Source organism: Magnolia sinica, chromosome 4 (assembly GCF_029962835.1).
Source record: "Magnolia sinica isolate HGM2019 chromosome 4, MsV1, whole genome shotgun sequence".
Taxonomy (NCBI): Eukaryota; Viridiplantae; Streptophyta; class Magnoliopsida; order Magnoliales; family Magnoliaceae; genus Magnolia; species Magnolia sinica.
The window spans coordinates 107,227,953-107,300,041 of record NC_080576.1 but is presented as its reverse complement, the minus strand read 5'-3'; the positions used below and the strand labels follow the sequence as shown (position 1 = coordinate 107,300,041).

General features: G+C 38.8%; 3 protein-coding genes and 1 long non-coding RNA gene across 4 annotated transcripts; all 4 read left to right on the top strand.

Moving 5' to 3' along the window:
* Positions 1–27,730: 27,730 nt before the first annotated feature.
* Positions 27,731–28,176, top strand: LOC131244632 (uncharacterized). Its single transcript, XR_009170432.1, has 2 exons — positions 27,731–27,901; positions 27,997–28,176. It is a non-coding gene; the product is annotated as an uncharacterized LOC131244632 (long non-coding RNA).
* Positions 28,177–34,431: 6,255 nt separating this feature from the next.
* On the top strand, positions 34,432–36,521 carry LOC131244264 (uncharacterized). The gene is made up of 4 exons (XM_058243898.1): positions 34,432–34,629; positions 35,044–35,575; positions 35,687–35,985; positions 36,090–36,521. The coding sequence occupies exons 1-4, from the start codon at positions 34,432–34,434 to the stop codon at positions 36,519–36,521; spliced, it is 1,461 nt and encodes a 486-aa protein (XP_058099881.1).
* A 5,595-nt stretch (positions 36,522–42,116) lies between these two features.
* LOC131243694 (G-type lectin S-receptor-like serine/threonine-protein kinase LECRK2) lies at positions 42,117–44,585 on the top strand. The gene has a single exon (XM_058243207.1). It carries the CDS (start codon positions 42,164–42,166, stop codon positions 44,531–44,533), a length of 2,370 nt encoding a protein of 789 aa, XP_058099190.1. The 5' UTR covers positions 42,117–42,163; the 3' UTR covers positions 44,534–44,585.
* A 14,965-nt stretch (positions 44,586–59,550) lies between these two features.
* Positions 59,551–61,994, top strand: LOC131243693 (G-type lectin S-receptor-like serine/threonine-protein kinase LECRK1). Its single transcript, XM_058243206.1, has one exon. It carries the CDS (start codon positions 59,552–59,554, stop codon positions 61,898–61,900), a length of 2,349 nt encoding a protein of 782 aa, XP_058099189.1. The 5' UTR covers position 59,551; the 3' UTR covers positions 61,901–61,994.
* The last annotated feature ends 10,095 nt before the right edge of the window (positions 61,995–72,089 follow it).

Sequence of the window (72,089 nt, the reverse complement as noted above, 5' to 3'; positions counted from 1 at the left end):
GGTATGTATAATAAGCTCATATATATATGTATATATATATTTATCTTCTTTACTTTATGCGATTTCAATATAACAATGTTATCGAATATCACGCAGGAAGCACAAAGATTACTTGCAGCGATGCTATAAGAGGATCAATAGGGTGCCTAACGAGGATGAATTCATATCTTGGTTGAAGAGGCAACCAGAGTTCATTGAATCTGACGATAATGAATTTAAAGATGTTGTGAGAGGACCTCTAGCTTTTTCTATGCAATACAATAAATATTGTATTAATGGTTTCCTCTTTGTCACTAAGGACTATGAGGAGAATAAAATGAACCAAAACAGTGGGGTTAGGACAGAGGGTATGACAACCTTTCGATCAAGTGCTAAGGATATCAATACAGTGGATGAAAATCAACCTTACTACGGAGTCCTTCGTAGAATTATCCAATTGGAGTACCGAACAGGGTACAAGCCCGTCCTATTTAAGTGTGATTGGGTGAAAGTGACACATCATGGTGTTTCTTTTGATGCAGAAGCGAATTTGAGATTAGTAAATTTGGCTAGTCTTTACAGTTCAGACAAAGTCGGTGACGAGCCCTTCATTCTTGCAGAGCATGCCACGCAAGTTTTCTACTCCAGAGATCCAAAAAATCCTGACTGGCATGTGGTCTTGGAGGTTCCCCAAAAAATTTTTGTCGAAGAAGAGACGTGCGTTCTATCGGAACGATTAAGGGCTGTAAGTAATGCCGATGCAGGACCTGATCTCACCTCATTGGCAATGGTTGATGAATTGATATTCAATGAATCTGAAGATGTCAGTGTTGTGGTCGAGAAAACAAAGAAAAGAAAACGATCGAAGAGAATCTACTGATTTGTTTGTATTTTCTAAGAATGTAACAGAATGATATTTATTGGAGGAAGTTTAAACAAGGTTTGGATAATATAGTGAATTTTTTGTACTTTATCTGTGATCTAAATTATTTCTTAACTATTAGCTTTTTTTTAACAATTGTGTTCTTTTCTTATCTTTTCATATTAGGGAAGAAATAGGCACATGGATTCACAAGCAAAGGTATTGGGTGCGCAGGTGCTTGGGAGTACAGATTCAAGCAATACCAAAGGTAATAAAATACTTCTCCTTAATTATATATGTAAATTTCTTTTTCCTTATATATTGGCAGTAATCAATAATGTGTATATATAACTGTTATTCTTTTTATGTAATTGTGTCAGCTTCTTCTTCATCTAAAAAAAGAGGCATTACTAGGGGGGTTTCTTTACTTGTGCCACCTGATAGGAAAAAAGTCCTTAAGACGAATGAATTCGGGCAACCGAATGAGGACTGTTCTGATCACAGGGACTTTGCATCGCATGTCGGTGTCCTCACCCGTTCTCATATCCCGATCATATACCCGGACTTTCGCCAAGTGCCTCATGAACAAATTCATATGGTCACAGAAAGATTGTCACAGTTTTATGAGTTTGAGGGTCAAAGTTGGGCTGCAAGTCTTGATTACGTTACAAAACGCATCAATGAAGCGTGGAGGAATTACAAGAGAAGATTGACTGCAAAATATATTACAAACAAGGATCCTATTGTGGTGAGAGATGGTCCTGCCCCCCAGGTATCCCTATGGAGGATTGGAAGGCCTTCGTGGATCAACGTACCACCGAGGAATTCAAGAGGGTAAGCGCAAGGAATAAAGTCAATCGGGCCAAGCTAAAAGGACCTGCGTGTCTTGGGAGGCACAGCCTGGCTGTTACTCGCCATAAGATGGTATGTATTTAAAAATAGATATTATAGTTTAAAATTGAATTATCATTCATCTAAATCTATTAATGATGTGTATTTCAATGATATATAATGTGCCAAAGGCGATGGAGAAGAATCTTACCTCTGATGTCGAGATAGGTAGATGTGAAGTCTTCTTAAGAGCCCATACAAGAAAGGACAAAGTTGTCCAATATCCTGAACTTGCTGTAAGTGTATCCCTCGTACCACTAACTAGTACCCTTGTGAAAAGCCTAAGTATAACTTTGAATTATATTGCATTCATTTGTATTTTTTCACAGGAAAAACTAGATGAGCTCTATAGTAGCAATCCTGCTTCTAGGATGACCGGCATGGATGATGCCCTTACAGAGGTAGTAATAAAATTTAAAAATTAGTAGAGTTTTATGGTAATTATGAATATCCTAATAACTTAATTTACAATGTTTTACAGTTGGTTGGGTCTGACAATAGAGGGCGAATGCGGGGTCTAGGTTGCTCAATAAGCAAGGTCGGACTGAAGAAGTCAGCCCCTGCTCGTTCAAAGGTAGAGAATGTGACAAAAGAAAAGGAGAACGTAACTCAAGAGTTATCTCAGGTGAAGAAAAAATTGGATGGTATGACCCAAGATATAGTTGAGATGAAGAAAACATTAGTTGACATGCAGAAAGATAGACAGTATACTCAAAATCTCTCATCACCAACAGTCGCTAAATTTACTCAGGCGTCGTCGGTATGCAAGTATAAATTTTTTACTATAATGAGCTTACAATTATATTATAAATGTTAACAATACCAATGCCATTTTATGTGTAAATGTAGCCGGATATTATATATATCGGTAAGAGATGCGACTTGCTTGGTTTTGGAAAACGTGGTGTAGTTTCTCGTGGTGAAGTACACGAAGTTAATCCAAATGCAACTGTCCATTGCGAGCCGTTGGAGGATGGAGCTTTTGTTGTTGTCCTGACTGAGGTTATACAACCTCACGCTCCTTTGTGGAAAGAAGATGGGTTCGCATCTACACTTGGAGAGGCCGGTCCAGGATCATTTGTGCAATGGGGGAAAGAGGCTTTGAGAATTCAATAATTTGAACAAATTTGGTACTGTATAATTGAACATGTGTTGTGTGCATTTTGAACTCAATTTAAACTTGTTGTGTGCATTTTGAACTAATTTTGAACTTGTTGTGTGCATTTTGAACTAATTTGGTACTTGTTTTTTTATTTCTTTTAATATTGAATGAATTTTGTACTCTATATTTGAACGTATTTATAGTCTTAGGCTCCATTTGGTCATCACATTAGTATTTATAAAAACATTTTTTTTTGAAAACCAAATGGAGCCTAAGCTCTTTTTTAACTCCGCCAATGCAACTCCTTGCATTGCCGGTCCCAAGCCCGAGTAAAGGAGGAGGGAGAAGGGCTTTAGAATGAATCGTCAACTATGGAGGAGATCTTGAAAATGCAGTGAGTATCTCTGGTTTTATAGTTTTACTTGTACATTCCTATAACGATTACTCAAGCATGACGGTTATGCGCATTCTTTCAGGTGGATGTCGCATGTGGGAGGGTTGGAGCTGCATATTTCAGATTCAAGCATCTGGTACGTCTCTTGTCAAGAATGCACATGTGTAGTTCATTAAACAGTACATTATGTGATATCATGTGCATGATATCTATGTTGTAATTTCCCTCATGTATTTTGCTTAAAATCCATGTTTATGTATGATTCTCATGCATTGACATGGATTTGAGCTAAAAAAGATCGAAATAGAAAATTTGAGAAAACAGGGGAGATTTTCTTTTATAAAGTAAGTATTTGGGACCAAGTGGTTACGTATTTGCTCCATTAAATTTGCTCGAAATTAATAGAGCAGACCCGGATGTGCGTCGGAGCTATCCGGATGAGCGGGGGTCCCTGTAAGGTGGGAACCGCTGTTATGACCATGATGAAGCTGTCCATTTCCTATGGACAGCGTTGGAGGGGCCTGTCCATTTGGATAGGCCGTGTTTATGTATTTGATCGAAATTAATGGAGCAGTCCCGGATGTGCGTCGGAGCTATTCGGAAGAGCGGGGTTCCCTGGAAAGAGGGAACCGCTATTATGACCATGATGAAGCTGTCCATTTTTTATGGACAGCATTGGAAGGGGCCTGGCATTTGCGTCGGATGGCCTTGTTTATATCTGTATTTGCTTTGCAGGGACCATACCCTTAACCTTTCTCAATTCCCTAAACTTAAACCTACACCTAATCCTAATCGTAACTCCCTAACCTAAACCTATCTTTAAACTTGAAAACCCAAACATAAACCCGACCTCGAACCCAAACACGATATCCTAAACCTAAACCTTAACCTATTCTCAATTCCCTAAACCTATGTCTTATAACCTAAACCTAAACCTAAACCTAAACCTAAACCTTAACTTATACCTATAACCTATATCCTAAACCAAAACCCATGACCTAAAATCTTAACCTATAACCTAAACCAAAACCTATAACCTAAATGTATTCTCAATTCCCTAAACTTAAACCTACACCTAATCCTAATCGTAACTCCCTAACCTAAACCTATCTTTAAACTTGAAAACCCAAACATAAACCCGACCCTGAACCCAAACCCGATATCCTAAACCTAAACCTTAACCTATTCTCAATTCCCTAAACCTATGTCTTATAACCTAAACCTAAACCTAAACCTAAACCTAAACCTTAACTTATACCTATAACCTATATCCTAAACCAAAACCCATGACCTAAAATCTTAACCTATAACCTAAACCAAAACCTATAACCTAAATGTATTCTCAATTCCCTAAACTTAAACCTTCACCTAATCCTAATCGTAACTCCCTAACCTAAACCTATCTTTAAACTTGAAAACCCAAACATAAACCCGACCCCGAACCCAAACCGGATATCCTAAACCTAAACCTTAACCTATTCTCAATTCCCTAAACCTATGTCTTATAACCTAAACCTAAACCTAAACCTAAACCTAAACCTTAACTTATACCTATAACCTATATCCTAAACCAAAACCCATGACCTAAAATCTTAACCTATAACATAAACCAAAACCTATAACCTAAATGTATTCTCAATTCCCTAAACTTAAACCTACACCTAATCCTAATCGTAACTCCCTAACCTAAACCTATCTTTAAACTTGAAAACCCAAACATAAACCCGACCCCGAACCCAAACCCGATATCCTAAACCTAAACCTTAACCTATTCTCAATTCCCTAAACCTATGTCTTATAACCTAAACCTAAACCTAAACCTAAACCTAAACCTTAACTTAGACCTATAACCTATATCCTAAACCTCAACCTAGACCTAAGCTTAAACCTATAGCCTAAACTCAAATCCCTAAACCTTAACCTAGACCTATACTTAAACCTAAACCTATAGCCTAAACTCAATTCCCTAAACCTCAACCTAAACCTAAACCTAAACCTAAACCTAAACTCAATTCCCTAAACCTTAACCTATAACCAAACCTAAACCTATAACCAAAACCCAAACCGACACCTAAACCTAAACCTAAACCTAAACCTATAACCTAACCTCAACCTAGACCTAAACTTAAACCTATAGCCTAAACTCAAATCCCTAAACCTTAACCTAGACCTAGACCTAAACCTAAACCTATAGCCTAAACTCAATTCCCTAAACCTCAACCTAAACCTAAACTTAAACCTATAGCCTAAACTCAATTCCCTAAACCTCAACGTAAACCTAAACCTAAACATATAGCCTAAACTCAAATCCCTAAACCTTAACCCAGACCTAGATTTAAACCTAAACATATAGCCTAAACTCAATTCCCTAAACCTCAACCTAAACCTAAACCTAAACCTATAACCTAGACTCAATTCCCGAAACCTCAACCTAGACCTAATCCTAATCCTAAACCTAAACCTTAACCTATTCTCAATTCCCTAAACCTATGTCTTATAACCTAAACCTAAACCTAAACCTAAACCTAAACCTTAACTTAGACCTATAACCTATATCCTAAACCAAAACCCATGACCTAAAATCTTAACCTATAACCTAAACCTCAACCTTAACTTAAACCTATAACCTAAACCTGAACATATAACCTTAACCTAAAACCTAAAACCTAAACTTAAACCTATAACCCAAATGTATTCTCAATTCCCTAAACTTAAACCTACACCTAATCCTAATCGTAACTCCCTAACCTAAACCTTTCTTTAAACTTGAAAACCCAAGCATAAACCCGACCCCTAACCCAAACCCGATTTCCTAAACCTAAACCTTAACCTATTCTCAATTCCCTAAACCTATGTCTTATAACCTAAACCTAAACCTAAACCTAAACCTTAACTTATACCTATAACCTATATTCTAAACCAAAATCCATGACCTAAAATCTTAACCTATAACCTAAACCTCAACCTTAACTTAAACCTATAACCTCAACCTTAACCTAAACCTATAACCTAACCTCAACCTAGACCTAAGCTTAAACCTATAGCCTAAACTCAAATCCCTAAACCTTAACCTAGACCTAGACCTAAACCTAAACCTAAACCTATAGCCCAAACTCAATTCCCTAAACCTTAACCTAGACCTAGACCTAAACCTAAACCTATAGCCTAAACTCAATTCCCTAAACCTCAACCTAAACCTAAACCTAAACCTATAGCCTAAACTCAATTCCCTAAACCTTAACCTAGACCTAATCCTAAACCTAAACCTATAGCCCAAACTCAATTCCCTAAACCTTAACCTAGACCTAGACTTAAACCTAAACCTATAGCCTAAACTCAATTCCCTAAACCTCAACCTAAACCTAAACCTAAACCTATAGCCTAAACTCAAATCCCTAAACCTTAACCTAGACCTAGACCTAAACCTAAACATAAACCTATAGCCCAAACTCAATTCCCTAAACCTTAACCTAGACCTAGACCTAAACCTAAACCTATAGCCTAAACTCAATTCCCTAAACCTCAACCTAAACCTAAACCTAAACCTATAACCTAAACTCAATTCCCTAAACCTCAACCTAGACCTAATCCTAAACCTATAACCAAAACCCAAACCGACACCTAAACCTAAACCTAAACCTAAACCTATAACCTAACCTCAACCTAGACCTAAGCTTAAACCTATAGCCCAAACTCAATTCCCTAAACCTTAACCTAGACCTAGACCTAAACCTAGACCTATAGCCTAAACTCAATTCCCTAAACCTCAACCTAAACCTAAACTTAAACCTATAGCCTAAACTCAAATCCCTAAACCTTAACCTAGACCTAGACCTAAACCTAAACCTAAACCTATAGCCCAAACTCAATTCCCTAAACCTTAACCTATACCTAGACCTAAACCTAAACCTATAGCCTAAACTCAATTCCCTAAACCTCAACCTAAACCTAAACCTAAACCTATAGCCTAAACTCAATTCCCTAAACCTCAACCTAGACCTAATCCTAAACCTAAACCTAAACTCAAATCGCTAAACCTTAACCTATAACCTAACCTAAACCTATAACCAAAACCCAAACCGACACCTAAACCTAAACCTAAACCTCAACCTATAACCTAACCTCAACTTAGACCTAAACTTAAACCTATAGCCTAAACTCAAATCCCTAAACCTTAACCTAGACCTAGACCTAAACCTAAACCTAAACCTATAGCCCAAACTCAATTCCCTAAACCTTAACCTAGACCTAGACCTAAACCTAAACCTATAGCCTAAACTCAATTCCCTAAACCTCAACCTAGACCTAATCCTAAACCTAAACCTAAACTCAAATCCCTAAACCTTAACCTATAACCTAACCTAAACCTATAACCAAAACCCAAACCGACACCTAAACCTAAACCTAAACCTCAACCTATAACCTAACCTCAACCTAGACCTAAACTTAAACCTATAGCCTAAACTCAAATCCCTAAACCTTAACCTAGACCTAGACCTAAACCTAAACCTAAACCTATAGCCCAAACTCAATTCCCTAAACCTTAACCTAGACCTAGACCTAAACCTAAACCTATAGCCTAAACTTAATTCCCTAAACCTCAACCTAAACCTAAACCTAAACCTATACCTAAACCTATAACCTAAACTCAATTCCCTAAACCTCAACCTAGACCTAATCCTAAACCTATAACCAAAACCCAAACCGACACCTAAACCTAAACCTAAACCTAAACCTATAACCTAACCTCAACCTAGACCTAAGCTTAAACCTATAGCCCAAACTCAATTCCCTAAACCTTAACCTAGACCTAGACCTAAACCTAAACCTATAGCCTAAACTCAATTCCCTAAACCTCAACCTAAACCTAAACTTAAACCTATAGCCTAAACTCAAATCCCTAAACCTTAACCTAGACCTAGACCTAAACCTAAACCTAAACCTATAGCCCAAACTCAATTCCCTAAACCTTAACCTACACCTAGACCTAAACCTAAACCTATAGCCTAAACTCAATTCCCTAAACCACAACCTAAACCTAAACCTAAACCTATAGCCTAAACTCAATTCCCTAAACCTCAACCTAGACCTAATCCTAAACCTAAACCTAAACTCAAATCCCTAAATCTTAACCTATAACCTAACCTAAACCTATAACCAAAACCCAAACCGACACCTAAACCTAAACCTAAACCTCAACCTATAACCTAACCTCAACCTAGACCTAAACTTAAACCTATAGCCTAAACTCAAATCCCTAAACCTTAACCTAGACCTAGACCTAAACCTAAACCTAAACCTATAGCCCAAACTCAATTCCCTAAACCTTAACCTAGACCTAGACCTAAACCTAAACCTATAGCCTAAACTCAATTCCCTAAACCTCAACCTAAACCTAAACCTAAACCTATAACCTAAACTCAATTCCCAAAACCTCAACCTAGACCTAATCCTAAACCTATAACCAAAACTCAAACCGACACCTAAACCTAAACCTATAACCTAACCTCAACCTAGACCTAAGCTTAAACCTATAGCCTAAACTCAAATCCCTAAACCTTAACCTAGACCTATACTTAAACCTAAACCTATAGCCTAAACTCAATTCCCTAAACCTCAACCTAAACCTAAACCTAAACCTATAGCCTAAACTCAATTTCCTAAACCTTAACTTAGACCTAGACTTAAACCTAAACCTATAGCCTAAACTCAAATCCCTAAACCTTAACCTAGACCTAGACCTAAACCTAAACCTATAGCCTAAACTCAAATCCCTAAGCCTTAACCTAGACCTAGACCTAAACCTAAACCTATAGCCTAAACTCAATTCCCTAAACCTCAACCTAAACCTAAACCTAAACCTAAAACCTAAACTCAATTCCCTAAACCTCAACCTAGACCTAATCCTAAACCTATAACCAAAACCCAAACCAACACCTGAACCCAAATCTAAACCTAAACCTATAACCTAACCTCAACCTAGAACTAAACTTAAACCTATAGCCTAAACTCAAATCCCTAAACCTTAACCTAGACCTAGACCTAAGCCTAAACCTATAGCCTAAACTCAATTCTCTAAACCTCAACCTAAACCTAAACTTAAACCTATAGCCTAAACTCAATTCCCTAAACCTCAACGTATACGTAAACCTAAACATATAGCCTAAACTCAAATCCCTAAACCTTAACCTAGACCTAGACTTAAACCTAAACATATAGCCTAAACTCAATTCCCTAAACCTCAACCTAAACCTAAACCTAAACCTATAAGCTAAACTCAATTCCCTAATCCTCAACCTAGACCTAATCCTAAACCTATACCTAAACTCAAATCCCTAAACCTTAACCTAGACCTAGACCTAAACCTAAACCTATAGCCTAAACTCAATTCCCTAAACCTCAACCTAAACCTAAACCTAAACCTATAACCTAAACTCAATTCCCTAAACCTCAACCTAGACCTAATCCTAAACCTAAACCTAAACCTAAACTCAAATCCCTAAACCTTAACATTTAACCTAACCTAAATCTATAACCAAAACCCAAACCGACACGTAAACCTAAACCTAAACCTAAACCTATAACCTACACCTAAACTTAAACCTATAGCGTAAACTCAAATCCCTAAACCTTAACCGCTGACCTAGACCTAAACCTAAACCTATAGCCTAAACTCAATTCCCTAAACCTCAACCTAGACCTAATCCTAAACCTATAACCAAAACCCAAACCGACACCTAAACCTAAACCTAAACCTAAACCTAAACCTAAACCTATAGCCTAACCTCAACCTAGACCTAAACTTAAACCTATAGCCTAAACTCAATTCGCTAAACCTTAACCTAGACCTAGACCTAAACCTAAACCTATAGCCTAAACTCAATTCCCTAAACCTCAACCTAAACCTAAACCTAAACCTATAACCTAAACTCAATTCCCTAAACCTCAACCTAGACCTAATCCTAAACCTAAACCTATAACCTAAACTCAATTTCCTAAACCTCAACCTAGACCTAATCCTAAACCTAAACCTAAACTCAATTCCCTACACCTTAACCTAGACCTAGACCTAAACCTAAACCTATAGCCTAAACTCAATTCCCTAAACCTCAACCTAAACCTAAACCTAAACCTATAGCATAAACTCAATTCCCTAAACCTATAGCCTAAACTCAATTCCCTAAACCTCAACCTAAACCTAATCCTAAACCTAAACCTAAACTCAAATCCCTAAACCTTAACCTATAACCTAACCTAAACCTATACTTATAACCTAAAACTATTCCCAAATCCCAAAACCTATTACCTAAACCTAACCTTTCCCTAAACCATAACCCATTCTCAATTCCCTAAGGCTATAACCTATAACTTAAACCTAAACCTAAACATAAACCTAACCTAAACTTATAACCTTTCCTAAAACCTTTAACTTAAACCTAAACTTAAAACCTAAATGTATTCTCAAATTCTTAAACCCAAACCTACACCTAATCCTAATCTCAACTCCCTAACCTAAACCTAAACTTGAAAGCCCAAACCTAAACCCGATCCCGAACCCGAACCCGATTTCCTAAACCTAAACCTTAACCTTTAATCAAGCTCCCAAAAGTTATAACCTATAACCTAAACCTAAACCTAAACCTAAACCAAAATCTATAACCTAAACCTTAACCTATAACCTAAACTTAATTATAACCTATAGCCTAACCTTAACTTAAACCTATAACCTAAACCTAAACCAAACCTAAACCTATAATCATATGGTGAGACCATTTCTTTTGTGTCAGTTTCATTCCTCTTTGAATTTTTTTTTTTAATTCATTAAGAAAAAAAAAAGTGGTTATACGTGATGCACTTCTTTTACTGTCTTTCTTTTCTCTAATGGGCATTCTAATTTATGAATGACATGACTGTTTGTAGGATGATGGAATATATGAAGCTGCTGAAATTCGGTGAAGTCGAGCACATTTCTCTAATGAAGCCAAAGATTTGTATTTTCAGCATTATTGTATTTGTAACTGTATTTGATTGTAATTGTAATTAATTGAATGAAGGATTGTAATTGTAATTGAATGAATGAAGGATTGTAATTGTAATTGAATGAATAAATGATTGTACAGGTGGTATTTGAATGAACAGGTGGTAATTGAATGAACAGGTGATGAATGAATGAATGATTGTACAGGTGGTATTTGAATGAACAGGTGGTAATTGAATGAACAGGTGATTTAATTTTTCAATGTACAAAATAGCTACGGATATTGACCGTAGCCACTAGTCAAACAGGTGTAGACTTTTTAATTTTGGCACATTGCTACGGACTTTCAGCTACAAATAATATCCGTAGCTGTTAGAAGTTTTTGCTACAGATATAATTGCTATGGATTATATCTGTAGCTATTTACAATATAGCTACGGATTAAATCCGTAGCCAATAATCAGATAGGTATAGCCTTTTAAATTTTGCCCTATTGCTACGGACTTTCAGCTACAAATATATCTATAGCTGTTTATTTTTTTTTTGCTACAGGGGAAAAGGCTACGGACTTAATCCGTAGCCTTAGGTCTATGGCTACGGATTAAATCCGTAGCAATAGGTTCCAGACCTATCGTTATGGTACCTACGACGACGGTCGTGTTACGGACTAGCTACGGACTTAATCCGTAGCCATAGACCTAAGGCTACGGATTAAGTCCGTAGCCTTTACCCATTTTTTTGGTAGTGCATATACACTGAAAAATATAATTGAAGTGCTAGACTAGCATGTGCATTTACACCATTTTTTAAATGTTGGTGACTCATCCACCACACGTGTCATAAAACATGTTAATCCACTGCATTACATTCATTAGGAATCAAGCAGTGGTATGGAGCTACTGAGATGCATCTGACTTTATTGCACACTGCTGCAATGGTTGGTCATAGTGTTTATAAACATCAACTAACTTTCATTCAGCATCTATATATATATAATCTTGAAGGGAATTCTAGAAATTTAGTTGAATGGTTGCACACTGCTGCAATGGTTGGTTTGTCAGTTTGCGAGATCAATTTGAATGTCTTTTAATTTAGTGTAATGTCTGTTATGTCACTCGAACAAGCATTAATATACACTCAGAAATGTGATTGAAGGGCTAGACTAAGTCACTAAGATGTACATTTCCACCATTTCTTAAATGGTGGTGGCTCATTCACCACACATGTGCCATAACACATGTTAATTCACCTCACTGCATTTGTCAGGTATCAAGTAGTGGCATGAAGCTACTAAGATGTGCATTTCCACCATTTCTTAAAAAGTTTGCAAACTCCTTAATACATTGTATTTGGTATATAATATTTGTTTGGGTCTAATCATCTGATAGCACTTCATTTCCAACTTTGAGGATGGTGCATTAGGCTAATTTCTAACTTTAATTTTTGGTAAGGTGCAGGTTGAAAATGGACCCCTTGGTTAATCGAGATTTGACTGTAATGAATAGGGAGTGGATGACACTAAGTTTTTCAGACCCACGTTTTATTTCTGGAATAAGAAGTTTTTTAAAGTTTGCACAAGAAAACCTTCCTGGTAGAGAATCTGTTCCTTGTCCATGCACCACTTGCAGATTTGCACATTTTCCGATTTCTTATGATGATATGGAAATACATCTAATGAAAAATGGATTTGACCCAAGCTATACGGTTTGGAACATGCATGGGGAGCATGTATCACCTAAGTGTACTGTACGTGAATCAAGTTCGCAACAATACCATAGTGTCCTGAACTTAAATGAGGTTCACAATGTGATCGTTCAAGAACTTGGTGGTAATAACTTAGATGAAGTTGTACAGGATGAGCCGAATGTGACCCCTGTAGTTGAAGGTGTCTTTGGAGAAAATGAAACCAATGATTTTGAAGAAAATCTATGAGACCCAAGGACTGACCTATACCCTAGGGCCCAAGATTTCACCGTGCTGACTTTCATTGTGTAGCTTTTCAAATTAAAGGTGAATCATGGATGGAGTAAAAAAAGCTTTATAGAGCTCCTTCAACTACTAAAGAAGGTGTTACCTTTCGGTAACAAGGCCCCAACTAATACCTACCAAGCGAAGAAGATCACTACAAAGTTGGGTCTTGATTATGTGAAAATTCATGCTTGTCCAAATGATTGCATCTTATATTAGAGAGAGAACGAGATGAAAACCATCTGTCCAAATTGTAAAACTTCTAGGTACAAAACTGAAATGGATTCTGAGAGAAAATAATCTCAAATACCTAAGAAGGTGTTAAGGTATTTTCTATTAACACCAAGGCTACAAAGAATGTTTAGTGTGCCATGGTTGGCGAAAGAAATGTCTTGGCACTCAACCAGAAAATTTCAACATGAAAAGTTGGAGCATTCGGCTAATTCTATTACATGGAAGAATCTTGATGACAAGTATACAGATTTTTCAGCTGAGCCTCGCAATATTCGATTGGGTTTGGCTACAGATGAGTTTAACCCATTCGACGCTTTCAGTATGTCGCATAGTTCATGGCCCATTATGTGTGTGACGTACAACCTTCCACCAAAGCTTTGCATGAAACCTCAGTTTACTATGTTGACTTTGCTCATTAAGGGACCACGACAACCAGGAAAGGATATTGACGTTTATTTACAGCCATTGATTGATGAACTACAAAAGTTATGGCGAGAAGGGGTCACGACATTCGATGCATACCATGAAAATAAATTCAACATGCATGTCATTCTGCTTTGGACAATCCATGACTTTCCAGCATATGGTAACGTTTCTAGTTATCAGACAAAGTATAAGTATGGTTGTCCTATATGTGGTCCCAACACAGATTCTTTGCGACTCAAATATGGAAAGAAACATATTTATATGGGCCACAGACGATGGTTGTCAATGTCAGAACAGGCTAGGAAGGACACGAGTGTTGGCACATTCAACAAGAAGGTGGAGATATGACATCAACCGATCCGTCTGGATGGGATTGAGGTCAAAAGATAAACCGCAAACTTGAATATGCAGTGGGAGAAGACTGGGAAGAGTAATATAAGGGGTATTGATGGAGGCCGAGAAGATCTAGTGGATGATGTTGAATCATTATGGTTCTTCAAACGGTATATATTATTTGATCTGGATATTGGAAAGATATTCCCGTGCGTCACAACCTTGATGTCATGCATATTAAGAAAAATATATGTGAAATCCTTATTACCTTGATGCTGAACACACCTGGCAAAACCAAGGATGATGCTAATACACGAAGGGACCTGAAACAATTGTGAATTAAGAAGTGTCAATAGCTAAAAAAGAATAATGGCAAAGTGATTCAGAAATAAGGTCCTTTTTGTCTAAGAAAAGAAGAGAAAAAACTTTTCATCCAGACTTTGCATGAGCTGCGTGTTCCGATCAGTTTTAGTGTGAATTGGAGGACCATCGTAAAGGAAGATTGCGTGGATTTAAAGGGAATGAAGTCTCATTCTTACCATGTGTTGATGCAACATTTGCTCCCAGTTCTCATCCAGCATACATTCAAGGATAGGAAGGTCATTCGTCCTATAATTAAAAGCTTTTGCACCTTCTTTAATGCCTTGTGCTCGACAACCGTAGACCTTCAAACACTCCTTACTCTCGAGAGGGGCATGGCTAGGACATTATTTTAGCTTGAAACTATATGCCCGCCATCGATATTTATCATTATGATGCATTTGTCGATCCATTTGGCTTACGAGGCTCGCATATGTGGTCCTGTATACTATTGATGGATGTATCCATTCGAAAGGTACGTTGTGAGCTTAATAAGAATTGGCTTAACATCTAAATTTGCATATATATATAATGTATTATTAACTTTATCAGGTTCATGAAGACATTCAAGGCCTATGTCCGTAACAAGACACACGACCTGAGGGTTGTATTGCAGAGCAGTACATCCAAGAGGAGACAGTTATATTCTGCAACCAATATAAAGGAAAACAGAAAATAAGCCCACTGGAAAAGCTGGAAAATGGTTTAACGGAGTCATTCCAAGACTTCATAAGTTGGAAGATATCGTTGATTATGACCCTAATGATGACGATGTTGATCCAGTAGGTTCGGGTCAAAGTGTTATCCTAGTTGGTATCGAATACGAACAAGCTCATACATGGGTACTGAAGAGTCATCCCAGCTACGACGAGTGGGAAGGGTATGTACAATAAGCTCATATATATATGTATATGTGTGTGTGTGTGTGTGTGTATATATATATATATATATATATATGTATGTATGTATGTATATATATATATATATATATCTTCCTTACTTTATGTCATTTCAATATAACAATGTTATCGAATATCGCGCAGGAAGTACAAAGATTTCTTGCAGCGATGCTATAAGAGGACCAACAGGGTGCCTAGCGAGGACGAATTCATATCTTGGTTGAAGAGGCAATCAGAGTTCATTGAATCTGACGATAATGAGTTTAAAGATGTAGTGAGAGGACCTCTAGCTTTTTCTATGCAATACAATAAGTATTGTATTAATGGTTTCCTCTTTGTCACTAAGGACTATGAGGAGAATAAAACGAACCAAAACAGTGGGGTTAGGACAGAGGGTATGACAACCTTCCGATCAAATGCTAAGGATATTAATACAGTGGATGAAAATCAACCTTACAATGGAGTCTTTTGTAGAATTATCCAATTGGAGTACCGAACAGGGTACAAGCCCGTCCTATTTAAGTGTGATTGGGTGAAAGTGACACATTATGGTGTTTCTTTTGATGTCGAAGCGAATTTGAGATTAGTAAATTTGTCTAGTCTTTACAGTTCAGACAAAGTCGGTGACGAGCCATTCATTCTTGCAGAGCATGCCACGCAAGTTTTCTACTCCAGAGATCCAAAATTTTTTGACTAGCATGTGGTCTTGGAGGTTCCTAAAAAAATCTTTGTCAAAGAAGAGACATGCGTTCTATCGGAATGATTAAAGGCTGTAAGTAATGCCGATGTAGGACCTAATCTCACCTAATTAGCAATGGTTGATGAGTTGATATTCAATGAATCTGAAGACGTCAGTGTTGTGGTCGAGAAAACAAAGAAAAGAAAACGATCAAAGAGAATCTACTGATTTGTTTGTATTTTCTAAGCATGTAACAAAATGATATTTATTAGAGAAAATCTAATCAAGGTTTGGACAATATAGTAAATTTTTTGTACTTTATCTGTGATCTAAATTATTTCTTAACCATTAACTTTTTTTTCTTTTCTTTTCATATTAGGGAAGAAATAGGCACATGGATTCACAACCAGAGGTATTAGGTGCGCAGGTGCCTGGGATTACAGATTCAAGCAACACTAAAGGTAATAAGATACTTCTCCTTAATTATATATATAAATTTCTTTTTTCTTATATATTGGCTCGGTCCACCTTAAAAAAAAAAAACTTTGAATTATATTGCATTCATTTGTATTTTTTCACAGGAAAAACTAGATGAGCACTATAGTAGCAATCCTGCTTCTAGGATGATCGGCATGGATGATGCCCTTAGAGCGGTACTAATAAAATTTAAAAATTACTTAAGTTTTATGGTAATTATGAATATATTAATAACTTGATTTACAATGTTTTACAGTTGGTTGGTTCTGACAATAGCGGGTAAATGTGGGATCTAGGTTGCTCAATAAGTAAGCTAGGACTGAAGAAGTCAGCCCCTGCTCGTTCAACGGTAGAGAATGTGATAAAAGAAAAAGAGAGCGTAACTCAAGAGTTATTTCAGGTGAAGAAAAAATTAAATAATATGACTGAATATATAGTTGAGATGAAGAAAACATTAGTGGATATGCAGAAAGAGAGACAATATACTCAAAATCTCTCATCATCAACAATCGCTAAATCTACTCAGGCATCGTCGGTATGCAAGTATAAATTTTTTACTGTATTGAGCTTACAATTATATTATAAACGCTAACAATACCAATGTCATTTTATGTGTAAATGTAGTCGGATATTATATATATCAGTAAGAGATGCGACTTGCTTGGTTTTAGAAAACGTGTAGTTGCTCGTGGTGAAGTACATGAAGTTAATCCAAATGCAACTGTCTATTGTGAACCATTGGAGGATGGAGCTTTTGTTGTTGTCCTGACTGAGGTTATACAACCTCATGCTTGTTTGTGGAAAGAAGATAGGTTCGCATCTATACTTGGAGAGGCCGGTCTGGGATCATTTGTGCAATGGGGGAAAGAGGCTTTGAGAATTCAATAATTTGAACAAATTTGGTACTCTATAAGTGAACATGTGTAGTGTGCATTTTGAACTAATTTTGAACGTGTAGTGTGCATTTTGAACTAATTTTGAACTAATTTGGCACTTGTTTTTTTTAATATTGAATGAATTTTGTACTCTATATTTGAACATATTTATAATCTTAGGCTCCATTTGGTCATCATATTAGTATTTATGAAAATATTTTTTTAAAAAAACCAAATGGAGCCTAAGTCCTTTTTTAACTCCACCAATGCAACTCCTTACATTGCCGGTCCCAAGCATGAGTAAAGGAGGAGGGAGAAGGGCTTTAGAATAAGATCGTTAACTATGGAGTAGATCCTGAAAATGCAGTATCTCTGGTTTTATGGTTTTACTTGTACATTCCTGTATTGATTCCTCAAGCATGACAGTTATACGCATTCTTTCAGGTGAATGTTGCATGTGGGAGGATTGGAGCTACATATTTCAGATTCAAGCATCTGGTACGTACGTCTCTTGTCAAGAATGCACATGTATAGTTCATCAAATAATATATTATGTGATATCATGTGCATGATATCTATGTTGTAATTACAATTATCTATAATAATAATAATAATTTGTTCATTATAGTGCATTCATAATAGTTATCATTATGGTTACAGTTATTCATTATATGACAGGTTTTCAGGTGAGATGATCGAGTTTTAAAACAAAACAGTCTGCGGTTTTGAGAAGCGATTCCCAGGATGTATGTGTGTTTCAAGGGCCATCTGCACCTTGGAAGCATATAATGGAAGGTAAGGAAAACCCTCAAGTTTCCTTCTTTGAATCATAAAAAGGTATTTGTGCTGAATCCCATGCATTGGCAATATTAGGCATGCTCATGAGCAAGACATGCATAATTCCGTAAAAATTAATGGAGCAGACCTGGATATGCGTTGGAGCTTCCGGATATTGAGCGGGGGTCCCTGGAAGGTGGGAACCGCTGTTATGACCATGGTGAGGTTGTCCATTTCCTATGGATAGCATTGGAGTGGCATGGCCATTTGGACAGGCCGTGTTTATGTATTTGGTCATCATTAATGGAGCAGACCCGGATGTGCGTCGGATCTATCCGGATGAGCGGGGGTCCCTGAAAGATGGGAACCGCTGTTATGACCATGATGAAGCTGTCCATTTCCTATTGACAGCATTGGAAGGGCCTGGCCAATTAGAGCAGGCCGTGTTTATATCTATATTTGCAGGGACCATACCCTTATCCTATAACCTAAACCTATTCTCAAATCCCAAAACCGATAACTACAACCTAAACCTTAACCTAAACCTATAACCTATAACCTATAACATGAAACTATAACCTAAACTCAATTCCCTAAACTTTAGCCTACAACCTAACATAAACCTATTCTCAAATCCCAAAACCTATAACTACAACCTAAACATTAACCTAAACCTATAACCTATAACTTAAACATATAACCTAAACTCAATTCCCTAAACTTTAACCTACAACCTAATCTAAACCTATACTTATAACCTAAACCTATTCTCAAATACCAAAACCTATAACCTAAACCTTAACCTAAAACTATAACCAATAACCTATAACATGAACCTATAACCTAAACTCAATTCCCTAAACCTTAACCTATAACCTAACCTAAACCTATACTTAAAACCTAAACCTATACTTATAAGCTAAACGTATAACCTACAACATTAACCTTAACCTATAACCTAAACCTATACTTATAACTTAAACCTAAACTTCTAACCTTAACCTAAACTTATTCTCAAATTCCAAAACCTATACTTATAACCTAAACCTAAACCTTAACTTATAATCTTAACCTAAACTTATAACCTTAACCTAAACTTAAAACCTTAACCTATAACTTATAACCTAAACCTATACTTATAACCTTAACCTAAACTTCTAACCTTAACCTAAATCTATTGTCAAATCCCAAAACTTATACTTATAACATAAACTTAAACCTTAACTTATAATTTTAACCTAAACTTATAACCTTAACCTAAACTTATAACCTTAACCTATAACCTTAACCTATAACCTATAACCTAAACCTATACTTATAACCTTAACTTAAACTTCTAACCTTAACCTAAACCTATTCTCAAATCCCAAAATCTATAACCTAAACCTAAAACTTAACCTATAACCTATAACCTATACCTATAATTTATAACCTAAACTCAATTCCCTAAACCATAATCTATAACCTAAACGCAATTCCCTAAACCTTAACCCATAACCTAACCTAAACTTAAACCTAAACCTAAACCTATAACCTAAACCTAAACCTAAACCCAAAACCTAAATGTATTCTCAAATCCCTAAACCTAAACCTACACCTAATCATAATCTCAACTCCCTAACCTAAACCTAAACCTAAACTTGAAAACCCAAACCCAAACCCAAACCTGATCCCGAACCCGAACCCGATTTCCTAAACCTAAACCTTAACCTATTCTCAATTCCTATAACCCTAAAGCTTATAACCTAAACCTAAACCTTAACCTATGACCAAAAACCTTAACCTATAACCAATAACCTAAACTTATAACCTATAACCTAACCTTAGCCTAAACTTAAAACCTAAACCTTAACCTATAACCTAAAACCTAAATGTATTCTCAAATCCCTAAACCTAAACTTTTACCTATTCCTAATCTCAACTCCCTAACCTAAACCTAAACCTAAACTTTAAAACCCAAACCTAAACCCGATCCCGAACCCGAAACCAATTTTCTAAACCTAAACCTTAACATATTCTCAATTCCTATAACCTTAAAGCTTATAACCTAAACCTAAACCTTAACCTTAACCTAAACCTAAACCTAAACCTATGACCTAAAACCTTAACCTATAACCTATATCCTAAACTTATAACCTATAACCTATAACCTATAACCTAAACCTAAACCTAAACCCAAAACCTAATTGTATTCTCAAATCCCTAAACCTAAACCTACATCTAATCCTAATCTCAACTCCCTAACCTAAACCTAAACCTAAACTTAAAAACCCAAACCTAAACCCGATCCCGAACCCGAACCCGATTTCCTAAACCTAAACCTTAACCTATTCTCAATTCCCTTAACCTATAGCTTATAACCTAAACCTAAACCTATACCCTATAACCTAAACCTAAAACCTAATGTATTCTCAAATCCCTAAACCTAAATCTACACCTAATCCTAATCTCAACTCCCTAACATAAACCTGAACCTAAACTTGAAAACCCAAACCTAAACCTGATCCCGAACCCAAACCCGATTTCCTAAACCTAAACCTTAACCTATTCTCAATTCCCTAAACCTATAGCTTATAATCTAAACCTAAACCTTAACCTAAACCTAAACCTAAACCTTAACCTAAACCTATGACCTAAAACCTTAACCTATAACCTATAACATAAACTTATAACCTATAACCTAACCTTAACCTAAACTTAAAACCTAAACCTTAACCTATAACCTAAAACCTAAACCTAAACCCAAAACCTAAATGTATTCTCAAATCCCTAAACATAAACCTACACCTAATCCTAATCTCAACTCCCTAACCTAAACCTAAACCTAAACTTGAAAACCCAAACCTAAACTCTATCCCGAACCCGAACCCAATTTCCTAAACCTAAACCTTAACCTATTCTCAATTCCCTAAACCTAAACCTAAACCTAAAACTAAACCTATAACCTAAACCTAATGTCACGCCCCAAACTCGAAAACCGGGCTCATAAAATTTTTGATCGCCGAATCCGGCACCGTTAGCATCCGTAGTGCCCCATCCTCGGATTTCGGCACTCATATGCCAGATTCCGATGCTAGGATTCTACGAAAGAAGGAGATGTGGTGTCATGCCCCAAACTCAAAATTCGGGCTCATAAAATTCTCGATCGCCGAATCCGCCGCCAACAGCCTTCGTAGTGCCCCATCCTCGGATTCCGACACTCATATGCCAAATTCTGATCCTAGAATCCACAAGGAGGATTTTTCAACATACATTTGTCTCATAAGAAGCATAACCATAAGTATACCCAAATCATAAATGCAACATCATCACCACATATCCACTAATATAAACATTTGAATACAATACTGAGAGGGAAATAAATATATCAAAATCAAAGCTCCAGAGGATAGCTGCATGCGCCAAGCTCAATGCTGCTGCAACCTATCGCCACCTGCACGCATCTATCGTGCATAAGCTTATAAAAGCTTAGAGGGTGGTGAAAGTGTGTGCATAAGATAAGTGTCAAGTATATCATGAAGCCCATAAATCATACATCATCGGAATAAGCGAAAATACTGACAAGATCATGAATCATACGATATCAGAGTAAGCGAAAATATACTGACAAGATCATGAATCATACGATATCAGAGTAAGCGAAAATATACTGACAAGATCATGAATGTTATCAGCCGTACAAAGGCTATGCGATGCAAAACATAATAAGACAATAACAAATGTTGATGATGCAATGCAATATGCAAATCCTGATGCGCCACGAATACCATCAACCTCATCTAGGTCATATAAGTGTAAAAATATAGTAACCCAAAATGCTAAGTACTGCAGATGCAATGTAATATGCGGTGCGAATGAAATGACCATGCTAGAATGTAGAGTCGGGATGATAATACGTAGTATCGCAGGCTATGGGGTCCACCACAAGGGACTTCTATCTAAACCAGTCCCATACCTAAATTTGGATAGTCTGACTTAGTGTGGTAAACTCCTGATCTCAGGTTAGTCGCGTGCCCAACCGAAATTCTGGCCATGTGAAGGTACACTTAACAAATAATTACACACCACCAGCCCAAGTAGATAGTGAATAAATGAATGAATGAATGGATATGCAATTTCTACTTAATAAGTCCATATATCAGTACATTGCTCTCTGGAAAAAATCATTGGGGTCTATTACACTCCACACTGACTGCCTCCTCCCTAGCTGCACAGCCAAGTAATTAGTGGAAGAGACCTCACTATCTGCCTGCCAATATTGGGCCTGGCTCGTCTATAGCGGACCCATTTCCCAGCCGGTCATATTCAGCCTAGCTTATAGCCCCCTCACTCGGGTGGATAAGGCCACACCTCCTTCCAACCGACCACGATACAGTGGGAGACACGACTTCATGTATAGGCACTGGCGCTCATATTCCACTCGGTCTAGATGTTGGAGCATCTCCTGGTACCAAGGAGGTTCTGAGATTTTCACCCAAGGACATCCTACGTGCCCACAGTGCTAGAACCAAGCATTTCTGGTGTCTCATCTGGCCATCCACGATGTGTTTGTGGAGGCCACGACCCTGATGTCACTAGGGCATATAATGATCAAGTCACATATATGCGAGATACATGAGTTACACTATCCAGTCATGTAGCAATCCTACGCATACGGCCCGATAATGTGAGCACTCCGTCTCATAAGGAGTCCCATAAATAGTCTGCCTAATAGCGTATGCTATAATCAAACATTTCTCATATCAAGCATATATATGATGCGTATGGGCATGAATCATGGAGCTATACTAAGCATGTTATATGGTGATGAACTATCCTCACAACGAAGATGGGCCTTGATGGCCTACACATAACAAGTATGGGCCTATCAATGGGCCCTAGGGAGAGTCATAATGCAGACATTTAACCAACATTATTCTTACAATGTGGACGTCAAACCAACATTGCTCCTAAGGCACGACCCGCCATAAATGTCATTACATAACCCATGGTGGAATCACACAATGCAATAGACCTTGTATACATCCCATTGGGCCTCGACCCATGGGCCTCAAATACATCAAATGGGCCTTATCATATGGTCCTCATATATGTCAAGGTGGGCTTCAATAATGGGCCTCATACACATCACGGTGGGCCTCAATAACGGGCCTCATACACATCAAGGTGGGCCTCAATAATGGACCTTGAATACATCACAATGGGCCTCAACCCATGGGCCCCAAATACATCACGATGGGCCTTACCAAATGGGTCAAAAATACATTACAATGGGCATCGTCATATGGGCCGGGAATACATCACAATGGGCCTCGCTAAATGGGCCATAAATACGCAACAGCTGGGCCCTGCACATGGGCCATAAATACATCAATGGGCCATAAATATGCAACAGCTAGGCCCTGCGCATGGGCCATAAATACATCACATCGGGCCCCAACACATGGCCCGAGTACACATCATATTGGGCCTCAAACATGGATAGCATATACATCAAGTGGCACGCATTGAATGGGTCTTACATATCGCAATGGGCCACGTCAATGGGCCTTATACATCACGTCGGGCCGCTTGGATCAAGCACGTACGTCATGTGGGGGCCACGTGAGTGGACGGTGTGAATATACAACACATCTCAAGGTGGGCCCTACCTGTCCTACGATAAAACAAATGGATAGCTGGGTATAGAACGCATGCATCAAGGGGCCCACCGTCCCACAAAACAGATGGACAGCGTTGTTGCAAAGCACATACATCATGGTCGGCCTATACAGCACCGTCCAAATGGACGGCGTGTATATAAAATACATATATCAAGGTGGGCCGTAACGACAGGCCTCGCACATTGGACTTACATACCTCAGGTGGGCCTTAATAATGAGCCATAAATATGGCAAGTGGGCCTAATCACTTGGGCCTTATATATACACCAAGGTGGGCCTCAATGGACGGCTACAAATAAATCAAAATAGGCCTCATACATATACCAAGGTGGGCCTCAATGGGCGGTCACAAATAAATCAAGATGGGCCCCATACATATACCAAGGTGGGCCTCAATGGGTAGTCACAAATAAATCAAGATGGGCCCCATATATATACCAAGGTGGGGTCCACTTGAACTATAGATCTGTCTTATTTTTAGCCTCAAGCCTGTAATACAAGCTTGCCAAATGGTGGATGGTTTGGATGCAACCCATGCATCATGGTGGGGGTCCATATGAACTATGGACCTGACTCATTCTTTAGCTCATATCATAAAATGAGCTTTTAAAATGGGTGGACGATTTGGATGCAGCACATGCATCATGGTGGGGGCCACTAGCCATCCAGCAGCCAGCCATATGGTTGGACGGCATTGATAAAACACATATAGTCTGGTGGGTTCCACCGTCCATAGCAGTGGACAGTGCGAATAAAATGCATACATCCTTGTGGGTCCCACCTGGGGCCCACCATAATGCTTATTTGCGGTCCAACCTGTTGATAAGGTCACACATGACCTGGATGGAAAGGAAAAACAAATTTCATCTTAATCCAAAACTTACATGAACCCAAAAATGGGTTTCAATGGCAGCCGTGCAATGACCGTTGTTCCCTATGATGTGGGCCACCTGAGCTTCGGATGGGGATGATATTTGGAGGGCGGCCCACTGCCCTAAGGGTCTACAAGATGGACGGTGTGGATATACAAAACACACATCATGGTGGGGCCCACGGCTGGGTCGTGTGGCTGCTGTCCGTCCGCCCAAATGCTGTAGGCGCTGCCTGTGCGCCTCTGGCAGCAGCAGCGTCTACTACATGTTATATAAATATATTTTTAAAAACACGTATTTTTGTAATTTTTCGTGCATGGGGCCTTCATCAGGTGAATCCGACCCACCTAATGGATTCCATAGTTCATAACCAATCCATCAAGCCCAATATTGGGCATCTTTCGACATGTAGAAAAGTTAAGGTGAATTTGAACGGTGAAAATTACCGTTTGCTAAGGTATGACCCACCAGAAAGTTGGATCAGCTTCATTTTTCGGTTCAACGCCTAAAATGAGTTAGTAATTAGGATGGACGGCATGGATTGAATCCATACATCTATGTGGGGCCTATACAAGTGGCTCACCCAAATAGCCTTAAACCAAGGCTAATATTTGTGTTTTCCATTTAACGTCCAGCGTCTGTGCATTTCAAGTGAGTTGCCCACGTGGGCCACCACATGAGGGCTGGGGTGGAATAGAACATATAAAGTGGGCCCCACCTATAGACGGCTTGGATAAAATATATGCCTTATCGTGGGGTCCATTCGGGTGAGCCACATGGCCACATCGTCACATGAAAAGAAATGAAAAAGAGAGGGAGAGAGAGAGAGAGATAGAGGGACACGCGTGATGGAGGGACCCCGGCATTATGGGCCCTCCGTTTCAAGCATCCAATCATACATCAAGTGGGTCCCATTGCATGTGGGCCCTTCAAATCAAAGAATAATGGTAGAGATCCCTTCTCCACCAAGATATAAGGTCTAGATGACCCCTTTTTAGACTAGAAAGTAAACATCATGATGGGGTCCAAGGAGAATGGCCCCATCATGGAATGATAATAAAATCAAGGTGGGCCACCGGCCACATATAGGGTCCCAAGTAAGATCCATACCATCAATCGGTAGGCCTCACTTAGCCTATCATTAAAATATGGAAAGATCTAGCCTAATAAGCACCCACCGTTCGATCTTCTCGGTCCGTTGGAACGTTGGTCTCCTTGTGCTTCACTTTGATGGAGAGGATGAGAAATGAAGGGCTAAGATGATGGATTTTTAGGATAGAAAGTGGGCCACACAACTCACTTTTCTCTCATGGAAGAGCTTGGACGTGAGCTCATTTTGGTTGCTTGGAATTTGTGAAGGGAAAGACAGAGAGAGAGAGGGTAGTTGAAAGAGAAGTGATGGGAGATGGGTGATGGATGTGAGTGATGGGTGAGGTGATGGATTGGTTAACTTTTGGATTTGCTTGACTTATGGAGAAAGAAAGTATGGGTTGCTTTGTACTTGACATGAGGTGATTGATGGGATTGATTTAGCATGTCGTAGAGATTCTCTTGGGATTGCAAAGGCACAGCGTTTCTTCAAACTGAACGCGAGTCCACATCTCCCTGCCAGGGTATCGGATCGGTATGCAAGATGCGGTGTTGGAACCGCGGCGACGGTGCGGTCTCAAAGATACTACTCGCGAGGCGAGCCGATTCTAATATATGGGACACGACTTAGCATCACACGCAAAGGCTGATAATAGATCGCGGGTCGCCAAAATTTGACAGGGAGGACCGCGAAGGCATACGAAATGGTACGAGCTATGATACGAGTCTTACACCTAAATTTAAATCCAAAACCTAAATATATTCTCAAATCCCTAAACCTAAACCTACACCTAATCCTAATCTCAACTCCCTAACCTAAACCTAAACCTAAACTTGAAAACCTAAACCTAAACCCCATCTGGAACCCGAACCTGATTTCCTAAACCTAAACCTTAACCTATTCTCAATTCCCTAAACCTATAGCTTATAACCTAAACCTAAGCCTTAACCTAAACCTAAACCTATGAGCTAAAACCTTAACCTATAACCTATAACCTAAACTTATAACCTATAACCTAACCTTAGCCTAAACCTAAAAACTAAACCTTAACCTAAAACCTAAAACCTAAACCTAAACCTAAAACCTAAATGTATTCTCAAATCCCTAAACCTAAACCTACACCTAATCCTAATCTCAACTCCATAACCTAAAGCTAAACCTAAACTTGAAAACCCAAACCTAAACCCGATCCCTAATCCGATTTCTTAAACCTAAACCTTAACCTATTCTCAATTCCCTAAACCTATAGCTTATAATCTAAACCTAAACCTAAACCTAAACCTTTACCTAAACCTATAACCTTAACCTAAACCAAAACCTATGACCTAAAACCTTAACCTATAACCTATAACCTAAACTTATAACCTATATATAACCTAACCTTAACCTAAACCTTAACTTATAACCTAAAACCTAAACCTTAACCTAAAACCTATATGTATTCTCAAATCCCTAAACCTAAACCTACACCTAAACCTAATCTCAACTCCCTAACCTAAACCTAAACCTAAACTTGAAAACCCAAACCTAAACCCGATCTTGAACCCGAACCCGATTTCCTAAATCTAAACCTTAACCTATTCTTAATTCCCCAAACCTAAAACCTAAACTTAAACTTAAAACCTAAATGTATTCTCAAATCCCTAAACATAAACCTACACCTAATCCTAATCTCAACTCCCGAACCTAAACCTACAAACCATATGGTGATACCATTCCTTTTGTATCAATTTCATTCTTCTTTGAGTTTTTATTAATTCATTAAGAAGGAAAAAATGGTTATACATGATGCACTTCTTTCACTTTGTTTTTCTTTCCCCCAATGGTCATTCTGATTTATGAAAGCTATGACTATTTGTTGGATGATGGAATATACGAAGCTATTGCAGGAAGTGATTTTGTCATTACTAGCTAGAGTTGCATTTCGAGACAACTCTTAAAAGTACTACATAAATGACCATGGAAGTAATTTTACAGAGGTCACTAAGAAATTGAAAGGAAAAGGAGTGGACTTGGACAACAATCGGTTTTTGATTCTTCAGGTGGGTGATGGCTGAACAAAGCGTATTTACTTGTGAAAAAAATCATACCGTCAAAATATATCTTCTCTTTCAATTCTGTATCATTGAAATTTCAGGGTGAAGTCGAGCAAATTTCTCTAATGAAGCTAAAGATTTGTATTTTCAGCATTATTGTAATTATAATTGTAATTGATTGAATGAAGGATTGTAATTGATTGTAATTGTAATTGATTGAATGAATGATTGTAATTGATTTTAATTGTAATTGATTGAATGAAGGATTGTAATTGAAAGAATGAATGATTGTAATTGATTGCAATGGAATGAATGAATGATTATGCAAGTGGTAATTGAATGAACAAATGATTATATATATTTTTTTTATTTTTTTTTTAATGTACGAAATAGCTATGGATATTGACCGTAGCCGATTATCTGACAGTTGTAGCCATTATTAAATTTGGCCTATTGCTATAGATTTTTAGCTACAAATAATATCCTAGCTGTTTGTGGTTTTCGCAATAGATATAATTGCTACGAATTTATCTGTAGCTATTGGGATCAATAGCTATGGATTAAATCCGTAGCCATAGGTTCAAGACCTATTGTTACGGAACCTACGACTATGGTCGTGCTACGGACTAAAACCGTAGCCATAGGTCTATGACTACGGTTTTAATCCGTAGCCTTTGCCCATTTTTTTGATAGTGTTAATATATTAATTTTAGACATGTTATGGCTAGCGATAAGTATATCATCAATATATAATACTAGGACAATGAATTTTCCATCACTTAATGCCTTGAAGTAGACAGAATGATCATATTCACTTCTGGTAAACTGCTAACTCACCATGAAAGAATCAAATCTTTTATACCACTGCCTAAGTGACTGTTTCAGGTCGAACAATGACCTCCTAAAACTGCAAACCTTATTCTCTGACCCATGTATCTCGAACCCTTATACTTGCTTCATGTAAATCTACTCTTTTAATTCACCATGAAGGAAAGTAGTTTTTACATCTGTTGTTCAAATTTCAGATTATTGGGCAACAATCGCCAACATAAATCCAATAGATACCTGCTTAAGCACGGGTGTAAAAATCTCACTAAAGTTGACATCGTAATAAGCCATTAAAACTATGAAGTTTGACCTTACCTCAAAAGTCTCTTTCAGCACAATCTAGGCGATCACCTCCATGGATTGGTCGTTAAGTAAAGCTGTCATCGAGGTCCTCATCGCTAGAGCTCGAATCGTCTGGGATAGCCTTACAATTCACCATTGGTAGTGCTTTACAGAAATCAGGATTGTGTGATACAACAACCACAGGCGGTTGAGCATCGCCTTGGGCTCGGGGTGGAATTAGCGTATCAACAAGACGGTCGAGGGTTGCCTGCAACCCTTTTATGGTTAACTGACTCTCCCAGTGGAAAGCCTCCATTCTTTCCAAAAGATAATGATTCCCTGGCTAACTGTCCATGAGATTTTGATCCGTACTGTCGTTATTTGCTATCAATTCAAGTGGAGTCCTTGCTCTAATACCAATTGACGTAGGGATGGGCGCGATAAGGTCGATCATCGTCTTCCTCAAAGGGATAACTACTCTAAATCCACGGAGCTTCTCTAGACTCCTCGCAGAGATTCCTCGAATCCACAAGGAGAGATAAAAATACAAATAAATTATAAATAAATCGGAAATAAATTGATTGGTAATTAAAAACGAGTTTACAACCTTTTAAATAGTGATACCAAACCTTGGAAGAAGTTTCAGAATCAAACTACAACTCAAACTCCTTAAAATCATGACTTACTATAAAAAGTAAACTTACTATTTATAAACGGTCATGATTTCTACTTGACCTTATTGTTTTCGGCCAAAAATAGTAAGTGTCCTGATTGGGTTAATCATCTTATCCTCCAAAAATAGTAAGTTATGATCGAACTAAAACTTACTATAAATAGTAAAAACAGAATTAAAAAGGACTTTTGACCATCGATCTGATAGAATCTCACAAATTTGGCATGGGCAACTTGGCGTAGTATGATTGGGTGGCTAAAGTAACTTCTCCTACCCCAAAATCATATATGGCACATTGAATAACTCATTCTGGTTTGCAAGATATGCCGATTTTAAGGATCTGACAGTCTCGATCACTTCCGCCTCCGAACGGACCTTCTCTAGTACATCTTGGACATGGAAGTGTCCGCGACCTGCTTTACATCAACTATTACTTCTAATGCTCTACGAAAGCTAGAGCATTTCTCATTATATACTTAGATATTGTATTCCTTTTTGTATAAGTAATTGAAAATAATCTTATTAACCAATAATCATGCTCTAATACATCATTATCATTAATTAAAATGAGACATAGTTTTAGATGTCTATTAAACGGACCCTAATATTTATGCTACTCTATTTGAATCCTACTTTTCTTAAATGAATTTCATGTGAAGGGTTTGACCATGTATTTCAATGGTAGGTGAGTGCAATTCAACATTGAGTTCTCGGGTTCAAGCTCATACCTACCATTAAAAAAAATTTAAGCAACTAAAGCATGAAATGACACAAAAAAGAGAAAAGTTCTAGAAATGATTTCTATGTAAACGAAATCAGTAAAAATATTTTTAAGAGAGTATTGTGCAAGATGCCTTGGATTTTGTCAATCTACTATGCTGAGAAGCCCTTTCTTAGATCAACCGATGTTTAATTCAATCCTACTGAAAATTGAATGGATTCTCAGTTTACACACTGTGAAGATTTGCATATTTTTTTGTTCAACCAAAAAGTGTAGTCGGTTTGGTTCAGTCCGACTAAAGGTCCCAATCAATCCGACCGAACAGGTTACGCAAGTTAGCACAAATCAGAGTATTTAAGTCCGATCACAATTAGGGCTTATTAATACGATTGTTTTCTCTCTTAAGGGCAAGGAATTTGCGAGCTGAGAGGGTTCTAAATGCTTATAAAGGCTTGGGAATGGATTTTTGTCAAGGGACTAGGGTTTTTCTCTTTATGGATCACAATGAGAGATTCGGGTTTCGTCTTTAATCGAAGGGGGTGAGTAGTGTAATCTCTAAGGCTTTGATTATACTAGATTTCTATTGCTTTGTGTCATGATTTTTTTTTTACAAGAGTTTTTCACGTTAAATATCTTGTGTTCGTGCTTTAGTTGGTTATCGTTTATTTGATTCTTCTATCTTTGTTGACATGTTTTCACAAAATGCACAGATTAACGGTAGTATTAGATCCAAATTTCTAATACCTAGAGTTGATCTAGGTTTATTAAGGGCTCAAAATTTCAATAGAGAAATATGTAGAGAAAGGAAGATGCATGACTTGTTTCAATCCCACTTCTTTCTCTTACTTCTTTCTTTTTTATTCTTTAAAATGACAAATTGCCCCTGCAAGACTCGGTTAACACATTTTGGCTTAGACGAGTTAACCAAGTCCCAAGTTTTACTTGGAAATCGGATAAGTAATGGGGGAATGCGAGCGAGAGTGCGTCTGCCCCTGGGTGTCTGTAAACCCTAAACGAGCATGCCCTCAAAAGCCTCCCTTTACCGTATTTGCTGCAAACCTCACATATGATACCTCTGAAAATGATCTTCTCAGGATTTTTGGCAGATATGGGAAGATAGCCGATGTATACATTCCCAGAGACCCAATTCGGAGGACATCTCGAGGATTCGCTTTCATTCGATTTTGCTATGAACGGGAAATGATCAAAGCCGCCAAGTGCCTCCATGGTAGAAGAATCGATGGCCGTGCTGTGACGTTAGCCTGGGCAAGAAATCAGAGGGGGAATGTCGCTCCGATTAGGGATTCACCCCCTCAATTGATTCCGTCTGCAACGCCTCAACCAACTTTCTCGGAAGCAGTCCGAAGCCACCCTGTTCCAGACAAACCCTCGGTGCAAGTAAAAGAGGCCCCTATTCTCGAACGGCGCCCAGACCCTTTCGTCATAGAGGCTGACATCAGGGAGGTCGAGAAATTGCAGGTTCCCTTTTCCATGGCTCTCATTGCCTCCTGTGCTAAGGAGGTTTTCGTCCTGCACCTGATCGACTCCCTCTACAACTCTCCTTTCGCTGGTTCCCAAATCGATGTCACTAGGATTGCTTCGAGAAAATTCCTCCTCAAATTCAAATCTAGGATGGAGTTGGATGCTTTTGCGTCAGATCTGGAACTACACCATTTGATGGGTTTATCGGAGGTTTGTTCCTGGTACACCCAAGCGACCTCTCTAATCAAAGGCAATAGGATCCAGCTAGTGGGTATACCTACGCATGCATGGTTCCGGGCACCATCGAAGGGTTTGCTAAATCATATGGGGAAGTTCTGGAAATCGACACAGTGACAGCTCTGGGCATATTTCAGGCGTTTGCCAGAGTCAAAATCAGACCGGCTCCGGATTTGGATATTCACAGCTTGAGATATTTGAAGGTAAATGGTTTGTCCTTCCCTGTGATTGGTTATTTGGAGAAACCGAAATTCTAGATAACCCATTTTTCCTCTCCAGATGTGCAGCCCACTGGTTGCAATTCCACCAGAGAATGGGTGGAGAAGTCCTTCTATAAACACAATCCTACTCTTTCTATATGCCTACCAGATGCTTGTGGAAATGCCAAGGTGACTACCAGTCCATCAGAGCAGGTTCATTCACCCACGATGGCAACCATCATTCCCTCCTCCCATCACCCTGACCTTTTCCTTCTGACTGGCTCAACATCCTTCGACCCATCCTCCCCACAACTGGGGCCGAGTGCTGTGGATCCCCTGATTCTGGATCTGAACTACCACCCTACCTAGTCTCCTCACCTCACCCTCCCCCTTAGAGTCTCAGATCCGCATCAAACCAATCCTTCTCCCACCATCCTCACTCCTATCCAAGTCTGTCATCAATTGAAGTCTGGAGGAAGTGACCCCTCTAGTTCCAGATGCTGGAAGGGCCGGGTATTGCTGCCCTGTCCCAGACAGATGTGTGGATCATGCAACTCTGCAGTCACAAGATCTTCAGCTTAGATCTAAGGAAGGTACTAACTCCCCTCTGCATAGGAAAGAAGGTAACAGCTTCCCTATGAATGAAGCCATCTACACGAACCCCGCTGACTATGTGGAGCTGGCCAATAACAGCTCCCCTGCGATTGAAGTAACCTGCAGGCCCCCTGTTAACTGTGTGGACCAAGCTAATACTAGGTTCCCAAACAGTCAGGCGAATCATGCCATCTGCAAGAGGGATGCTCTACCTGTCCAGACACCCCCCCCCCCCCCCCCCCTGCGGGGGTAGAGAGGCCTTTTAATTTCAATAGGTGTTGCGAACAAGCGGCCACATGGAAGGCAAAGTTTGCTGGGTGCTCTCCCACCCGCCGGCACTCTCACCCTCAAACATTGAGTACTACTCATGTCCCTCTACAACGGCGTGTTGAGCTGCTGAGAAGGGAGTGGCTCACTCCTAATCAGGAAGGCGTTAGAAGGGAAGCAGAACCCACAGGTCACCTGGAGATTGACCTATCCCCTTTCTTTGGGCAAGAAAACGGAGCAGGTAGTAAATCTGCAGGCAATGCCTAAGTCCAACTAGCCCAACATGCTCAGGTGCCTATTTCCTCTTTTGATCTAGAAGATACAAGAAGCCACAAGCCTCATTAGAGCCCCTACATACAGGGTAATGACTCATCGACAAGCACAAATGAGGCCACGGGAAGGATCATATCAGGCAGTAGGTCTATTAAAGGTAAGCGGAGAAAGGTATCCAACAGGAAGGTGGCTAGACTGATTGAAGAAGGGGAGTGGTTCTGCAAACTGCATCGCTTGAAGAGGAGGGCCATGAACTCAGGGTGTGTCACTGATGGGTAGTGCCCTTATTTGGAATGCTCGTGGGATAGGCAACCAGCCTACCATCAGAACTCTAAAGAAGCTGATCAGGAATTTTAACCCATTGCTACTAGCTATCCTCGAACCGATGACCAGAGAGGAGCGGAGGGTGGCCATTGGTCTGAAGTTGGGTTTTCACTCCTCGTTATCGAACGGCAAAGATGGGGGTAAAATCTGGGTTTACTATCAAAACCAAATCAATGCGACGGTGCACTTTAAATCATCTTAAATTCTTTCTTTGCATATTTCTTTTCAGAATTGTAGTTTTCTTGTTTTGCTGTCCATTGTATATGCTAAATGTTCATATATATCCAGAACGTCCCTCTGGTTGGACCTGGAAAATCATAGCAGGAACATCACAGGTCCATGGGCTGTTGGAGGCGATTTCAATGTAGTCACCGTAGCAAGCGAGCGTCAAAGTAACAGAGTGGCGGGAAGGCTGAGCATGTCAGAATTTGCTTCAGCTATTCTGCATGCTGGGCTACTTGATGCAAGTTTCGTTGGAAGAAATAGCTTTACATGGAGCAATAACAGATCCAGGAATGACAAAATATGGGCCAGGTTGGACGGAGTTCTCATGAACGATAGATGAGCGGAAGCCTTCCTCTCCTTCCGGGTTGAACACCTTCCCCGGGTCAACTCCGATCATGCTCCATTGTTACTTACATTTCCCCCTCAGCAAATGCCCTCCATCCGTCCGTTTCATTTCCTCCGTATGTGGACTCTCCACGAATCTTTCCAGCTGGTTGTTAAGAAGGTGTGGGAGGGAATGTGCTCCACCAACCCCATGGTAAATGTGCAGTTGAAGCTGAAAAAGACCAAACAATTACTTAAAGTATGGAATAAAGAGGTTTTTGGGAACATCTTCCACCATATCAAGGTAGCTGAGGCTGATGTTGATTGTTTGGAGGGTCATCTACAAAATTCTAGATCTAAGGATTCTTTCCAAGATAGTCTAGCTGCCAGGAGAAAGCTGGCCCACCTTGAGCTGATGGAGGAAATCTTCTAGAAACAAAAAGCAAGGAACTCTTGGTTGGAGGAAGGGGATAAAAATACAAAGCACTTCCATACTTCAGCTCGTGAGCGTGTTAGGAGAAATACAATTAGCTTGATTAAGGACGATAGTGGAACTTCCTTCTCTGGCTAGGCCCAAATCAAGGTTGCTGCAGTTTAGCATTTTGAAAGGCTGTTTCACGTAGAGCCTACTATGGATCCTAGCATATTTCTTGCTGTCATTCCTTGGATTCTCTTTTTGGAAGATAATAATGCATTACTTGTCAATCCTTCCTTTTAGGAGACACAGTCTGCAGCCTTTGACATCCCTAAAGATGGCGCCCCAGGCCCTGATGGGTTTTCTTCTTCCTTCTTCATTGAGTGTTGGCCAACGGTGGGAGAAGACATTCACAAAGCTGCATGCTCCATGTTCTCGAGAGAAGCGATCCCTAGAGCCTTTACTGCATCTCTAATATGTCTTATTCCAAAGTCCTCCGAAGCCTCAAAATTTGCTAATTACCACCCAATTAGCTTGTGTAATGTGATCTATAAAATTTTCTCCAAGATCCTCGCTTCACGATTGAGCAAGGTCCTCCCTAAACTGATCTCATTGGAACAGGGGGCTTTCGTTAAAGGAAGAGCGATCACTGAAAACATTGTGATGGCCCTGGAGGCAATGCAAAATCTCGACAGGAAAACTAGGGGCGTGAATATCATTCTGAAACTTGACTTGGAAAAAGCTTATGACAGGATTGATTGGAACTTCCTCAAGCAGGTCTTGCTCAAATTTGGGTTTAGGGATAGATGGGTTGCTCTTATGGAAACCTGCTGGGGTAGTAGTTGGTTCTCGGTCCTGATTAACGGGGAGGCAGCGGGTTTCTTCAAATCCTTTAGAGGTTTACGCTAGGGGGACCCTATCTCCCCTGGGCTGTTCATCCTTGCAGCGGAAGCCTTCTCCAGATCCTTCAGACAGCTGGTAGTTAGAGGTTGGTGCAAGCCGTTCAGCCCTCCGAGGGGTTGTCCCCTCATCTCTCACTTATTGTTCGCAGATGATACATTGTTGTTTGTCAATGGCAGCCGGGAATCGCTCAATACTGTTAAGGAATTCTTAAGCTCCTTCCAAAATGTCTCTAGTCATAGGATTAACAACACCAAGTGCTACTTTGTTCCTTCCAAGGACTTATCAGCTACTAGAATCAGGAGCACAGAGCGCATTCTGGGATTCTCTAAAGCCAGATCTAGGGTAGTGTACCTTGGAGTTCCCCTCTACAAAGGAAGAATTACTTCGGCTATGTTTTAGGCGCTTATTGATAAAATTACTAGCAGGATTAGCGGGTGGAATACTAGGTGTTTGTCCCAAGCTGGGAGATTAACCCTCATCAAGCATGTCTTGGGAAGTATTCCCCTCCATACCATGGCAGTCATGAGGACGCCAGCCCAGGTGATAACAATATGGAGTATAATTTTGCTCAATTCTTTTGGGGATGGGCCGAGGGAAAAAGGAAATGCCATTGGATTGCATGGAGTAAGATTGCTAGGCCAATTGAGGAGGGTGGCCTTGGGGTTAGAAATCTGAAAGATGTGTTGTCTACTCTTCATATGAAGATGGCTTGGAATGTTAAGTATGGGGACAAAGAGGGCCCTTGGGTGGCCCACATGCGCACCATATATCGGGGTGATTTGGAGGATGCACTTGCAATCAGAACATCCAATCACGCTCCCCCTTATTGGAAAGAGATCAGAAACGTCCTTCCGATTATCGCCAGGAACGCCCAGTAGCAGGTGGGATCGGGTACACTGAACTTATGGTCTAAAAACTGGACGGGTCTTGGACCTCTCCAGCAGATAGCTATCAACCCCATTCCGAGTTCACTTCAGTCCCTCCAGGTCAAGGATTTCATTGGGCCTTCTGGTCCCATGGCCCCCTCCTTTGTTCCTTTATACTTACCCCAGGACTCTCTCAACTTCATATTCCAGGGAGGCTTTGCTATAACTGATGACAGGCCCGACGTGTTCTGGCCGCATGATCCCACTGGCTCTTTTTCGACAAAATCAGCATGGGAGCTCTTAAGAGAACCGGCTCCGGGTAGATGGTGGTTCAATTGGATCTGGTACAGCAAAATGCCTCCAAAGATGTCCCTATTTCTTTGGAGGGTGTTGCAAGGGGCCATTCCCGTCGATGACAGAGTGCAGAAAAAAGGTATTTATTTAGCGTCTATTTGCTCCTGTTGTGCTGATGCAAACATTTCTAAGCCAAGTCAGGAATCCATCAAGCACCTATTCTTCCTTGGACAAATTGCATCTCAGATCTGGTCCCATTTCAGTCCGCTTTGTGGGGTTTCCCTCCTCCATCATCTTTCGGTGGAAGATAGGCTGGCGCAATGGAAAAATGTTGCGGCCCAGGGTGCGGCGTCAGCCCCTATCAGGAGGGTCATCCCAATTCTTATCCTCTGGGAGCTTTGGTGTACTGGAAATGGTGTGAGGAAGGAGAATCGCCCAATGTCTGCTATCCAATCCATTGTTAGGATCAAATGGTGGGCTATGCACATCTTGGGGGGACCATCGGGACTGCCTCTAGCTTTTGGGCGTGGCTGGCTTTGTTACTCGGTCTCACCCCATGCAGGCTCCATTACGCAGACTATTTACTGGGCTAAGCCGGCTACTGGTTGGGTGAAACTAAATGTGGATGGTTCGGCGCGTGGCAACCCGGGCTTATCTAGAGGTGGCAGGATTTGTAGAAGGGATGATGGCAGTTTTGTTTTTGCTTTCTCGACTACCTACGGGGTTGGTTCGAACAACAAAGCGGAGCTTCGGGCTATTTACGATGGTGTTGTTCTTTGTCTGGAAAAAGGTTTTTCAAAAATTGTTGTCGAAACAGATTCCAAGGTTGCGGCGAGCCTGCTGTCTGGAAATTCGACCACCCCTTGGAAATGGAGGCCATGGGTATCTAGGATCAAGAGATTGGAGCGGAATGCGGTGTTTGTCTTCTCGGTTATCCCTAGGGAAGGGAATGCCCCGGCTGACGGAATGGCTAGGGAGGCTAGCAACAGCCAAGCTTTTTTTGTGATCTCTCACATTCGGGATCTCCCTCCCCGCATTCATGGCCTTTTATTCTTAGACAAAGTCGGGTTAGAGGTGGTTAGAGAGACCCGTGTGAATTTGTAAAGCTTAAAAGTGGTGTCTGTTGATAGGTGTCCCATTTTTTTTTTATATTTTTACAATCGGTGGCCCCAGTTCTTTTTGTAAGGGCCCACCCGAAAGGTTGTGCATGCTTTGTTGAATGAATTATTGTGGCAAAGCCCACCTTTGAAAAAAAACAAAAAGCTTCTTGGAAATCTGGATTTGTCTTACCTAGAAACCGGGTGTATTTTCCCAGACCAATGATCAGGTTAGATTGACTGGGCCGAGTCCTGGGTTGACCCGCCTGGTTTGGAAACTCGGGTTTGGATGACAACGTCCTTTTTGTTTCTCGAACACTGTTTGGATGTCACTTTCTGAAAAAAAAAAAAAAAAAAAAGGAAATCCAATACAATATATATAATGCAATTATCAATACAAATGCACATCTTGAGCCTTACACTCAATTATCAATACGTACATCTGGTAGTCTTGTCTGTACTACAGCTAAAACTTCCCTTTCAATGACTAAAATTTCCAATCCAAATAAACCTTTGATGTCTAGTTTCAATGGTCGCACTTCATGGTGGGCCTCCACCCATGTGACTCATTAACTGTAAGTTATTCGGGCAGGCCCACCGTTGATCTTGACGACTTAACCTTAAAGACTGTAACTACCATGAATACCGATGGTTGTTGAAAGATGAATGCTGATTCTACTCTCCACAGCTTCAAACCCCAAACATTAACGCAACCACAGACGAGAACGGGTCAAGTTGGCCCCTTCTGTCCAGTATTATGGGTGGGCATGGGCCGCTAATTGAGGCCTCTAGGTCAGACATGGCTCAGATTTGAAATCGAATTAATATATCACTCCGGAAAGCATGTCTAGGTTTTTGCGCATCGAGTGGTGCTTGAGTGGTGATTTCTATTGCGTGTGTTGGAGAAATGATCCACTGCTCCCAGACTAGTACAAGTTATAGTGCCAGTAATTGCATTGGGACACTTAGTCCAATCCATTGATCCAGACTGTTCATTAGGTCCAATGACAATTTCATGGGCAAACCTGGAAAACATCAGATCTGATCAGACGCATATTAACCATTCGATCAATCATGACCTTATAAATGGATGGCCAAAATTATGTACAGAAAAATAGTTCCAATCAACATTTTAATCCATTTATTTGTCAGGGACCATCATGAATTGCTTATGTTTCTGAAGAGTCACTTTTCTTAGGCAAAAGTGACCATCCCATCCATTGTTTACAAAAAGGATGGCTTAAAAAAAAAGGGCCAAACCAAGGATGGATTAAATCTTCTGATCACTATGATTTTTTTATCATAGCAAATGGAAAGTGTTCTGATTTAATTGGACGGTTAATATTGATTGATTGGACCGTTGCCAGTAGGGTTGTCAATGGGCTGGGTTGGCCCGTTGGGCTCCAACGCATATTTACACATCCCATCCAATCCATTGATCTATAGATTGTTCATTAGGTCCAACGCAACTTTTTCATGAGCTACCATGAAAATATTACACTAATCTTACAAATATTAACCTTCTGATTAGTGGCTTAAACCTAGATGATCAAGATCATTTACACAAAAATAAGTTTAATCAACAGTTTCATCCATCAATTTGTCAGGAAGCTGATGGGCTGCTTTCAATGATTTTAAAGAACAACCTTTCTTAGGCAATGGCTACCATCCCCTCCATGGCCTGGGAAAAGGATGGCTATAGAAAACAAGACCAAATCAAGGATAGTTGGATCATCTGGTCAATGTAATTGTGTCCATGGTAACCCATGCAATGTATTTTAAATTTAACGGGTAGTTCAGATCCATTGATCGGACTGTCCAAGTGAACCGATGTGACGGAAACGGATTGGCTACTCCCCCTGCCTCCTGCCAATGGCTGGTGGTCGGTGCTCTGTGGGCCCCACCATGATGTATTTGTTTCATCCATGCCGTTCATCTATTTTTTTTAGATCATTTTAAGATATGAGACCAAAAATGAGATATATCCCAATCTCAAGTGGACCACATTACAGGAAACAGTGTTGAATGAACGTAGACCATTAAAAACTTTTTGAGGGCCATGAAAGTTTTGGATCAATCTGATCATTGTTTTTTCCCTTCATCTAGGTCTGTATTACCTAATCAACAGATTGGATGTCAAATAAACAGTACATTGGCATTAGGAGGATTTTAATGGTGGATATCCAATCACTAGTGTTTTCCTATGGCGTGGTTCAAATCAGATTTATATCAACCTCATTTTTGGGATCTAGCCATAAAATGATCTGTAAAAATGGATGAACGGCATGGATGAAACACATATATCATGATGGGGCCCACAGAGCACTGACCACCAGCGACCGGGCTAGTGGCAGCAGGGGAGTAGCCAATCTGTTTCCCGATCTAACTAGCTAGTATCACTGACGTCATAACGCTCTGGCAATCATAATTTAATTATAATTTTGCCACATCATAATCGGCGAATGTCATCACTGACGTCGTCAACACTAATTCGTCAATGGCATGTTAGTTTTTTCAAAGCCAGTGTATTAATAGGTAATTATTAGGGTTCAGCATGTTTGAAAATTCATAGGTACTGGTGCTATTCAAACTAGTAAAAAGAGATAATTTTAATTTTTTGAATGGTATAGTAATGTGTATGATATATCTGTTTTGTCCATCTATTTTACTACAATATTTTAAAGCATGATTCAAAAAAATAAAGCAAATACAACACTCAGGTGGCCCACACCAAAAGAAACAGTGGCCCCACAAAGTTTTTAAGGGTAAGTGTTCGATTCTTCTTTTTTTATGGTGTGGTCCACTTGAGTTTTGAATATATCTCATTTTTTTTGTTGATACTATAAATTCAAATGGCATAATAGATGAACGGTTTGGATAAGCGAAATGCATCACAGTGGGACCCATATATATTTTGTAATAGTTTTTGTGTCAAAAAAGTAACAGTCACATCAGTTTGGTTGTAAATACTCAGCGAAATATGTATTACTTTTTTACCTGATATTTACATGTGCTTTTCTAACTAGACATGCCATTCAAGGTACATGGGTAATAATTATTTACCGATGTATTAGCCACTGGATTTCCAAGGTGACGTTGACAGCTAACTTTCATTTATAGCATTACTCACATCATTTGAGGAGATAAATGTTAAATTATAGGGCTCATCATAATGTGTCTTATCCACACTGGCTACCCCTTTAGCCAACTCATTTTAGGGCATGCCCCAAAAAATGAGGTAGATCCAAAGATCAAGTGGACCACAAAACAGGAAAAAATGAAAATTGAACTCCTGCCATTGAAAGCTTCTTGAAGACTCCAAAAGTTTTGGATCTAACCGATATTTTTGTTTTCCCTTTATCCATGGCTGTGACCTTATGAACAAGTTGGTTGACAAATAAACATCAATGTGGTTTACTTGAGCTTTTGATTTTCCTCATTTTTATGTTCATGCCTTAAAATATATTGTTTAAAAGGATGGATGGTGTGGATAACTCACATATATCATAGCGGGGCCCACATATTTAAATCAGTAATAAAAGGTATTGATGGACGGCTTTCGAAATGTAATTCCCTGCTGATTTCAAACAGGTGGAGTAAGTAAAACAGACCTATTTACGTGTATTCACCAGGGAAATTAAAAATCAAACATGCCCTAAATGCTAATGTGATGATGCGGCGCAATGAGATTACGACGAGCAGTAACTTCCTGTTTCTGTCCGTTTTCTAGGTTGAAAGGAGCAGAATTTACTTTCCGGTAGGTCGGCTGAAGATAACATTCTTACCAAAATAAAAATCTAACACACTGTTCAAAGGACATAAATAAAGGATGGATTCCATTTTTATAAAAAAAAATCCTTTCTTTTTTATTTTTATTTTATTTTTTTGCATTTTTTTCCCGGAAAAGAAAAGTCACAATATCTATGCTCCTAACCTCCTCTACTTAATATACGTTTGTTGAACTTGGACCATTGGTCTTTCCTTTCATTTTAACCGTTCTTTCTATAACCACTAATTGACAGAAAGAAAAAAAATCATCCATCCAATGTAATTATTGGGTACAACGTGTAAAAGACAGGCTCATTCATTTGGATGGTTTGGATTTAATTCAGTATATGCCATGGGCATAGTAGTTGTGTGCCGGTGTTTGGATCATCATACTCTACTAGTGTATCGAATCTGATGTGGAATATGGGTTTTTAATCCCACCTTCCTTCTCGTGAAGGCAGTAAGATCGAACATAGACAATACAGTATCTCTCTCATGGCTGCAATCCTTCTCTTTCTCCTCTATCTCTCAACATTTTCTACTGCAACAGCTCAATCAAAAATTACAAATATAACCCTCGGTTCTTCTCTCTCTACCACCACCGACCCTACTTCACTGCTCTCACCTTCCGGCCTATTCGCTTTCGGCTTCTACCGTGAAGGCACTGGCTTCAGAGTCGGAATATGGATGGAGACAAGCCCAAACAAGACAATCGTCTGGACTGCAAACCGAGACGATCCACTTGTTTCCAGCACCAGTACAGTGATCTTGCTGAACTATGGTCTCTTTCTACGAACCCCTGGAACCCTAGATAAGATAATTTCCATCGGAGTCTCATCTGCTTCCTGCTACTTAGCCTCGATGCTTGATTCAGGCAACCTGGTTCTCTACACTTCCGATTACAAAATCATCTGGGAAAGCTTCAATTCCCCAACTGACACTATCCTAGGAGGCCAATCCCTTCTCTCAGATGATGTACTGTTCTCAAGCACATCAGAAACAGATCACTCGACCGGGCGCTTTCAGCTCAGCATGCAATCAGACGCAAACCTGGTGTTGTATGCGAAAGAAACTGGTCACACAGCTGCCGATTCATATTGGTCAACAGGTACGTTTGGCAAAGGAAATGACTGGAGATTGCAACTCTACCAAGATGGCTTCATGTTCCTTGTCAATAGCAGTGACTCCAATAGAAGTATCGTGGCAAGAGGTGCCGTGGCCAACAACGGAATTGTCATCTACCGTGCAACCATCGACGTTGATGGGATTTTCCGTTTGTATTCCCACAGCTTCGCAAGGAACGGTAGCTCAACAACGACGACGGATTGGTCTGCCTTGTCAGATAAATGTCAAGTGAAAAATATTTGCGGATTTAACAGTTACTGCACTTTGGTGGGTAACCAATCCAATTGCCTTTGTTTGCCTGGTTACAAATTTATCGATCCTGATCAACGGTTCAAAGGCTGCAGCAGAAACTTCACTGCGGAAGTTTGCACGGGCAAGAATGAAAATTTTACATATTCCATTTTTACAATGAAGAATATGTATTTCGGAGATTATTTTTATTCTATTTCATCGATGGAAACAGACGAGTGCAGAGAAGCTTGTTTTACTGATTGTATTTGCGAGGCTGCAAATTTTCAAGATGGGACGTGCAAGAAACTTATGCTTCCGTTGAGGTATGGGATAGCAAACAGGTCAAACTCGACTAGCACTTTTGTTAAGGTTGGTAATGAAAACGCTGCTTCTTTTCCAAATGCAACGAGGACGGTAGATGGTGAGAGCCAGAAAGAGCCACGTATGAACATTTTAATCGCAGGTATAATTCTTGCCACTTGTTCAGTTGCCATGTTTGTTTTTTCGGGTTTTCTTATCTACAGGAATCGAGCACAAAGCTATAGGAAGATGACAGAAAATAACAATTTGGGCTTGTCTGAGGAGCCTCTTCTGCGATCATTTTCTTACGATGAGCTCGTAGAAGCAACTGACAATTTCAAGGAAGAGTTGGGAAAGGGTGCTTTTGGAACAGTTTATAAAGGGACCTTATACAACAGCAACAGAATGGTTGCTGTAAAGCGACTTGAGAAAATGGTTGAAGAAGGAGAAAGGGAGTTCCGTACTGAGACGAAGGCAATAGGGAGAACTCATCATAGGAACTTGGTGCGATTGCTTGGGTTTTGCGATGAGGGTTCTGCCAGGCTTCTGGTTTACGACTACATGAGCAACGGATCGCTTGCAAACCTTCTATTCAAGGCCCAAAGAAGACTTGATTGGCAAGAAAGGGTGAGAATTGCACTAGATGTCGCCAGAGGAATCTCCTATCTACATGAAGACTGCGAGCCCCATATCATCCACTGTGATATAAAGCCTCAAAACATACTCATGGATGGCTTTTGGACTGCAAAGATATCCGATTTCGGGTTGGCAAAGCTGCTTATGCCAGATCAAACAAGAACATTTACTGGGGTGAGAGGGACGAGAGGGTACTTGGCACCTGAATGGCAGAAGAACACACCGATATCAGTGAAGACAGATGTTTATAGCTACGGGATCATGTTATTGGAAATTATATGTTGCAGGAGGAACGTTGAGTTAGAGGTTGCAGATAATGAGATTCTTCTCACTGAATGGGTTTATAGCTGCTTCGTGGCTGGAGAGTTGCATAAGCTTTTGGGCGGAGAAGAAGTGGAGGGGAATATTTTGGATAGGATGGTAAAGGTGGGATTGTGGTGTATACAAGATGAAACGGCTCTTCGTCCTTCCATGAAGAATGTGATTTGGATGATCGAAGGGAAAATGAATATACCCATTCCCCCATCTCCGACCTCATCAAGGAACATTTCTGAATGCGCACGCTTTCTTTAAATGCGTTGGTGTGAATATGCTCGCTTCGCCTGTTTGATTTCCTGAAGTAAATGTAATAATTATTTTCATGTGTAATTACTGCATCGTTTTCTAATATTGATTTGACTCTTACTTATCTCGACGCTAAAATCAGGATGCTGCCAAATATTTGCGTGGCCCACGGTGATATATGTGGATTATTACACCGTCCATCCGTTATGCCAATTGAATTTAGGTCATGAGCCAAAAAATGAGCTAGATTTAAAGTTCAAGTGGACCACACCACAAGAAAAAGTGAATCAAACACCCACCTTTAAAAACTCTTTACGGTCGCTGTTTACTTTGGTGTGGGCCACTTCAACGTTGGATCTGCCTCATTTTTCGGCTCATGCCTCAAAATGTCATAATAAAGTAGATGGACAACAAGGATATGTCATATATGTCATGGTGGGGCCCACAAATTTAAGTTAATCCTTTTAAACTGTTTTCTCAAGAAGACGTACCCGCCTATTTTCAAAGAAGGTAAAATTATAATAAATAGTTATTTAGAAGGCGAAATTATAATAAGTAGGTATTTAAAGGGCATTTATAGCGAATTTGAAAGTCGATGTACATTTTAATTACTTGTAGACTGTAGTATCAATCTTGATTCATAAGTGATTTTGTTTATCTTCTTGTAGAGTTGTTTGGGAATGATCTCTTACAGTTTTATGTTTAATATAAACAAATAAAAACAATGTTTAAATAATAATAATAATAATAATCTACACAAATAAAAACCCTCCCGTGAGTTTTGATGTTTTCTGCCACTATTTTCCCATTGCGCTGCATTGTGAAACTATGCGGGTTTGTATGGGTTGATGGTTTGTTCCGGGGAGTTGCATATTTAAGCTGAATTCATATCCCCAAGCAGAAAAATCAAAAGCGGATTGGCTGGTGTACCTCACACCAGATATATAGCTGCTGTAGATACGTGTCGTGCGAAGACGAGCACGAGTTTTACCGACGGTTCAAAGGAGATCAAAGTTACATTGGCCCCACAGTGATGTATTTATTATATCTATACCGTTCCTCTATTTTTAGATATCATTTTAGAGCATTATACAAAAAATAATCATATCCAAAGATCATCTGGATCACACCACAAATAGCAGCGGAGATAATGATTTTCACCGTTAAAAATTTTATAGGGCCCACCATAATGTTTATTTTCCATCTAATCTGTTTATAAGGTCACAAAGACATGAATTAAGAGGAAAAAGAAATTTTGTATTGATCCAAAACTTCTGTGACCCCAAAAAGGGTTTCAATGGTAGACGTTCAATCCCCCACTACTTTTTGCAGTGTGGTCCACTTGATAGTTAGATCAGTTTTATTTTTCTTCTTAAGATTTAGGACGAGCTCGCCAAATGGATGGGCGGTTTGGATATAACACATACCTCATTATTAGACTCACATAACTTGCGAATGTCAATATAGTAGCTATATAGCTGGTGTGGGGTACACCAGCCAGTCTACTTCAGTAAAAATCCTACTTTCCTGCATCAGGATTAGTCCACATCATAATTGATATAATGACCCAGAATTTTGGTACACGTGCGTACACATACATGTATGTACAATTGCCTTCATTGGAGTATACACACATAGACCCATGCATACATCCACACACCCATGCACACATATATCTATCGGCTCATGTAAATTGTGATCGTTTTGTTTGGTACGAACTATTAATTAATGTCATTAATGATTACATGATTTTGGTAGAATATATATAAGTTTATTTATAATGCACTCTCTCAACTCATATACTTAAGACCACGTGTTTAATTATTAACTAATCCAAATCTAACCAACATTAACTATTGACTGTGCACTGAGATTAATCTGATCTTAACCACTAGATTGTTGTTAAAAAATAAAATAAAAATCAAGAACAACCTATTTTTTTGTGGGAACTAACCCCGCCGTCCGTTTGCATGTGGCCCACCTGAGTTTCAGATCAGCCTCATTTTTTTTGCTTTATATCTTCTCTTGGCCAAGCCGAGATGATGGACGGATTAGATTTAAATTATTGTTAGTGGGACCCACTATATCTTAAAAAATAAAAATAAAATAAAAAAATGAAAGTTATATCTTCCGCACGACTAAACCACTTTCTCCACTTTCCTTCCGTTTTGTACGGTAATGGCCGCCAAAGCTCCCACTAAATGAAACCGTCCCATAATTCTCACTCCTCCATTCCATTACGCATCCATTTATAAAAAAGAAAAAAAAAATCGAAGGAATCAATCACATTAAAAAAAAATGAGTGAAGGAGTGAGAGAGCTCTGTAAATCAAAAGAGAGAGATCAAAGCGGGGCCGGATCATCAGACTTTAAGGTAGGTGATCTTAACATGAAATTTATCATTTTCAGTTATGATTATGTTTATTTAATCTAAATTTTCGTAGAAATATTATTGTCAGTTAAATTATTTTTTTTGTAGGGAATCTACTTATTTAGGAATTTCTATTTTATTCTTTTTTAAATATTTAATACTGAAATAATTTATATACAAATAAAATAAAATAAATTTACAAAATTAAATAAATAGTTTATTTAAAATTATTTTATTAATTCTTAAATGTTTTGTTAAAAAAAAAATTTTAAATTAAATTTCAAATAAATTATAATATCTTACAATATTTTACAGTACAAATAGAACATATAATTAATTATTTAAAGTATTGATGATTCATTATATGCGGAATTGTAAATATAAATGATGTACGATTGATAAGTATATATAAGAAAATATGATTATGAAAATAAAATAAAAATATATAATAATAATAACAAATTATAAATTATATAATTGTAATATGATATATAATAAGATATATAATAAAATAAAATAAAATAAAAAGGCTTATAAGATCATTAAGGTATAGTAAAATATAAATATTATGTTTCATAATAATATAGTAGTAATACAATATAATTGTATGTTAAAAAAAATAATGACAAAATATATAACATAATTAAAATAAATATGTGTAAGATAATATTATATTACATAATTAATACATAAGTATTTAATATTATTTATATGATTATGTTATAAGTAAAAAGGTTTTATCTGATAATATATAAAAGTTTTAATAAATATAATTTATTATTTCTATAAAAAAATTATGCAAATGATGATATTAACAATTTAACATAAAAGTAATATAATAATTATATTAAATGTATCAAACAAAAACAAATTTATTAATTTAGATAGTCAATTATAAAATAAGGTTAATCATACTTACATAATGTTATAACAAATAATTTATCGAATAATAATAGTATTCAAAGTCCAAATTAATATCTTTCTTAATCTTATTTAATTTAGATTTAAAAATAAATAATAATAAAATTCTGAATTTAGATTTAAATAGTTAGATAAAATAATAATAATAATAATAAATTTTAAATTATCAAATAATAATTTAATTACATTATTAATGTTATATTATAAAAATCAGTGTGATAATTTTTGTTCTGTAAAAATTAAAATCCAAATTTTAATTCTAAAATTTGAAGAGTTAATTAAATTAAATTTAAATGAACTTAAGTTCAAATTTTTTTTGTTTTTAAAATTTTGGAATTAAAACTAAATTGATTAGATTTTTATACTTTGGAATTCTAGTGATTAATGTATATTTAAAACTTTATTAAATTAAAATTTTTATAAAGTATAATATTAGATTTTTAACTAAAAAAATATATGTATATCTTTTCCTTGTAGTTCAAAATTTTTGTTTAAATTAAAATTTAAATAATTTATCGATTAAACCTAAATATACATTCTCAATGAATTATCAAAGAGAAATTAAAATTTGTTATAAAATAATCAAGTTATTTCAATATATATGTATGTGTGTGTGTGTGTGTGTTTGTTTGTTAAGTTTATGTGCTAAATAAAATAATAAGATTTAATTTTACAATTTAGTAAATAAAAATAATAAATATTTTTATGCTAATATTTAACATTATTTAAATAAAAAAAACTAATTTAATTAAAATTAGAATTTAAATAAAATTTCTTGTACATTATTTCATTGTAATTCATAAATTAAATAATAGTAAAAATAATATTTTATTTAAGTATTTGAATTATTAAAGTTTTAACAAAATGATATGTATAATTATTAATTAGAAATAAAAATTTATATTGTTGATATTTTCGATTGTAGGACAGTGATTCATCTTACATACCATATCAGCCCAACAACTCGAACAGTAGAAAACCTTGATTGGAAATAGCCATGGTTAAATAGACTAACCTGAAATCCAAACCATTCATCAAATAGACCACTTAGGTGTTATTTTCTTTTGGTAGATAGTGTTCTGAAACTCAACTTCTCACGCATCCAGCGAGTGTAGACAGCAAGTTAATGCTATGTGTTGCGTCAGTGGGAGAAACTTGTTAAGAGCGTAAGCGTGGGTCAGGTCTAGCATGCGACGCTAAGTAGGTCGTGGGCGTATGGTTTAGTCAAGAAATCGACGGTCCAAATATCAGGTGGGTGATTCTCCTCCATTTATGAACTTTCTGATTTTATGTATTTTAGAAAATTTATTTATTTGACATAAAGACTTTAAATTAATATTGTCAAATTCCTTTATACGTAATATCTACTTTTCTAAATTTTAGCATTTACTGAATCTGATTAACTTGTAGAGTTAGATTTTAATCTAACTTTTATTTCTGAAATTTGATGTTGAGATTTAGACCTTAAATCTGTGTTAGAGTAATTGATTTAAATTAATTGGTTTAAAATAATATTAATTAATTTGATTTTAGCTTGATGTTTCAGTAAATTTTAAGAATTTAATTTTTACGGCATCGAATTTCTGCACATTTGTATAGAACTTGTATTGTTGTATCGAGATTTAAATAATTAAATTATTTTGCTACTGATTTTGGAATAATTCATGACATGCATTCATCTCTACTGATTACGGAATTATGGAAAAAGAAAGAAAAATGAGGAAATAATTGTGGTATTAGCAAGTAGGGCAATCGTGTCCCTTGGGTGAAAGACCCTGAAGCCAGCAAGTAGGGCAATCGTGTCCCTTGGGTGAGAGATCCTAAAGTTAGCAAGTAGGGCAATCGTGTCCCTTGGGTGAGAGACCCTAAAGTTAGCAAGTAGGGCAATCGTGTCCCTTAGGTAAAAGACTCTAGAACCCGTTGGATCCTTCGGAGTCTCCTTTGTGTACGGCGTATGAGTACAATTGTGTGCGCGGACATACGTCAGAGGTACAACTGGAGCAGTAGTCTGACTAGCTAACGTATAAATGAGTCCCTCACCATGAGGTACTGGTGTGTGGGCGTTAATGCAACGTGGTCATACACCTAGGTACGGTGTTGTAAGATGTGATGATTATTTAATTTTATTCTTGAATTCATGATAGTGTGGCATTCAGTACGTCTTTATGATTCCAGCATCGCATTCATGTCATATGAAATATTTAATATTTTGATTCATGTTTTGAAATTTCAGAAAGTACTTTTATTATTTATTCGTTTGATATAAATCTAGAAATTTCATATTTGGTTGGATAAGATCCTACGAGCAGTTGTGCTCATACCCAAAATAACAGTGTTTCAGGTCTTGGAGTTTAGTCGAGGCGAAGCAGAGTGAGGATCTAACCATCGGCTTAGTGGTAGCCATATCTGTATTTGTATTTTAAAAAAATAATAATAATAAATTGTATAGCAGGAACTTAGAAGTGAGTTGAGGCTGTAATAGTTAAAGATTGTATTTGATGAATATTGTTTATTGTAATGAGTTTTAATTAAGTATAGTTGTGAATGTTTAAAATTGAATCATGTCCTGAGATTCGGAGTCGGGTCTGGCCAACTCGGGTACCGAATTTTGGGGCGTGACAATTGATATTCTCAAAACTGCCTAATTAAATGCAGAAACGGATCGGCTACTCCCCCTGCCACCAGCCCCGTGGGTGGTAGTCGGTGCTCTGTGGGCCCCATCATGATGTATGCGTTTCATCCATTTTTACGAATCAGGGATATAAATCTCATGTAGACTACACCACATGAAAACTATAGTGATTGGATATCCACCATTAAAATCCTCCTAAGGCTTATGTACTGTTTATTTGACATCCAATATATTGATTAGGTCATGAGGCCCAGATGAAGGGAAAAAACAAAAATCATCTTGATCCAAAAGTTTTATGGCTCCAAAAATGTTTTTAATGGTCTATGCTCATTTAACACTGCTGCATGTAATGTGGTCTACTTGAGATTGGGAGATATCTCATTTTTGTCTTATATTGTAAAATGATCTGTAAAAATAAATGGACGGCATGGATGAAACACATACATTATGATGGGGCCCACAGAGCACCGACCACCAGCCATTGGATGGTTTCAGGGGAGTAGCCAATCCGTTTCCATTAAATGCAGTGTCCGATGATGTGGTCCAGATTGCATTGAGTATAATTTTCCCACCGATGCGGATTGCATCCTATCCCCACCTGGACGGTAATCCGGATTCATTTCAGTTGGATTGGAAAGACTTCAAGGTGCTCCTTTCATTTGAAAGGCCCGTTTTGTTTCTCAGGATATGGGGATTCGTTTCCTGTGGCTGTCCATCGTTTGTGTTGCCCACCTGAAAGAGGCGTACAGCTTATGTTGACTGCTCAATAAAGTTACTAGTGATATGGTTCAACCTTTTTTTTTTCTTTAAGAGTACAGATAATCTGTGTTGAATGCACAATAGTTCCTTGTCATTGGTCCACCTCATCACCATAACTCCAGGTAACAAGAAGAGCCCAGTTTCTCTCTCCTAACTCTGCGTGATACACAACCCCACTTTTAATATTTGGAGTTTCTCTGGCATAACAATAATTTATGTTTTACATCCACACCGTCCATCAATTTTTACAGATCACTCTAGAGCTTGAGCCCAAAAATGAATCACAATCAAAGCTCAAATGGACCACATCATATATAGCTGCGGAGATTGAACACCTACCATTAAAACCTTCTTGCCATCTAACCTCTTTTGGAAGGTCACACAGACCTGGATGAAGGGAAAACATAAATGTCAGCTTGATTAGAGCATCCCGTGGTTCCAAAAAGTTTATATTAGTAGCCTCTCTTGGTCCTAAGAAGTTTTGCAGAGTAGCATCCAATTCCCATTGTTTCAATAGTGTGGCCCACTTAAGTCAGATTTTTTTGTCTCATTCCATAAAATAGTTTGGAAAATTTTATGAACAGTGTGTATCAGATTAGTAGAGTTGCATGCTAGTTAAGCTTGGCATAGCTCGGCTTAGCCAGTAGCTAACCTTAGCTCAAACTCAGATTCCAATTCAAGCCAAGTTCAAACTTGTACGACATTTTCTCAAACATAAAATATCTTCAATTTCTCACATAATGTAAAATATTAACAGAACTTTACAGCTATTTCATCTAACACTAATCGAGCAGCATCAAAGTCAAGAAATGAGGGGAATCTTATAATGTAAAGTTTTTTTTTTATATGTATATAGTGATTTATTTCGTATCCATTCCTTCCTTGCCACCAACCGATCCCCCGAAGAATATACATACCCGAAACAACACCCTGTTAAGTCATTTCATCAAATACTCGACCAACAACATCAATATCAAAATAACCGAGTCAATTCGAGTTGAGGTTCGATTCGAGTCAAGTCAAGCTCAAGCAAATTCGAACTCAGCTTAAAAGTTTTTTGAGGTCCAAAAACCAACTCGACTTGATCTAAATCCAATTTTGAGCAGAGACAAGTTGAGCGAGCTAATTGAGCTAACTCAACTCATGTACAGCTATGCCGATACATGTCATGATGGGGCCCACAGAAATTTCAAATGCCAACACTTCTTGTTTTCTCCTCTGAACTGCACCACAAAAGTGGATTAGTTGAGACCCGGCCTCACCCAAGACAATGCGTCACCTACTGTAGTGCCCACCTTGATGTGTGTATTCTGTATAGATCCCAAAAATTAAAAAGATCCAATTATCAGGTGGACCATAATTCAGGAAACAGTGGCAATTGAACACTCAGATCATTAAAAACTTCTTAGGGAGCACCTTAATGTTCCCATAGATTTTATTTGTTATCCAATGTGTTGACAAGTTTAGGTAATCCCTGAATGAAGGGAAAAAAACAAATATCAACTTGATTCAAAACTTTTGTGACCCATTAATGGTTAATCACCACTTTTTCCTATGGTATGGTCCACCTGATAATAGGATATGCTTCGGTTTTTGGATAATGATCTAAAATAATATGGAAAAATAGATGGACAGGGAGGATATAGAATAAACACATCAAGGTGGGCCCCTTGACAAGGGTTGCACCATCTGGGGTGGGGTCGGGTCTCACCTAATCCGTTCCCCTGCCCCCACACACAGCAAGCAACTGAATTTCCTAATGTGTGAAATTTACGTGGCCCCATGAAGATGTATTTCTTAGATCCACACCTTTCATCTATTTTTTTTCAGATCATTTTAAGATACGGGCATAAAATAAATGAAGATCCAAAGCTAAAGTGGACCACACTACTGAAAATAGTAGAAATTGATGCTACCATTGGAAACTTCTTGGGGGCACAGATATATTATACAATTTACATATACACTTACACCGAAAAATTATTCCCACTGACGCAATTACCTCAAAATAATGTTCCCTACAAAAGATAAACGCAGTCATGTTTTAAAATCGAAGTCCAGGTACAAATTTCCAGTAAATCCTTTATAATAGAAAAAATAATAATATTTTAAAAAGACCTTTCAAAAAATCTTTTAATAACTTTTTATTATTATTATATGAAGAATTAAATAATCGCATCAGTTTAAAATCATATAATCAAATACTAGAAAAACATGCAACAAAATAAAAGAAAACTTTGAAGGGATTCTTACTCAGTTGTAAGGAATTCAGATTTTACAGAACAGTAGCTTAACTAATGGACAGTACAAAAAGTACTTTTTTGGGAATAAAATGATGAAATTACTCGTCTGTTGGGAAAAAATGTTGTGAAGTCAAGCGACATCAGTTCCACATGGTTTATGCGTGAAATCCAATGTATCCAATTTGTGCAACCCACCATAGTGACTAAATAAATCTTAAATAAGGTTGATTGAATTATCAGGTAGGCCAAATCATAGGAAAATAATGTTCACAACCAAAAAATTTCTGAATTCACTGCAGCCCACCTAATGATTGGATGGACCAGAGTTTTTCTATCCATATGATCGATCATTAAGGTGGGGTTCACCTATTAGACATGGGCCCCACAAAGATCGCTTTGCCACTTTTTAGAAAAAAGAAATAGTTGGGCACATTGACCATTTCATCTCCCAGAAAGAACTTTGTGGTACATGCCATTAGCTAGGCATTGTTTGTGATAAATTAGAATTCTTTAGGCAATTTAACTTAAAAATCCCAAATTTGAATTCAAGATATGCTTACAAACTTTTTTTCTTTTTCTTTTTCTTTTTCTTTAAGAGTATTGGTCTTCAAATTGAAATATAAGCCTCACCACCACTGCCACGGTGCATCCACTTAGCTCTAATTCTATGTGTAACATCCTTCTCATAAATTGAGAGAGATTAAAAAGGATGTTGCTATTAGAATTAGAGCCGGCCGGGTAGATGAAAAGGAGATGTGCTTATGGAGTTTTACATATCACTTATTTTCTTTAGCATGTGGAAACCAACTACAAGATCATCACTAATAGGATTCTAAAAATAATAGTAATAGTACTAACAACAACAATAATAATTTATACCGCTCCACCAGAAAGGAGGCAAATTGTTTCCTTACTTCCTACACTTAAAGAATTTCAAAAAATATTTGTTCTGAAGTTATATGTTATGTTCCACGTCTTTTCTTTTGCTTTGAGTGTTGAAGGTAGGGTTGCCTGCCAGCGGGCCTCAGGTTGTCACAGCCTAAATTTTTATTATTTTGGACTAGGTTGTCGGGCCGCAGCCCGGCCCACTGACAACCTTATTTAAGACTGCGTTTTCATTTGCACTGAGCAAAAATGGGTAGTGGCCAAAACTGCTGGTACCAAATCGGGCGCTAAGCTGCATTTGTTCACTTGCCAGCTCGGGTCCGGTTTTATGGGCTTTCTCCATTGAGTAGGAATCAGAATATGGTGTCTGCACTTTCTAAACGAAACCCTAATTGAAACCACAAATGGGTGCCGTTCAAGTAACGCCTGATGTGCATTTTTCGTCTTTCCATTGAGCACGCAGTCCTGATCATCTAATAGGTGGACCTTTTTCCCCTAAATGCATAGGTCGTGTACCATACCGGCTAGAGAGTTGGATTTTTTTATTTTTATTGATTTTTATTTATTTTTTTGACTTTTTATATTTACTAAACATTCTTAGGACTGTCTGGATGATGGGTGAAAAGTCTTAACTTTTTCTCATGAGGATTCACTGAAACTGAAGTTTTATGGATCCTAACTCAATATATTTTTGGGTCCTTACTCTTGCCCTAGTGGTAGACTGGTAAGAGTTTTCACACCAAGTCAAGGGTTCAAGTAGCCATAGGAGGTGAAATCCCACTATGGCCCCCCTTTTTTTTTCTTTTTTTTCTTTTTTTAAATACACGCACCCATGCCAGTGGGATTTCACCCCGTGGTTTTCGAACCCAAGACCTCGTGTTGAAACTCCTCAGAGTCTACCACTCAGGCAAGGACTGGAACCCTAATTTTAGGTGTGGACCATATGATTGGAAAGACAATGCCCCACCCTCAAAACTGTTTACCTTGGACCATATGATTGGAAAGACAATGGCAAGGACTGGAGCCCTAATTCCTGGATTACCTTGACTTTTAAGCATGGGTCTAAATGCTTTTTTGGCATCTAATCATTTAAGTGGATTTCAAATAATCATCAAGGTGGGCTCTATTAAATTAAATTTATATATATATATATATATAGGTTTCTCTCACAATTGTTTCCTTTGGTGTGGCCTATCTGAATAATAAGTTAGCCTACAATTTTTACTATGGCCCTAAAGTAGTATTACAAATCTAATGGTCGGCCAGTTACTCGGATTCCCGATTGTTCGAATAACATGTGGCACAACATGGCCAAGCTTGGGTCCATCATGATGTGTCTGTCTTATCAATGTCCGTCCCTCCATCTTTGCAGCTGATTTCAGGGCATGTGCCCAAAAATGATGCAGATCCAATGCTCAAGTAGACCACACCACAGAAAACTGTGGGGGATTGAACACCCACTGTTGAAACCTTTCTAGGGCTCATCGTAATGTTTCATTTTCCATCCGACCTATTCATAATATTACACAAACCTGGATGAAGGGAAAATACAAATATAAGCTTGATCTAAAACATCTGTGGTCCCTAAGAATTTTCAATGGTAACTTCTCAATCCCCACTATTTATGTCGTGTGGTCCATGAAAGCTTTGGATTTCCATAATCTCCAGTCTTATGTCCTAAAATGAGCTGGCAAAATAGATGGACAGTGTGGATAAATCACATATATCATGATAGGCCCCATAAAATGGGTCGTGTGGTGACATTGGGATATCTTGTGGCGGGTGCTGCAGGCAATGGACTTTCAAGATTTTCAATGTAAATTAAAAAAAAAAAAATTTAAAAGAAAAGAGTGATGGGACGCACACTTGAGCTCACCTATGAAGTGTATGTGAATCTACTCCGACCATTAAATGTGTAATCCCGTGTTAGGCCCAAGTCCAAAAAATCAAATTGACCCGTGATTCAAGAAAACGGTTGGAAAAAAGACATTCACAGTTGAATTTTTACAGAGCCTACTGTGATGATCATGTAAAATCTAATTATACCGTTAGATGACAAAAAAAAAAAAAAAAAACATTTAAGCCTAAGGCCTAAAATCAAAACAATCCCTGACTCAAGTGAGCCACATGAGGGAAACAGTTTGGAGGGTGGGCGTCACCCTATGCACTGTTTCCAATTGAATGGTCCAACTAAATAACGGATGGGGATGAGTTTTGAGTCCTATGCCTAAAAATAGGTCATGAAATTGATAGTTAGAGTTGATTTTATAACGGGTCTCATTCCATGCTGCCAACCCCTTCATATCACAGAAACTTAATAAAAGTCTTAGCTAGCGAGAGACCCTTGGGATGAGCCAATTCGGTTGTGACCGGGTCAAAGGATGTGGATGAGAATAGATGGGTAAAAATGTCTTTTTACCCTTATTTATAAAGTAGAAAGCATGATTTAATAAATATAGAATTTAATAGTATTTTATAGTAAAATTAATATTTAAGAGAAAATTTCCAGTAAAAATCCATTTTTTTTCATGTATGTGGCCTTAAAAAGTCCACAAGAAAACAAATGGGCAAGTACTAACAAGGACCACAGGCGGCGGACTAGTAGATTTTGATAGTAAACACTTTCCTTCTCCTTCTTCCACACGCGATAAAACATGGAAAAAGATCCATCCAACTCTAGAAAAAAGGTCCCTAGAGAGAATGACCATCATACAAGCGTGTTTACGTGTATGACACGCACACCAACCTCTCACGACCTGGGCCCACTGCAGAGAGAGAATTACTTTGAAAACAGATTGAGTCTCGCTCCTAATCATGTATCCAAAAAGCATGGCCCAGACCACCAATTGCCCTATTTAAGGTTGAGTTGTATACTTGCACCAAGAGAGATGATAAGGGTTGGGAATGGGTCATGTCACCAAAAACTTAGCCCATTTAAATAATTGGGTGTGGTAAAGGTTTAGCCTGACCTGACCTGACACGCCCATATGGTGTATCAATGGGCTGGGTGAAACAACCCAACCTGACCGGACACATAATCCATCCCACCACCCCCCCCCCCCCCCCCGGCAGCACCCCAACACACACACACACACCAATCATATAGTTTTAACGAATCCTAAATGAAGAGAGAATCACAGTCAATGCATGCCAACAAGGCAAGATCAATAAGAACCAATGAAGGAGCAAGAACCACACTGCTTTAGATATAAGTGACAATAAACAGTAGCAACAGTACTTGGCATCCTGAGTGGGGTTGTTTGTGTCGGTTGAGCCCGATCTGATTACAATTAAATGGATCGAGTCTGCCTCGAGCACAAGAAATTTTAAATGGTCAAGTTGGGTCACAAGGTAATTGGTTGCAGGATGGGTTAGGGCCAGATTTGTTGGCCCGTTTATGAAATGGGTCAGGCTTAGGCTGACCCCAACCTGGACCAGTAACCCATGGCCAGGCCTAGAAAAGGCCAATGCCCAAACTGCCAGTTCAAAATCTGGAGATAGGTTGCACTTTTCTCGCCCTTTCAAGCTTGGTTTGATGGGCTTTCTCATTGAGTGGATTTCAAAATATGGTTTCTGCACTTTCTAAACAATACACTAATAAGCCATAAATGGGCGACGTTCAAGTAATGACATACGTGCATATTCCATCTTTCAATTCATCTTGCGGTCGTAGCCATCAAATAGTTGGACCTTTTCCCATAAAATGTATACTGTTGTTTGCCGGTTGGCACCTTTATCAGCCTGTAACTGACAATATGGACTATATAGGTCCTGACACGAGCCATATGGGTTTCAATATGCCCACCCAAATGATATTGGCATCTGTGCCTTTTAGAAATGAAGGCATTAGAGGGATTTTAGGAGTAACACCGATAGGTATAAGATGAAGGAAAGTAGACAGATGGTTTGGTCAGGTACAACAGAGACCATCAACTGCCCCAATTAGGAGTGAGTTGTTGCAAGTTGAAGGCTTTAAAAGGGCAAGAGGAAGGCTCACAAAGACATGGGTGGAGGTTGTAAAAAAAAGACTTAATGACCTATGTTCTAATAGAAGTTATGGCCTGCAAAGTTGGAATGGCAGAACAAAATTCATGTAGCTAACACCAAGTAGTTGGTATAAGGCTTAGATGAGGACGATGACGACGACGATGTTCCCTGTATCATGTGACGAGGCCAAGATCAGTATGAGAGGCATTTTCATCTTTTCACTTTTTTCTCGCATTTTCCACATATTTCCTTCATTTAAATCATAGATGAAGGTTAGGGATTCAATTTTTCAACTTGAGTTGGGCTCTTTCTTGGAAATTATAACACGACTTCAGGAGCACAGTTTGATGAACCGTAATGAACAGGAATTATCTGATAGTCATGTTTATAAAATGATAGTATCTCAATTAGGATTTGAGCATATTAATCAGAAAAATTGCAATATCTTACACAGCTAAATAGCATATATTATATGCTTTGGGGGTGTTGATCTTGAAAAACCCAGCCAGGGGAGGTTCCAATTGCCGCCCATTGGACCCCTCACAGCGAAACATGCAGGGGAGGACCAAACCCTCCCGACGGTCTTGGAACTGTAATCACAGATGTTTTAACTCTAATCTGCAGTGATTCCCAAAACCCATAACAGTAAGATTGGCAATCCACCGAAGACTTTTCTAAGTCCAGCGTGCTTCTAACGCCAAAGACCAAAAGTTAGTTTTCAAAAAGTCACTTCAAGAGAGGTCATTCTTACCAAAGAATAGTTTGATACACCATTGAATTCATGAAAAAGACAAATAAATGTTAGATTCTATTTTATTTTATTTTTACTTATTCCTAATTTCTTCTGCATTTTTTTCTTGAAAAGAAAAAAATTACAATACCAATACTTGTGGCCTTCCTCTACTAAACAGACATTTATCGAACTTGGACCGTTGAGCCTTTCTTTTCATTTTAACTGTTCCTTCTATAACCACCTATTGACAAATAAAATCAACCATCCAATGTGACTATTGGGTATGTCATGTCAAAGACAGCCACATTCATTTGGATGGTTTGGATTAAGATCCATATATGCCATGGGCCTAGTTTGCTGGTGTTTGGATCATCTTGCTCTACCGGTGTACCAAATCTCCTTTGGAATTTGGTTTCTTTAAAGCCCACCTTCCTAACAATGAAGGCAGTACAAGAGTATACAATACAAACTCCCTTTCTCTCCCTTCCATATCTCTAATGGCTGCCATCCTTCTCTTTCTCCTCTTTCTCTCAACATTTTCTACTGCAACAGCTCAACCAAAACATACAAACATTACCCTAGGTTCTTCTCTCTCTGCCACCAACAACTCCACTTCATGGTTCTCACCTTCTGGCCTATTCGCTTTTGGTTTCTACCAAGAAGGTGCCGGCTTTAGAGTCGGAATATGGTTGGAGACGAACCCAAACAAGACGATCGTGTGGACTGCGAACCGGGATGATCTGCCTGTTTCTAGCAACAGTAAAGTGATCTTACTGAACAGTGGTCTCTTTCTACGAACTGCTGGAGCCCAAGATAAGATCATTTCAGTTGGAATCTCATCCACTTCCTGCGCCTCAGCTTCAATCCTTGATTCCGGCAACTTGGTTCTCTACAATTCTGATTACAAAAGCATCTGGGAGAGCTTCGGTTCCCCAACTGACACCATCTTAGGGAGCCAATCCCTTCTGTCGAATAATCAACTGTTGTCAAGCGTGTCAGAAACTGACCACTCGATCGGGCGCTTTCGGCTGTACATGCAATCGGACTCAAACCTTGTGTTGTACCCAAAAGACACTGGTGACAACGCTGCGGATTCATATTGGTCAACAGGGACTTTGAACACAGGATACATCTTGAGACTACATCTCTACCAAGATGGCATCATGTACCTAGTGAATGGCAGTGACTACAATATTAGTTTTGTGGCAAGACGCACCGTTGCTGACAATGGAATTGCCATCTACCGTGCGACCATCGACATTGATGGGATTTTTCGCTTGTATTCACATAGCTTCGCAATGAACGGTACCTCAACAATGACGACTGATTGGGCTGCCTTGTCAAATAAATGTCTGGTGAAAAATTTCTGCGGATATTACAGCTACTGCACTTTGGTGGATAACCAACCTGATTGCCTTTGTCTGCCTGGTTACAATTTTATCGATCCTGATCAACGGTTCAAGGGCTGCAGCAGAAGCTTCAGTGGGGAAGGTTGCATGGGCAAGAAAGAAACTTCTACATATTCCATTTTCACAATGGAGAATATGTATTTCGAAGATTTCTTTTATGCTATTTCTTCGATGCAGAAAGAAGACTGCAGAAAAGCTTGTTTTAGCGACAGTAGTTGCGAGGCCGCAAATTTTCAAAATGGGAAGTGCAAGAAACTTATGCTTCCGTTGAGGTATGGGAGAGCAAGCGGATCAGACTCAACTACGACTTTCATCAAGGTGGGTTCATCCACTAATTTCTCTCCAAATGCAACGAGTACAGTAGATGGTGAAAGCAAGAAAGAGTTACGTGTGAAGATTTTAATCGGAGGTATAATTCTTGCCACGTTTTCAGTTGCCAGCTTTGCTTTTTCCGGTTTTCTTATCTACAGGAATCAAGCACAAAGCTATAGAAAGATGACAGAAAATAACAATTTGGGCTTGTCTGAGGAGATTGTTCTGCGATCATTTTCTTACAACGAGCTTGTAAGAGCAACAGACAATTTCAAGGAAGAGTTGGGAAAGGGTGCATTTGGAACAGTTTATAAAGGGACCTTATACAACAGCAACAGAATGGTTGCTATAAAGCGTCTTGACAAAGTGGTTGAAGAAGGAGAAAGGGAGTTCCGTACTGAAATGAGGGCAATAGGGAGAACTCATCACAGGAACTTGGTGCGATTACTCGGCTTTTGTGATGAGGGTTCTGCCAGGCTTCTGGTTTACGACTACATGTGCAATGGATCACTTGCAAACCTACTATTCAAGGCCGAAAGCCAACCCGATTGGAAAGAAAGAATGAGAATTGCACTAGATGTTGCTAGAGGCATCTTCTATCTACATGAAGAATGCGAGCCCCATATCATCCACTGCGATATAAAGCCTCAAAACATACTCATGGATGGCTTTCGGACTGCAAAGATATCAGATTTCGGGTTGGCAAAGCTGCTTATGCCAGATCAAACAAGAACCTTTACTGGGGTCAGAGGGACGAGAGGGTACTTGGCACCTGAATGGCAGAAGAACACACCAATATCAGTGAAGACAGATGTTTATAGCTACGGGATCATGTTATTGGAAATTATATGTTGCAGGAGGAATGTTGAGTTAGAGGTTGCAGATAATGAGATTGTTCTCTCTGAATGGGTTTATAGCTGCTTCGTGGCTGGAGAGTTGCATAAGCTTTTGGACGGAGAAGAAGTGGAGGGGAAGATTTTGGATAGGGTGGTAAAGGTGGGGTTGTGGTGCATACAAGATGAACCAGCACTTCGTCCTTCCATGAAGAATGTGATTTTGATGATGGAAGGGAACATGGATATACCCATTCCTCCATCTCTGACTTCATCCATGAACATTTCTTAATATGTTTGCTTCCTTTAAATGCATTGGTCTTTTTATCTAAAATGTGTTGTCTTTCATGAAAATCAATGTAAGTTTTAATTACTTGTGGTATCAATCTTGTTTCTCAAGCGATTTTCTTTATCCTCCTGAAGAGTTGTTTGGGTATGATGTCTTACAGTTTTATTTTTAATCTAAAAAATAAATGATAAATAAATAAAAGTTGTAAAACGTATTGTATAGAAATTTTGTAGGAGTGTTTAACTAGTGACTATGGTTTTGCAATTCAAGGAGTGGTTTAACCATCAACGAGTAGTTTCAATGGTATTGCAGCGAAATTCTACAACTATCGTGAAATAAAAAATTCTAAACTCTCGAAAGAAAGAGCTATTGAGAAGAAAGGCAACCCATTGAATTGGTCCTTCTCCTCTCTCACCAGTATCATTGCAAATTTAAACTCCCCTACTCTGATAGTCATCTCCTCCATAGATGAATGATTTTTTTTTCTTTTTCATTAAAACTCTAGCAAATCGTAAATTTTCACAACTTCCCAACCAAGGATCTATCATCAGAACAGATCCTATACAAGCCCTGATCTCTGACAAAAAAAAAAAAAAAAAATCATTTATCCAGAATTCCAGTGGGAGATTCCAGATTTCATACCATATTTCCTCGCTACCAAACAGTGACCAGTCTTCCCACCTCTGAATGCCCCTGACCTCATCATCCCAGAAGAGATTAAATGCAAGTAAGAACTGATCAATGTCTGCGGTATTAGGGATATCCATACCTCTTTATCATTCAAGAACTTGACCACCAGTCTTCTTCGATGATGCAATTATGACTCAGCCATTCACCCACTTCTTCTTCTGAGATCCCCGGCTTCACAAAGGCAACGAAACTGTCTTTGAAAGCATTTGAGGGGTTTCCAAGAATTTTTTCATGTATACTTACTTTTGGACCATTCGTTGTGTTCTCCTTCCAGACCCACATCTCCTGCACCTCCTGTGTTGGTTTCCCCTATTGCAAGCTTTACGGGACCTTCTTGATCCTGTGGCTTGGGACATTTGCAGCCACATCTCAAAAGTATCTGAGGATCTCCTGAGCGTTGTCTCCAGAACTATCACTGCTCTGAAGGCGGTAGGGCTTTCACCCCTTGTTGTTTCCTCCACCTCCACTCTTGGTTTTTGATATGTTACTTGTCTATTTCCCAGATGAGGTTCTCTATTAACTCTCTCCCTAATCTCCTTCCATCTATCACCTTCCCTATTTTTATCTCTGGGCCGAACCTAGCTTTCTGAACCCCAAAGCTTCTTACCTCCAGAGCTCACTCCATCCAAGTGCTTGACAGCTTGACTGCTCTCTCCACCACCTCTAGACTCATCCGAATGAAGGCAAAACCTCACTAAATAGGGGAGTTACGAACACGGGGGATAACAACTTCCGTTACCTTCCCAGCTCTACCAAAAACTCTTGAAGCTAATCGAAAGCCATCCTTCTGAGAAACCCACCACGAACAACATTGGAAGCTCCGATAGCTCTTTCGACGCCCTTGCTCCTTTCCTCTTTAACTCCAATTTCTTACTGCGAACAATCATCCAGCCCCCCGGAGTTTCTTCTTCCATCATTCCCTCTACTACCTCAGTACCCATTAGAACCGCATTTCCTTTCTCGCCGTGTTGAGATAATAGCATTGCCAATCGATTGTTTGTCCTGCTTTCAGTTCTCTGATCCATGATCCCCTTTTTTTGCCAGACTCTCATTTCTCCCTGTTAGTTGCTCTATCTTCTTGCTACCACAAGCTTTTTAGTTTGACATTATTCTGATAAAAATCAAGCTAAATGTGTTCATTGAATTACTTCAAAGGTTTTGGTAAAGCCATTACCTAAACTTTAAGTTGAAAAACTAGGCTGCAAATGAAAGAGTAGCATTATCAAGAGAATGAGATGGATCAGGTGACTAGAAGTCTCAAATACTTTTCCAAAAACTCTAAACTCTTAAGGACTCAAAAATATGCTTTCCAAAATTGTGACAAATAATCAACTTTAAAGTCATGTAGATACATTATTCAATTAACATATCAACTCAAACCCAGTAACTATTTCCACCAACTCAATTACTTCAATATAATAATGCTCACTAAAAACGATAAAAACGGTTGTGTTTTAAAAGTCGAAGTCAAAGGGCAAATTCCTAATGAGTCCTTTAAAAAAAAATCACTATTATATAAAGAATTAAATAAACCTTTGTAGCTTAAAATCACATAACGAAATCCTAGAAAAACATACAACAAAATAAAAGAAAACTTTGAATGGATTTTTACTTTAAAAATTTTATTCAAGAATTCTGATTTTACCAAACAACGCCTTAACTATTGGTAAGTACCAAAAAGTACTTTTTGTGGGATGAAATGATGTAAGTACCCCGTCCATTAAAAACAAGGTGGTGAAATCGAGCATTATTGGTCCCACGTGGTGTATGTATGAAATCCAGCATGTCCAACATGTGCGACCCGCCATGGTGACTAGACAAATATTAAATCAGCTTCATCACTTTTTAGAAAAAAGAAATAGTGACAGCACACTGGTCATTTCATCTCGTAGGAAGAACTTTGTGGAACATTCAATTAGCTTAAGGCATTGTTTGTGAGAAAATCAGAACTCTTGGAGTGTTTTAACATAAAAAATCCCAACTTTGAATTCAAGATATGTTTGCAGACTTTTTTTTAAGAGTATTGCTCTTCAAATGGAAGTCAAAGCCTAACCATCATAATGCAGGACATGAAATTCAAGTATGATGTGCAAGATTTTTCAGGCGTTAGATCACACTAGTTCAGAAACAATTAAACAAAATTCCATGTCCCACAGGAAAGTTCAAACACTCAATCAAGGGGAATCTTATGTGGATCCAGACCTAAACATGCTAGGGCCGGATCAATCAAAATTACAAACCAAATAAGAATCGGAGGGTAAATTCATCCACACATGCACAAAAATAATTCCCCCAATCCAAGGGATTTAGAAATTTCAATTTGGGGAACCCTAAGGTTGAAGAAAGGGCATACAATTGGGGATTTGAGTAATTTAGGGTTAGGTTTAGGGATTTTGGATGAAAGATGAGTGAAAGAGAGGAGAGAGATGAACCAGAGAAGTACCACACATGTGGACAGCAACAATGGCCCAACGTAAGTGCATGTGATCCCGACCGCACGTGTGTGGGGCCCACTATTCAAAAAAAGGCCACATTGGCCCTGGTCGGCCAGGGATGGACTCCAAAACTCTCAAATCTCAGTTCGATCCGATACACGGTTTGTGCATGGTGCTTCACTGAAGTTTCAGCCCTCCTGCAGGGCCAGATTCTGAAAATCTGCTGTAGAGAGAAAAACGGCTACAATAGAAGATGGATTTGAAGCGTAGATGATTGTACGAGAAGAAAAATATGAATGGAAGAGGGCGAATCAGGATAGGTGTGACTTCGCACCATAGTAGTCAGCCCTTCGAAGAAGGGAGAGTTTCGCACCAAATTGAATCTCTACAACTCATAAATTTAGAAGAGCAAAAAAATGCAACAATTTTATTAATCTTCATTGAATTAAAAAGACTACAAGGGGTGCCTATTTATAATAAAACTCTATACCCCAAAACTCGCACCATATGCATAACCTATTACTTGGCGACGAAGTAATAAAAAATAACAACTAATCAAAGCAATCTAAACTGTCCATAATACTCCTAATAACAATAATAAGCAAAACCCAAAGTACTAAATTAATTGGAATAGTGGGCCACGATCATGAGAACCCATGGTGGGATTCACATAACTATCGGGTCCACTCCAACAAACGAAAACACAGCCCTCTAACTAGGAGGCCCTCCCTGGACGTCATCATCGATCCAGATCGATGTGGGGCCCTCCTCCTCCTTGCGTACGTGCATAGGGGGGGCGTCCATGTGTACGAGATGTCCTCATCAATTCTCTCCAGCTGTGAAGGTTTCGCCACTGGTGAAACAAAACTCTTAAACCGCTCCGAGATGTAAGGATTAAGTCTCCGAAGCTCCTCCTCAACAAGCCACACACTGCCTGAAGCTGGGCGTGACTTTCACTTGACCAAGAACTTCTAAAACTCACCGTCCGACGTGAATATTAACTAATGGTCCAAAATATCCTCTATCTCCTCTCTGGGTGTGGGAAAGGTAGGTATGGGAGGTAAAGGCTGGGAAGATGGGTAGAGAGGGGCCATGGATTAAAGAAAAGGTTTGCGGAATCAAGATGATTAGGTGACAGGCTGGACAATGTATCAGTGGTCCCCTGAAATGCAACTAGATCCTCCACATTGAATATGAAACTAATTCCCATTGAAGGTAGAAGATCTACCACATACGGGTTGAGACCATTTCGTTTTATAATTTTGAATGGTCCAGCACTACGCGCGTGTAATTTACGAACGGCTCCCCTGAGGGTACCGCTTTGGCCTGATGCGAACCATCACAGAGTCCCTTACATTGAATTCTTTGAAACGTTTATGTTGGTCTGCAGAAAGTATGTAATGTTCATTATTAGTCGTGATCTTCTGCCTAATTTCTTGATGCCATAAATGAATGTGATGCGCACAAAACTGCAAACTCTGACGGCCTATGGGACATTGACATGGGGACAAAATCAATAGGTTTCCTAAGTTTATAACCAATAGCAGCTTCAAAAGGGCTTAGACCTGTGGACCTATCGACAGAACTATTAAATGCAAATTCGGCTATACGTAGTACGGTGTCCCATGTCCTGGTATGTTGTATATCCCTCATAGGGGGAAACTCATCCGATAGATCATCAAGAAATATCTCACGAAACTCATCCACTACCGGAATGGCCTCAGTGGGTAACTCTACACTAACCTCTGGTGCACTCTCTCTAGCCACAAGGCCGTACATGTCATACCACTCAAAAAGATGGTCCATATCTGCCAACCAATCTTGAAAAACTTTATCGTCTAAGTGGTTATCAAACGTGGGGGCATCTACTCTAACTCATTTAAGAAGTTGTGCATCGGGTCATAGTGGTTTTGATGTACCTCACAGGGTGAGTGCACGGGTGCGCGCCCATAACCGATTCCTTGGCCACCCTCATTCCTTAGTCTATCCTCCTCACCACCTGTCCAAGATTGAGCATCTTCTCCAATGGTGGAGTTTGCCTTGGCGGAGGTCTCTTGTTGGGTAATGAGCACATCAAGTTGTTCAAAGCGTTGGTCCATACGTTGTTCCAAGCGCCTACCCAAAGACTCAAACTGCTGGGTCAGCTTGTTCATTGACTCTTGCAATTGCTCCATGTTTAATGTAGGGTGCAAGTCAAAACCACGACCCGTACGTGTGGGCATACAATGCTAAATCAATCTAAGGACCTTTTACTACGACCATATGCGCCTAGATAGGACTAAATGCTCCTATAGGACTCTATATGGAGAAAACGACACAATACTTCTCAATTTCCAGCAACCTATCTGTCCAAAAAATCTATCAACAGAAAATCCAGGAAAAAGATATGCGGATTTTCTGATAGCAAAAAATTCAAAAGCCTATATCAGAAATTATGGACATTTAAACAACTCTATATGATGCTACTTAATGCATAATGGACGCAAATAAATTAAACCCTAAACATGCAATGCATTCCCCTACAAGAACCCTAAGCTCTGATACCAAATTTGATGCAGGACATGAAATTCAAGTATGATGTGCAAGATTTTTCAGGCATTAGATCACACTAGTTCAGAAACAATTACACAAAATTCCACATCCCACACAAAAGTTCAAACACTCAATCAAGGGAAATCTTATGCGGATCCAAACCTACATGTGCTAGGGCCTGATCAATCAAAATTATAGACCAAACAAGAATCAAAGGTGGGTAAATTCATCTACACATGTATAAAAATAATTCCCCCAATCCAAGGGATTCAGAAATTTCAATTCGGGGAACCCTAAGGTTGAAGAAAGGGCATAAAATTGGGGATTTAAGTAATTTAGGGTTAGGTTTAGGAATTTTGGATGAAAGAGGAGTAAAAGAAAGGAGAGAAATGAACCAGAGAAGTACTGCACGTGTAGACAACAACAATGGCTCAAACGCACATGCGTGTGATCCCGGCCGCAAGTGTGTGAGGCCCATTATTTAGAAAAATGACACATTAGCCCTGGTCGGCCAGGGATGGACTCCCAAACCGTCAAATCTCAGCTCGATCCGATGCACGGTTTGTGCGTGGTGTTCTGCCGAAGTTTCAGCCCTCCTACAGGGCCAGATTCTGAAAATCTGTTGTAGAGAGAAAAACGGCTGCAATAGAGGATGGATTTGAAGCGTAGATGATTGTAGGAGAAAAGAAATATAGATGGAAGAAGATGGGGGCGGATAGGGATAAGTGTGGCTTCACACCACTGTAGTCAGCCCTTCGAAGAAGGGAGGGTTTTGCACCCAATTGAATCTTCACAACTCAGAAATTTAAAGGAGCGAAAAAACGTTGCAATTTTATTAATCTTCATTGAATTAAAAAGACTACAAGGGGTGCCTATTTATAATAAAACTCTATACCCCAAAACTCGCGCCATGTGCACAACCTATTATTTGGCGATAAAGTAATAAAAAATAACAACTAATCAAAGCAATTTAAACCGTTCATGATACTCCTAATAACAATAATAAGCAAAACCCAAAGTACTAAATTAATTGGAATAGTGGGCTACGATCATGAGAACACATGGTGGGATTCACATGACTATCGGGTCCACTCCAAAAACCAAAACGCAGCCCTCTAACTAGAAGACCTTCCCTTGATGTCGTCATCGATCCAGATCGATGGTAGGGCCCTCCTCCTCCTTGCATACGTGCATAGGGGGGGCTTCCATGTGTGCGAGATGTGCTCATCATACCATTACCACAAACATCCACTCAGCTCTAATTCTACGAGTACTAACCTTATCAATCTCACCACTCTCATAAATTGAGCGAAGAGATCAAGGATGTTGATTCCAAAACTAGAGCTGGGTGGATGAAATAGAGATGTGCCTCTAGAGTTTTATATATCACCACTAAAAGACCAGGCATTTTGTATGAGATAAAATGTTGGGTAGCCAAGGAACAACATGTTCATAGGATGAGTGTAGCTGAAATGGAGATGTTGAGACTTGAGATGGATGAGTGGTAAAACGAGGAAGGATAGAATTAGAACTGAATGCATTCGAAAAACCTTAGGAGTAGCGCCAATATGTAATAAGATTAGGAAAAAAGTAGACCTAGATGGTTTGGGCATATGCAACAAAGACTAAGAACAATACCGATTAGGAGTGAGTTGGTTCAAGTTGAAGGGTGTAAAAGGGCAACGGAGGCCCAAAAGGATGGGGGAAATTTGATGACCTATGGTTTAACTAAAAATATGGTCCATGCTAGAGCCTAGAGTAAAATGGCAGGAAGAACAAGATTAGTATAGCTGATCCCAATTACTTGGGATACGCTTAGATGATGACAATGATGATGATGATGATGATGATGATGATGATGATGATGATATACATCTACAAGATTGGTTATCCATAAAAACAGTCAAGATAAGTGATAGATCAATTTGGTTTCTCGACTACTTAAGAGGTAAGATATCATAAGAAAAAGATCGACAATTTAACGTTGAAGAGAAGATTCATATTTAATGTCTTATAAAGAATGAAATTAAATAATTGACATGTTTTAAATAATAAGAAATCGTTTTTCCCTCTCTCTCTCTCTCTCTCTCTCTCTCTCTCTCTCAAGGCGTGTTTGATTTTCCAATTACACCAGTAAATGGCTACAAATGGGTAATGATGACTTTCCGCTTTACTTCTCTAATGACATCATATGAATTTAATTGCAATGAAGACATTTCTTAGGGTATGTTTTATCCAGGCATCACTGTTAATAGGTTATTTTATAATGTAAAAAATGTAATGATTACAATTTCCTTTACCTGTCTCCTATTACAGGTGCATTTGTGCCATAATTCTTGTTTTAACGAACACCGTCAAATATTAATGACGGCTCATTTACTTTGCACTACACAGGAATTGGAAAAACAAACACCCCTCGGACTGGTTATTCACTTTAGATAAAGTTAGAACGGGGCTAACCCAACTTTGGACACTTCACTTTGTTGCAACATAACGATTGTAATCTAAGTCAGTAGTGCATCCGAATACAGCATAAGAGCAGCCAGTGATCTCAAAGCAGGAAAGGAAAAGCTTGCTATACGAGATAACTTGGGGATTTAAGCATAAAATAACCAAATAAAGTAAGAGACTTTCAACACTAGCAAGTAAACACAACCTTAAGTGCATTCCAACATATAATCCAAACATCTCTAAATTGATTGATAGACCTTTGAAGTGGAAGAAAATCCACCACTCATGGCTGTAATGGATGAATTGTTGGCCAAGCATTTTAGGATCAAATCTTCCAAACTGAAAGGCATCGCCAATGTCATATTCTTGACCAAAATTTGATAGCCTCAAGTACACACGATACCAGAACAATTTCCTAATCACCTGCCTAATTGAAAATCTTACTCTGTTTTCCTTTCAAACATTTCATCTGTACATAGTACAAAAATTGCTGAGTCATCCTTCTTCAGTGCTTCTAGTCTCACCCATCCTCTCAACTGGAGGCAGTTCCTGCATAAATATATAAGAAGTGAGAGAATGCTTTCATTTTAAGTTCATAAGCACCATGCTTATCCAAAGAGGAAGGATCCTACGTAATCTCTTGCAATAATTTTTTGTGCTATCCCACCATGTGGCGGTCATATGAACTCTAAGAAAGCTGCCTTGCACCATTAATTCCATGTAGGTAACAATACCAGGTAATTCTTCTTGCCAAATTTTGATGTCCACCCTGTGGGTGTGGGGAGAAGCTAAATTGATGATTCTTCTATGGGAAACCAAGGTAAGCTCCTTCCATGACACCTGCAAAAGGTCTAAAGAAAAATCTTCTCTTCTCGAAATTCAGATTTTTTGCATTGGGAATTCTTTTCCACTTTGATTCCCCATTAATGATTTTTTTTTTTTTTTTTTTAATTTTTTTTGGTATCTCTCTTAAAAGAACAAAAATAGAGGAAAGATCCAGTGTCGTCGCTTCACTAGATGTTCATGGTAGTCCCAGTGTTGGAAAATGCCAGATGAACATCCTAGATACCACATACACGTGCAACCTCAGCACAAATCAGGTGCTGTGTATAGTGCATGCGGATGCACAGCTGCAAATAGCATTCCTCTTCCTCCAAGTAGTGATTTGAGAAGAGTTTATAGTTGAAAATGTTTCCATGCATGCAATTCTCAAGCTCAGTGCACATTTGCATTCAGCTAATTGAAAAACATCCGGATCCTTTTTTTTTTTATTGATGCCAGGGCCTGATAACATGGGGCCCAAGACACATATGAAAATGTACACAAGTACACAATAATCAAGCTTAGGCCCTGTTCGCATTAAGCTGATTAAAAAGAAACTGAATGCTTTGTTATCACTAAAAGGGATTAAAGATATAGGACCCATGGCTCCACATCATCCAATCCCTTAACACTTTGAAAAAAAAAGAGGAGTGGATATCTATATGCATTTCAGTTTAGCAACTGGCGAAACAGAATGCAGCATTATGATGGCATTGACTTCACTCAAAACAGAAAAGGATAAGCTTTAATTATAAAAAAAAGAGGGAGAACTACATAATGATCCTCTCTACGACCCTTCTTTTGGAAGAGAACTAGTCAAGCAATTTATATAAAATGAAATGTTTAACTGAATAGCGTTCTCCTTAATTTCATCAAAAATGAAAATCCAGCTTCCAAGGTGCTCGAGTTATGTTAAATGCTCGGATCAAAACAAGCTGAGAGGTTCCATCCACGATTAGAGGACCTGAAAAGGAATTTGAAAAGACCCAGAGCCCCTCACAATGTGCCTCAGGCTTAGCTTTAAAACGATCATCTGACCCACCCTCGGCCCCTCACAGAGAACCTCAGATTTGGCTTCAAAACAATCATCCAACCCCCTTGGGCCAGAAAACACCAATTTGGTACTCCCCAATCTTCTCCAATGATGCTCCCTACAATAGATGGGTCATCTGGGGAGTGAAAGAAACTTTTGAAATTCAATTTACAAGTTCCAACCCTCCCAGTAATTGAGGGAACTCCCTTAATGCATTATGGTTGAACAA

Coding starts and splice junctions, on each gene's coding strand:
- LOC131244264 (XM_058243898.1), top strand. CDS start 34,432: ATGCCCTCCATCCGTCCGTTTCATTTCCTCCGTATGTGGACTCTCCAC. Junction 34,630..35,043: donor ACATCTTCCACCATATCAAG/GTAGCTGAGGCT, acceptor CCTTCCTTTTAG/GAGACACAGTCTGCAGCCTT. Junction 35,986..36,089: donor TCTCTAAAGCCAGATCTAGG/GTAGTGTACCTT, acceptor GTGGAATACTAG/GTGTTTGTCCCAAGCTGGGA.
- LOC131243694 (XM_058243207.1), top strand. CDS start 42,164: ATGGCTGCAATCCTTCTCTTTCTCCTCTATCTCTCAACATTTTCTACT.
- LOC131243693 (XM_058243206.1), top strand. CDS start 59,552: ATGGCTGCCATCCTTCTCTTTCTCCTCTTTCTCTCAACATTTTCTACT.